General features: G+C 53.1%; 1 protein-coding gene across 2 annotated transcripts; it reads right to left on the reverse strand.

Moving 5' to 3' along the window:
* Nucleotides 1–30,113: 30,113 nt before the first annotated feature.
* Nucleotides 30,114–58,913, reverse strand: IRS2 (insulin receptor substrate 2). 2 transcript variants are annotated; one of them, XR_006384706.1, is made up of 2 exons: nt 52,193–52,563; nt 30,114–32,609 (listed from the first exon to the last, which is right to left on the reverse strand). XR_006384706.1 is itself a non-coding variant. In XM_044250092.1 (2 exons), exons 1-2 carry the CDS (start codon nt 58,404–58,406, stop codon nt 32,605–32,607), a joined length of 3,990 nt encoding a protein of 1,329 aa, XP_044106027.1. In that variant the 5' UTR covers nt 58,407–58,913; the 3' UTR covers nt 30,114–32,604. The 2 variants fall into 2 exon arrangements, 1 of the variants encoding a protein (XP_044106027.1); XM_044250092.1 differs by lacking the exon at nt 52,193–52,563 and adding an exon at nt 54,422–58,913.
* Between the last annotated feature and the right edge of the window lie 12,064 nt (nt 58,914–70,977).

Here is a 70,977-nt window from a genome sequence, read left to right on the forward strand (position 1 = left end):
TTCAGCAAAACCGTAAGTACATTTTGAGGTGACTCTCGTCCGACTTCCAGGTCCTGGCTAAGACCCCTACAAAAACCGTTGCTGAAGGAAAAACAAGCTTCTCTTCCGTTTCAGGAATCTTTTTTTCTTTCCCTTTTGTATGTAGTTACAGAAAGTCGGTTCTGCTCACGATGTGGCCTTGCTAGGACCTACTCTCTTCGCAGCTTTCCGACACGTGGGGCACGAACCCGAGGCCCGGGGCAGGACGACGCACCCCGCGCCCGAGCTGCTGCTCCTCACGGTGCTCCCTGCTCTGGAGACGGCGTCGGCCCTCGCCTTCAGACACCCGCTCCTACGGGGCAGTTTGGGGCAGAAGCCTGCCGCAATGCTTTCTTGGAGCAAAACCACGCAGAAATTTGTCACGGGTTTTGTTTGTTTCTGTTTTCCTTATACACGTCCCAGAGCAAGGGAGCTAAGCAAACTTCTCAACATTTAATTGACGTCTTTGGGTCGGTAACCGTACGGGGCGATCCCAATGGCCTCAGCGATTTCAGAAGTGGCTCAGTTATGGGCACTGGAAATACGTGTTTTGCTAATATTACCTCTTCGTCTGTGATAATGGGGCGCACTGAAAACCCAGGGAGAAGACGGCAAAGTAACCTCCCGGCTCCGCTTTCCCCAGATCGTGTCTTCTGCTGCGGGGAAACGCTCCTATCACTCGGAGCAGCGCAGAGCAGAGGTGCGTTTTGTCTCGTCTTCCTGATTTTCAGCTGGAGGAACCCGTCTTCGCAAGCAACGAAAGGTTCCAAACTATTAGTGCTCTTCGAAGAATGTTAGAATCATTTGAAAATAATCCCGACGAGAAACCGTGTTTATTCTTAAAAGCTTTCATTGGGCAGACGGGGCCGAGCTCCTGCTTTCTGCCCAGGTCGTGATCTCAGGGTTGTGAGATCGAGCCCCGTGTCAGGCTCCACACTGGACATGGAGCCTGCTTAAGGTTCCCTGCCTCCCCCCCAACCCCTTCCCCCAACTAAAAAAATAAGGATTCATTAACCATATAAATACTATAAATCAACTCTGATTTCCCTGAATCTCCATAGCAAAATCTTTGTATGTAAGATCAGTAACTCTTACAAAAAGCAATAAACATTGAACTGAATGAAAAAGTAAGGCAGGGAGATCCGTTTACAAAGGACACAGTTCAGCCTTGAATGGGTGTCCTTGAAAGGTATGTTGCTAACCCGCGATGATCAAGATTTAGGGTATGGAATCTGTAATGTCTGATGTGAACGCCTCACTCTCCTTCTGCCCCCAAGTCAAATTCTAGGCAGGTCTGCCAAAAGAAAAAGATCTTTTTCAGCTGCCTCCACGAGGGCTGAGGGCGGAAGGAGCCCAAACCAGCCCCCCCTCCCCGTGAACCCTCCAGGATCTGCCCAGGGGACAGGAAGGCGGGCCGATTCTGAAGCAACACTGAGTTGAATGTTATAAACAGTGACCTATTCATAAACAGTCTCTACGACCGTGTCCCGGGCTAGCTTTTGTTCAGGACCCAAACCCTCTGTTGCCAGGAATAACAACCACCGTACTCGCCCTTCGGTTCCAAGGTAATGGCTTACTAATGAGATTACCTCCTTCATTCTAACAGATTCTTCTGCTCTGTGGAGCCCGGGAATATGAGAACCCCTACTTAATTTAATGTCCCCTGAACATTAGTGATTTGAAAAAAATCATTGTTGTTTTGACGACACTGTTGACATTTGAGACAGAGGAGCGTTTCACGGTGGGGACATGCAGGGCTCTGACCCAGCAAGCTGGAGAGACTGTGAAGCCAGACAGAGGAGAAGGACCCGCCAGGCTGGTCACGGGCAACGTTCTCGAATGCAAAGTGTGGGCTTGAACTGACCTCCCGCCTACGAGCCTTGTGGTCTTGGGTGAGTTTCCAGAACTCTGCATCTCAGAGTCCCTGGGGTCATGAGATGGCTGGGGGCGCCTCACGAGATGCTGCGCTCGAAGCCTTTTGTCCCACACTTTGCACGTGGGGAAGGTACAGTCTTGAGAGATGCGTGTGTCCCTCCGTGTACATCCCTACGTACATGTAACGTTTTAGGGTTACCGCTGGTTTTACGACATCGCTAGGACTGTCATGTCGAAGTACCACAGACCGCGGCTTACACACCAGCAATATGACCACTCACCCTTCTGGTGCTCAGAGTCCAAAATCCAAGTGCTGGTCGGGTTGTTCATCCTGAGGGCGGAGAGCGAGCGTGCGCTCCCTGCCTGTCCCTCGGCGTGTCGACAGCTGTCTTCTCCTAGCCGCCTCACATCGTGTGCCCTCTGTGCGTGCCTCTGTGTCCAAACGTCCCCTTTTCAAAAGGACACCCGACATATTGGCCCAGAGCCCATTCCGAACCTCGTTTTACCTTCATTTCCTCCGTTCAGACTCTAACTCCAGTTACGGTCACATTCCGAGGTCAGGACTTCAACCTATCAAGTCGGAGAGAACACAGTTCAACCCCAACACTATTGCTGTAGATAGTAATAGTGACTGCTACTGTCACCTTTAATTCCTGCGGTTATTCTTGGAGCAGGGCTGAGTCATTGCAAGGAAGTGCCTGATGGCTTTGGAGGTCGCAGGTGACTTGCAGAGGGGAAGGGGGTATGTGTGTAAGTGACCGAGTGACAGGTGGGCAGGTTAGGAGTGTTGTTAAGGACTCACATCCAGCAGGCCTGGGCCGACAGAGCTCCCGGCCTCTCGGGGGAGAACTCACAGACGTGAACAAGGAAACCTGTCAGGAGCCCCAGGCCATAGGAATGAGAGGACAAAGCTTGGACATCTGTCACAGAGGAATTAAGACCAGAAAGAAAGGTGCAGAGGCTGACTTGGGCTCCCTTCCCCCCTCCCCCACGTGCCAGTTTAACCTCTTGGAAGCTCAAGGTCAGCCAAGGCTGACCTTTCTGGAAGGATTTGGAGGGTAACACACACAAGGCACCGTGGTCAGAGCCTGCACGCCGTATTCACACAGAAACATTAGGGTCCTTTCCTTCCTGCAGTTCTGGACCCTTCGGGATGGCCTCTGACAGCCCTGCCGAGGGACCAGCTCAACGTGAGTTCTGGAGAAAGCACCAGGGCCCTCCTCACTGAGGAGGAGGAAGCCCCGTCTGAGCAGGCAGGACCGAAGCAGACACCCATCACCTCAGAACCTCCTGAGGAAGCTGTCCCCGGAGGGGACCCAGCGGCAACGGTCAGCCTTGCCTTCAGGTTACACCGACACCGTGCAGATAGCGTGGGGGACAGAAGCTCCATGGGGCAGGAGGCGCTCCACGGACATCAGGTTACACTTAGAGACTTGTTTTTGTCCTGTTTGTTTGATTTTAATACAAGAGAAAAGCTGCTTCATTTTCAAGGCCAAACTTCCTTTCCCAGGAAACCTTGCTATTATTTCATATACACCGACCAGCCAACTGTGATTGAACTACAACCCAAAGATGACACATAAGAATGTCCTTTTAGGAAATCAGTGGAACACACACACAAAATCGAATTCAACATAGTTGACTCAATGTGCTGGTTGGAAATGTGATCGTACGTAGCCAATAGCTATTTCCTATAAAATCTGCTTTTTTAAAATTTTTTTGAGGAATACCTGGAAACTCTCGCAGGCCATAGCAGACTCAGGCAAACAGATCACTTATAGGGGGGTCTGCTTGATGTAGGAGGTTCTAGAGCAGAAGAACTTTGGAAAAAGGGGAAGTACAGAAGGCGGGCGGGCGGGGCAGGAAAACTCTGCTCTGGATTTGGCAAAATGGCTTCAGTTGTTCCTGGAACATGATTCACAACTGATGTTATGGGCTGGGCGGAAGGATGAAATATCTTAAAAACGGATGCTTCAAGACCCAGAATGGAATCAAAGACCACTGTGAAACCAAACCCAAATCACACTTCCTCCAAGGATGATTATTTTTCATTCAACAACCTAAATATTTCAAGTGCTCTTTTGGGAGACTAATGTTTTCTAGGGGTGAAAAACCATTTTGCAAAGAAATGAATATATCCAAAAGGACTTATTTAAAGTTCAGGGAAAAAAAAAGTGTGACTGAGGAATCACTGAAGCAGGAATTAGAGGTGTTCACATGTATCCCCCCAAAACCCAGGAGCACACACACCAAAACACAGGGTGGGCCAGGAGGGATTTCGTCACACGGTCCCGCTGCTGGAATGGAAGCAGTGAGTGCTTTCTTCACGCAGTTGGTTACCATATTAGAATGTTCTCGAATGAGAGAAAACATTCGTGGTGACCTCTCACCGATTGCAGAGAAGTTAAGTTTTTTTTTTTTTTTTTTGAGAAGTTAAGTTTTGCTTATGAGTCTCAGACCGTAAGCAACGAGTGATCCAAGTCAAGCTAGCCTCACTCATCCTACAAAACAAGGTAATTAAGCTCTGCCTGTAGGACTGACCTGCTTTCATCTGCTCAGAGACTTTCCAAGTCTTGTCTCTATTTGTGTTTGATTTCAATAGACTGAAATGTATGTGTGTATACACACACACACACGCACTCACATAATAATACTTATACATAACAGTGTAATAAATACCCCCATAATATCATACATGTCTGTATATACTTTGTATCACATATATACACTAAATATATATGACACATACACTAACAAGTATCTATAGCAAATCCATTTCATGATTCTGTGATACCCTCCGCACCTAGCCACCATCCAATAGGGATACATTATCCCGGCGTTCACCACAAGGGCTCTAAGACTATGCTTATATTAACCTTAAAGTCAACCTTTACACTTAGAATCCGAGGCTGGTCTCTCATGCACAAGCAGAATGGAGGATATCACAGTTCTCAACAGAACTTGATAAAAAAGCAGTGGAAGAGGGAGACCACTGATCTTGAACAAGAAGAAAATTAGTACTTTGCATAATAGTTGTAAGAAAGTTGTTGGAATCCATCGCAAGAATTTGCCTTGAGAGAGAACAGGTGAATTGGCAATACCTGTGTTAACAAAGGGTCATTAACTCCTGGCCACACTCTATTTAAGGACGTTTGGTAAGGAACAGCCACAGGATCCGGAAGGGTCCCTCGACCTTATCAGGAAACCCCCAGTTCCCATGTGTCCACCACATTTAACAAATCCTGTTCTGGAGAGCTCAGAACTCGGTAGGATTCAGAAGGGCTCCAACGAGGGTCGGACTCACTGCACAACGCTTCCGGTCCTCAGAGATCAGCCCCGGGGTCCGAAACACACAGGAACTGAGAAGGGGGTTCACATTCTCTGGAAGCTGGCAGCAGGTACGATTCCAACAGCCTTCAGCTGTTCACCTTCGGCCAGTTGGCGAAAGGATCGAGTTTTACTACCTGTGGGAGATAGTCTAGGATCCTGTTCCAAATACCTGAACAGACTTTCCAAGCCCGAGTACCGTCACCTGCACAATGTTGACAACCATCCGCCAGGCATTCACGATCGACTCAGCTCCGCGCTGGGTGCTATGGAGGACAGAGACCGCCATCAAGTTCCCTGCTCCCTCCAGGGCAGATGGTGTGACAGAGACAACACACAAAACAGAACAGAGCTCATCAAAGTTGTTCTGGTTTTCGTTATTTCGTTTTTCAGATATGAAGCCTGGACGGATCCAGCCTTGGACTCTCCAGCTAGCAGCTGAGGAGGAAGAGCCCAACCAAGGGACATAGTGTCACATCTACATCGTGTCTTCATGGGGTTCAGAAATACAGAGAGGAGGGGGAGTCAGAAGGACTGGCATGGCCGGGGGCATGACCCAAAGACGAGGGGTCTCAGCAGGGCTTTGAAGAAGAAGTAAGGTCCATGTGGGCCGGGGAGAAGGGCTGACGTTTGGGGTCCCCCAAACCTACAAATCCACCGTTCCCATTTTCTCATTAGCGTTTGACAGCACCATTGACTCTTAAAATTCTGCACCAATAAAACAAGAAAAGCAGTTCAGTGATGAAAGATGATTATTTCAGTGGAAGAGATTTTTGTTTCCATAATCTCCTCTTTGTGTAGAGCTCGATCTTGGCTATGTCTGCAGCCCAGAGCCTTTGCTCTGTTTACTTTTAAAGAATAAGCCACTGTTCGGTTGGGTTTCTCATCTTCAGCAAACCCTGGTCTCTCGATTCTCGGCTCCAGGAAGGAAAAATGAAAGAACGAGGCTCTGTAAGTATTCGAGCAGTGGCCGCTTCCACACAGACACACGCGGCCTCCACACTCTATAGAGACGTGACTCCCGAGCGTGGGTGAGAATCTCCCAGCCCGCAGCCCCCATCCGGCAGGTGTTTCTCAATCGACCCAATCACTTTTTATTTGGCCATCAATTCGTTTGGTTTTTCTGGCCGCGTTGAGCCGGAGCGTGTTTATTGCAAAAGGTCATTCACCTATTCCACGGTTCAAAGGGACGGTTTTGTTCACTGAAAGCATCACTGTAGCAGGACGTGCAGACGCAGCGAAGGAAGGTGAGTTGGAATCATGGGTGCAACTGGTAGAAAACCTGGGAGAATCCAGCACAAAGCAGGAAAAAAAAAAAAAAAGAAAGAAAATAAAAGCATCATTCAAAGCGTTGACATTTTTAAATTGATTTAATTTTATTCCGTTAAACAAACAAATGGGGAAACCCCCCCCCTCAAAAAAAGATCCCAAAGCAAAAGCAAAAGATCTAGCCCCCGGCAAACAGACACTCTTCCGCGGTAACTAGCACTACGTCACTGCAACTGTGAATATTTCTCTCGTTTACTTCTGTTCCTCATCTTCTGCACTGACAGCATCTTCCGGTTCCTGATTTCACTAATCAGGAGCAAATGAAAAGTCGGGATTTACAGAAATTTCATTTCATACGTGGCTCATAATAAAGTCTCAATTTGCACTCTGGGGTTCACTGGAGTGGATGAACCCGTTTCCCACCAGTCAGCTTCCAGGGAACCAAAACCAGGATGGCCCCAGAGTCCGTGTTCTATCCTGCAAAAGCCATTCTTACAGCCAGGACGAGGAAAAATGTTTCTAAAACGTAGCAGGATTCTTTGATACGATTCCATCTGATGGAAACCCTCCTTGGCCAACAATGTGGCTATCTTCAGTTGCTACATTGAATGTTGCTACTATTCGATTTTACCCTATCAAATATTTGATTCTCAGGAGGTTTTTGTAATTGCACTACTGTGCTTTTTACCGATGTTTAGCCTGCAAAAATGTTGACGTTGACAATGTATATGCCACCTTCCACCTGGGTCCCTGGAGGCCTCAAGACAGAGCAGAGCCCCGCAGAAGCCGGGAAAGCTCTGAATGAACCCCAGCCGGCTTGTCATGTGACTTTCAGATCCCGTTTCCTCAAATGTGGAACTGAGGCGGGCCTCGGATCTACAGCAGGGCGCCCGTGACCGCTGGCTGGAGAGAGGCCCTTGGGCGATGCCGATCAGCCCCTTCCTGGGGAGAATCCACCACCTTGCTTCAAGGGGCACACGCACTGACGAGGTGTGTGTCTAGGCCCTTCTGGGGGCGCCAGGGCAGCAGAAGTCAGGCGTCTCGATCCCCACATTTTTTTCACTCAATGACCCCGTCTCTCATTAGGCTCACCCTGAAGATGGGGACGGAGGGCCCTGCTCTCCTCTGCAGCTCTAGAGGCAGGGTCGGGGGTGTGAACCCCAGAGTGGCAGTGGGCTCCCATCCAGCCTTTCCTGTTGACACACTCGGATAAACGTCGGTTGCGGCCACAAGCACGGCACCAACTGCAGGGCCACGTCCCAAACGGAACCTCAGATACAAACCAGAACAAACTGCCCTGATTTGCTGAACCCCAAACAGAGCCCAATTCAAAGCTTTTATTTTTGAAACTATGAACAGAACCACAGTTTCAGAAACACCAGGAAAATAGTCTCAATGAGACAGGACTGCAGGAAAGAGCTCCGCAGCCTCTTTTCAGGGCGAGAACACGGTGTCTTATTCCTAAAATCGCAGTGTTTATTACTCACACGATAACCTAAATAATGCCACGGGCCCTGCGTAGATCCCTGGCCCGTCTTCCTGAAGATCCCTCCGTCAAACCGGGGTATGATCAGCGTTACCAGTTTGGGTATTTCTATGGCGTCTATTCCGGTGACATATGAAATCTATGTCTCTATGAGAGCAGTGCATTGATTTTCTTACAGCAGGATTTTTTTTTCAGCTCCGTGAACAGCTGACGGCTGCAAAACGAGCAGATGGCCACATGGAAGAATCTGCTTGGTTGATAAGATAGTTTAAAAGAAAAATCACCTTATCGCATCTCCTGAATAACGTGAAACTAGGTCACGCGCAATGTTCGATCAGACCCTCCAAGTTACTTGACGTATCGAGGAGGCCCTCTAAGGGGAGGCTCTGACAGCGCACACACGTTTCCTTCATCCGTTGTTTGTTTGTTTCTGTTGGGGGGTTTGTTGTTGTTTGTTTGTTTGTTTTAGATTTTATTTATTTTGGAGAAAGGAGTGGAGGGAGAGGGTTGAGCAGACTCCCAGCTGAGTGCGGAGCCTGATGCAGGGCTTGATCCCAGGAACCAAAGGAGGTCATGCCCTAAGCCAAAATCAAGAGCCAGAAGCTCGAGCGACTGAGCCCCCCCAGGACCCCCATCCCTTTGTCTAGAAAGCCTGGCCCGTGACCAGGGCAAGCAGCCTGGGCAGCGAGCTGGTGCATCCCGTCCGTTGCCACAGCGACCACACGGTGGTCTTTATGACGATAGCGTGTCCGACCCAACGACAACGGAGTCCACGGTAACCCTCATAAAATGCAGGTGCCCCGGGATATGGTGCGAGCTCTCAGCCAGCCCCTGAGCCCGAACACGCTGAAGTCCTTTTGCAGATCCTCAAAACACGTGACGTCCTGGGTTTATCAGAGGAAAAAGATTCTTCTCAGGAAAGAGATCATTTTCCTGATCTGAGAAAACAGCCTTCCAGACGGACACGTCTCCTCTTCGAGTTGATGGATGGCCTCCACTGTGAACAGCAAACCCGCAGATTAATGACGATAGTAAAACACAGCCCATCCTCCTGCCTCCAGGTGTAATGTTTCATTCATAAAAGAGCTGCGTGAACCTTGATTTATATGGACTTTCATTATTAGGCAAAATTCAGTCACAAGGTTTCCACGCCTCCCTCCAGGCCTCCTTGAGTTCAACTCCCTGTCAACTCCCTGGTGAGGGATAATTCCCAAAAAGAAAACAGCCATAGTGCAAGGCGTGCCCAGTGCCCACCCCCACAGGTGACAGGGGGCCATCATTCTGGCGGGGGAGATGGGCTGCCTCCGTTGGGGGCCGTCAGAGATCCAGAACTTTGCGCTGTATGTCCTCCTACGGCACAAACGTTTTCCACTGAGTCCCCGAAATTCTCAGAGACGTCAGGCTGCCCCGGATGGAAGTTTGGTCCCTCCTGATCGTCCCTTTTATTCTCCGGTGTTTGACTTGGTCAGGGTCACAGCCCTCATTCCTGCCGTCACTTGGTTCAGAGCCATACATGGAGCGAGAACAGAATTTCAGGGAGGGCATAAAGTCACTTAGGGCCCCCCAAAACTGTGATTCTTTGTAACTTTTCTGGAGCAGGATGTGTGTGTCAAGCACACGTCTGTGCGGAGCGATCAGGACAGCAGGGCAGGGTGTCTTGGGATCTAAAGACGGGTATTCAATCTTTAGGCTCTCCCTGAGTTACGTGCTAGCCAACAGCACCGGATAGGAACCCCCTCCAGCCACACCGGGGCACCTCCAGGCCGATCAGAACAGAGGGGGGCTGGGCAGGGACCTGACCAACCCCCCACCCCACTGAGCCGCCCCTCCCAAGAAAAACAGAGGGGTCGGCCATGCCTTATGCAACTTCTGAAATTAATTTGGTGCTTAACATGGGAGGTGGACCGACACAGGGATTACCTGAGGTCGCCTTTGTGCGAACAAAGGCATCTCTTGAGCGTGGTGAATCGGGGCGATGGCCCTGGGCCCAGAGCGGGGATCCGAGAAAATCACCCAGGGCAACAGCTAGGCAGCGAGTCCTCCACGACTGCCAGAAGCTCCGGGAACATTGGAGGGAGAGGGAATTTATACGTCATCCCCTTTAGAGCAACAACATCAACATCAACAACTCCGTGTTCCAAGGGCTGCACAGGAGAAACCCGCCCCAGGTCTGGAACGAGCTGGAACCGGAGGCCAGCACTCATGAACCCCCCCCCGGGGCCCCCAGAACAAGCTCCTTGCTCTCCAGCCGCACCACTGCAGCTAGCCAGGCGGGCCCCAAGGAAGAGGCGGCTTTCTCACCAAGCCTCAGCTTCCTCGTCCAGAACGGAGCATCTACTTCCTAGGCTTTGCACGGATTCAACCCCAGCACGTAGTAGATGCTCAGTAAATAACACTCCCCATTATCCTCCTCCTCCAGCTGCCGTTTCTGCGAGAGGGGAGTCCATAACTGAGAGGCAAAGGGCATGGGAAAGGGGACTAAGCCCTCTGTCCAAACAGGGGGCCCCAGGGACCCGAGCGTAAGCCCCACAGAGGAGCTCTGTGGCTTGGAGCTCCGCGGCCAGGCCCGCCTTACCTCACCCCACAGCGTCCTTGGACACCGAGGAGAGCAGGGGGAAGCTTCAGGGAGGGAGGGATATGTGAGAGGCCCCTAACAATGCACCCTCGCGGCCCCTCCACGCCCCGGCATCTCTGGTGAAAGGGGCGTAGACACCGGACGGGCACTGAAGGGCTGAGAGTTCCCCACGCACCGGCCTCCTTCTCGGTGGAGAAGCTCCGCCTGCATGCAGCCCAGAGAGGGTCTGGTTCCTGCTCGCAGAGCTGGAGAGGGCGAGGAACCCAGCGTGCGGGGTGGAGAGGGGCGGCCACGCTTGGGACGTGGCTGGATCAGCAAATTCCTGGCCACCGCAGACTCACTGAATTAGAAACTCCAGGCAGGACTCAGCCCCGGGTCTTCCCGTGCCCTCCAGGGGAGGCCAGTGCAGGCCCCTTCGGGAAACCCCTGCTCTACATCCGCCCAGGAGCTCTGTTTCCTGAGCCCACAAACTCCTAACTTTTTTTTTTCTTTTTGCTGAGACCTTGATTATAATAAGAAAAACAACACCAAGATAGTTTTGGGTTATTTTCATGATAGAAAAGAAAAAATAAACAGTCTTTTTTTCTTTTTTTTTTTTAAGATTTTATTTATTTAACAGAGATCACAAGTAGGCAGAAAGGCAGAGAGGAGAAAGCAGGTTCCCGGCTGAGCAGAGAGCCCGATGTGGGGCTTGATCCCAGGACCCTGGGATCATAACCTGAGCTGAAGGCAGAGGCTTTAACCCCCTGAGCCCCCCAGGCGCCCCGGAACAGAGTCTTTTTGTAAATTGCACAAGAACAGAAAGATTTTGTAATGATAAGCTTTTCCGCACAAGCGTCCCTTTAAGGTTGTGTCTAGTTTTGTTTTGTTTGCTTGGAGTGGAGGCAGGGCATCGCCTGGACGTTTGCAGGAAAGAGGCCATCTGAGGCCTCACAGATGGGGCCCGTCTCTGCCGGTGGGGGCAGGGCAGGGCTGGGCGCGGGGAGCGTGCGGTACCCGTTCCTGACCCCGCCAACCAGAAAGCAGCCCGCAAAGCGCCCAGGCCGCAGGAAGGTGGGCGGAACCAGACAGTGCAGGTCCGGCCCTGGGATCATTCCATCTTGGAAATGCGGCCATACTCCTGCCAAGAGAAAATTACAGAAACTGAAGTCTTCGCAGAAGGGCTGGAAATGAGGTGCCTCCTCAGATGGCCAAACAGGTTGGGAGTCAGGGGCCCCAAGATCAGCGTGAAGGGGACAGGGGACAGGGGACCTGCTGGCTCACAAGGCGGTCGGCCATCCCAGAGAAGCAGGCTGTGGCCAGTGGCTTCCAACACTGCCCCAGGTCAGAGGCTGTGGCTTACGAGAGTCCTTGGGATCCGTGGATCAATAAGGCTGGTGAGCTTTCCGCAGAGCATGGGGACCACCACCCGGCTGAGCGGAGAGTGAGCACGGAGATGTCGCAAGCAGCCGTCCTGGGGTTGAGGGGGCGAGGGGTATGCTGTGATGTAGAACGTGGATGGTAAGTGTGTCCTGCAGAGCCGGGGCAGGGCTTGTCCCAGGACCCAGGGAGGAGTAAGTACAAAGCCACGATGTGGGGTAACCTCTGAGCCAACACCCTCGGAGAAGTGGGAAGATGATGGGTACAGGGCTGTGAGAGAGTCGGAGACAGAGACAGAGACAGAGGGAAATCGCGTGGCTCGGGGCCGAGGGGAGCCGGAACCCCGGTCCTCTGACTCCCGGGCTCCAACCACGTCCCTCACCACGTCTCTCCAGAGGCGTCCATCTGTGAACACGACACAGCGTGAGGCACCAGGCTTTGTCGCTGTCTCTGCACAGACAGAGGGGCAGCTCCCTGGGGGTGTGGTTGGGGGTGGGGATGGGGCCGGGGCTGTAACTCCCACACCATTAGGTCCACCAGCCCCTCAAGCCGCGCAGATGTCCTCCCTGGGTCGTCACCTCTCTGCAGGTCACGGTTCTCGCGGCAGAAATCGGGGCCGGCACCGCCCTGGGAGCTTCACCCACAAGGACTGATCCCGGGATGGCAGAAGCTCAACGCCAAGTGGAGGAGAGCCTCAGCAGGGACCGCGTGGGCTGTGCTTGGGGAGGTGAACCCAGGGGGCGCCCGGGGGGCAGATACCCGGGATGTATGGAAGGTTCCATCACAGGAACAAGAAGCGTCCCGGAGGGAGCGAGGGTGGTGTGAGCGTGAGGGACACAAGGAGCTGGGCCTTCTGAGGACGGCCGGCAGGTGTTCCAGCAGAAGCCGGAGGACACAGGCTCCGGAGCACCCACAGCACTCGACTTGCCCAGAGCAAGACTCAAAGTCCCCCGGGACACGATGCCAAGCTGGCGTTTGGGCTGCTCTGGCGGCCACAGGGGTGCCCTGGGGAATGGGGAAGCCCAACTCTGCCGGCGTGGGGACAGATGGGAAGCATCCCACGCTGGACGCAGGGGGGGCACAGACAATCCGGGCAGAGCAGGGCTGCATGGAGTTCCAAACAGAGGCAGTGAGGGGGGGTTTCTAGAGGCAACCCTTTCACCGTGCCAGACAGGGTGTGCGAAACCCCCCGAAAATGCTTGTCAACTTTGCACATGTGGGCAAATGTGCTTTTCCTCCTGTGGGAGAAGCGTGTGACCCAAGAACATGTCTCTGTCCAACTTTGGAGACTCTTGGGTGTTTGATGGGTAGGCCCGGGCACCGTATCGGATGATGCTGCAGAGCATCCCTCCACGCTCTGGGCCCCCCATGGGGTGTCTGAGGACCAGAAGCAGACGTTGCTTGATTATCAGAGGCACGGGGAAGCCGGGAGTCCGGACTGCCCCAACCCCCACCACAACTGTCCCAGGTCAGCAGGTCCTTATGCTGCTTATGTTGGTTAATGGTTCGAGCACTGAACGAAGCCATCGGAGTCCGATAGAGGGAAGCCTCCTCGGTCCTGCTCCATCACACGCCTCCCCTTGGGGGACCCTGGCCAGAGGCCGGTCCTGGCACAGGGAGCACGGGATGCAGCCTGCGCAGGTCAGGGTTGGAGACCTCAGCCCGGGAAATGAGCCAGTCCCACCCCAGGCCAGTGCCCCGCGGCCTCCGGAGCCACAGGAGGACTTGGTCCCCGCATTCCAGAGGTGGCCTGCCCTGGAACAAAGGAAGCACCGGAAAGCCAGCCAGGCAGCAAGGCCCCGGTCTATACCGCTTTCAGCTGCTTTCAGCTGGCCCCTAACCGACAGCCACCGGCAGGAGCCCCCGTGCGTTCCCACCGGAGGACGCATTGCAAATTAAAAAAACCGCAGCCTGCCCTTCGGAGGCCCGTGTCTAAGCACCGAAGAGGACGGCCACGGTGGCAGATGAAAGGGCCTGTGAGCACCTTCGGAGCTGCCCCCAGACAAAAGCCCGTCTGTGCCTTTAAACAGGAGCTGCTGTAAGTGTCCCAGCGTTTCCGAACCCAGAGCTGTGCAGTGATGTGGTTGGGAAATTAACCTCCCTTTTCTCCCCACTGCTGTTTTACGTATTAATTAAAGTGTTTTCCTCGGATTCCGGAAGCCTGCAGGCTGGCTGGGTGCTGCAGAGCCTCGGTGTTCCCAGCCCCTCCCTCCCGGGTTGCACCGGGTTCGAGGGTGAGGATGTGCCTGAGCAGGTGGCACCCCCTCCCCCGCCCGATCCTACAGGGCCCAGGTCTCCCTGAGGCCTCTAGAAAGGCATGGCTGCTTCCCCGTGCGACTGTGCCTTGCTGATCAGGGAGGCCCCGGGCTGCTTCCTGCACTGCACTTACCTCCCTCAGAAGCCTGTTTCCTTCTCTCTTTTCAACCCCCACCCTGCACTCCCCGCAGCGCTGGGAAAAGGTGCTAACAACTCACAGGCTGTGAAAGAGTTTGCTGTAATTCATTCAGTTTTGGAGAATCCTGATGGCCTGACGTTGAAGACCAGGAAAGGTCCAGCTGCCGCCTTGTGAAATTCGTCAAGAATTCAGAAGCGCGAGGGCAGCCTGTTCCCCGTCTGACCCTGTGTCCTGATCTGCAACTCTGAGAATCGTTTTTAAACACCAAAGAATGCTAGTGGCACTTAAGATAATAATGCCAACACTAGTTTTCTAGCGAAGTACAAATGGTTATGGTAGCTGAGACCCGAGAAGATAAAATTAAGTTCTAGTTACTTCCGTAGGCTTGGGTGGCTGTAGTTCAATGCTTGCTTTTCAATCTTGAATTATAATTTGGACGGTATCCACGAAGCTCTTGGATTATGCTAAATAAATGTATTTCTTGGGATTTTAGAGAACCTGTTTATTTCCTATAAATTCAAGTGTATGGTGACTTAAACTATAAAATGCAAAATGATGGGACAATTGGCAATCTATAATGAGGGCAATTAAGTTTATATACAAAAGGGCAGTTTATTCCAAAACTTACATAACAGAGTTTTTACATGTGGAAGTACATTCTGGTATAAATAAGTAAATCCAGCTGATCTGTTGAAAATAAGATCAAGCTACTCTATTTCTTGACTTGGCACTTAATTGGAAAATCTAAAAGGGATCCGTGAAGGTCAGGATTCATTTTAAGGAAGGTTTCATGTGCCAGGGAAGGTGGCCCCTGCACCACTGGTCATCTGAATCACCAGAAATGCCATCCTTGTCATCTTGCTCCTTGGAAATATGTCTGCGGCACACCTGTCCTGAGCGTCGTGTGTGTGCAGCTAGGATGGCTGGAATCCTGGATTGAACTCGTTGGGTGAGAGAATGGGGTGTCCCCTGTGACCATGAGCCCCAGGGCAGAGCCTGCTTCAGGACTGGAGGGGTCAGGGCCCACCGATGTTTCTGCGCTGAGAAGGAAATGGGACCCATCCTCACCGGGCCTCTTCCAGTCAAGATTCCAGAACGTCAGTGCTGTTTCTAACAGAGCACTGTCCCAGATGGTCAGGACAAAGGATTCACAGAGGGTGTGCTGAATGCCCGCTGTCCACACCAGGCACTCTTCGAGGGTCTGGATGCCCAGGAATGGCCAATCACGTACTTTCTGGGAGTAAAGACGGACAACACACAAGATGAACACGGGAAACCCGCTGGGCTCTAATGAGAGGCGCGTGTGGAAAGGAAACAAAATAGGAAAGGCATCTAGGAACTATTGAGGCCATGGCTGGAGTTTTTAGGTGGACAAGGAGCCAGGACAGGAGCCTGCATCTTACCACGTCCGGCACAGTTCCTGCAACAAGGACTTGGGCTCACCTGGGGGATTTGGGGAGGCAGCTTGAAGCCCAAGGGGCGAGCCCAGCGGGGAGGGGCGGGGAAGGGCCCTGGGGGGCGGGGAAGGGCCCCTGGTGGCTGAGCCAATGGAGCACCTGGGGAGGGTCAGCTGCCAGCTGGGGCTCCCCAGGACCGTGCATGGGGAGCCGCCCTTGGGGATTGGGGGAGCTTTTCAGGACACAGTTAGAACACATCTGACCTCTTTGCTTCTGAATAGAGAATGAAGGTTAAGACAAAGGGCAGGACCCCTGTGAGGAAGGACAACAAAATCCAGGGAGGGAAGTGAGCCGGGGCCCCACGGGGTACCACACCCCGGTGCAGAGCCTGGCTGCCAGGTCAGGCAGGAGGACCAGCACCTCTGCTGAACCCCAACACCTAGGAAGTCGGAAATGCCGTGCAGGGGCCGGGGCAGCAGCGGCCCTGTCTGGTGGGGGGGAGGCGCTCAGCCTGGAACACAGTAAGCTTCCGGGGCTTGCCAGTTGTCCAGTGCACATGCCGGGAGGCGGCGCGTCATCGTGTTCGCAGGTCTGGACAGGCGGCAAGGGTAGCTGCGGTCCCGGGCTGCGGAGGGAGGCTCTGAGGTGTTGCCGGTGAAGGGGCAAGCCCAGCAGGCTAAGGACGGTGGCAGAGATGAGACAGAGATGCTAACGAGCGCCTTCTGGAAATCAAGTGCAGACTTGTGTAAGGAGGAAAGGTCGGTGGTGTCAGGAGCGGCCACCGGGTCAAAGCTCCCTGACTAAGATGCTGAACGGAGGCAGACACCTGGGAGGGAGATGAGATGGAGGGAGACGGAGAGAGATGGAGAGATATGGGGAGAGATGGAGAGACGAAGAGATATGGGGAGAGATGGAGAGATATGGGGAGAGATGGAGAGACGGAGAGAGATGGGGAGAGATGGAGAGACAAAGAGATATGGGGAGAGATGGAGAGACGGAGAGAGATGGGAAGGGTTGGAGAGAGATGGAGAAAGACAAAGAGAAATGAAGAAGGAGAGAGATGGAGGGAAGGGGGACAGATGAGGAAAGATGGGGAGGGATCGGAGAAGGGAGGGGAGAGGGAAGAGGAGGAAAGGAAGTACTAGCACCCCCCCTTCTGCCCGCTCTGGCTTTCTTTTGTGACACCAAGTGGAACCTCACGTATGGGCTGGGAATGTGAGGTGGCGAAAGCCTTCTTGGAACAAGGCTATCTGCACCTGCTGCTGATGGTAGAGGCAGTGTGGCTTTGGGGCTGATTTTCCTTCCCCGGAAGATACCTTGGCCTTGGGGAGGGAAGGCTGGACCTAGTCCCACACGTTAAACGGTCATTTTATTTCTTGTAAAGTCTCCGCATGTTCAGAATAATGCACGCGTGTGGCATGGAGTTTCACAGACGTATCGGTGAATGAGGGAATGCGGGTAGAGGGCTTCTCAAAGCGCCATGCGTCCGTTGGTGAGGTCTTCTGAAGGCACATCTGGGCTTCCCTGATGAATAGGTTTGTTAAACCCAAGAGGCCAGAAAAATGTGACCCACGCTTTTGACATATTTGCCGGTGTTACCCGTAATCACATTTCGGAAGAACAGAACCACCGAAACACACAGCACAGAGCATAGCTAGGTTCCCCCAAACTGGCCCCAAAACTCATTTATCAAATCCCAATTTCATTCCCTACAGTGCAGCCTTTTCATACCAACCCACAATTGCACAAACAAATGACTTCGAAGACCCAAACACTCACATTCTTGGAGAGATCCTGCAGTGTTGGTACAAACAGCAACAACCCGCCGCCCCAGCAGCTTCCAGCCCCCCTAAAGCCGCGGGCTCCTTAGCAACCACATGGCGGACCTCTCCAGGCTAGTCTCTTGGAGTGTTTGCGCATTGCTGCAAGGATTATCCCTGAGTTCTAAAACCGGAGCTGCCACTGTGCTCATAATCGTAACTTATTATTTCAAGGCCATGTTCTAAATAATTACAATCCGTGAGAGTCGAGGTTCCTGGCAGATGCGATGGTCCCTCTTTCCTGCTCTCTGAGTAGAAGGATAAAAGAGGTGCCCCGATTCAGAGGCAAACGTGGGCCAAAGGAGTGTCAAGGGTCAGTAGTGGGTTCGAGGGCATCAGGGAAGTCTTCCTGGAGGAGGTGACAGTGGAGAAGGGCCTGGGAGGAGGGGCCAGCCAGCTTTTACCAGGCAGAGCAGGGGGAGCCTGCAGACATGGGGTTGTATCTGTGGCCGGTGGCTGTGGCTCAGGGACAATGTGGAACGGCTGTCGCTCATCGGGCTGCCGCCGATTCTCAGGGCTGGGACACCAGAAAGCGGATTTGGGACTCTGCTCTGGCAGCAGCGGATCCACAGAAGAGGGTCAGCGGCGGAGACTGGCCACAGGACGGCCCGCGCAATAAGTGACGTGTTATCAGGAACGGCAGGGAAGGGGGGTCCCCTGCCATCTCCAAGACCCAACTCCACGGGCCGTGGGGCGGCCCCAGGCCTGCAGGAGCAGCCGCGCCCTCTATGTTCTCGCCTCTCGGACTTGGAGAAGATGGTTGGGAGGTGGAAGTGGTGTCCAGGGAGGACGGCAACCCATCCCCGGACCAGAGGAAGCCCGGACGCCCTCGGGAGCACCAGATTCCTGCCTGTGGCACACACCTGCCAGGGCAGGGGCAAGGCTTCCAGGAAGAAGAAGGAGCTCACGGACCCCGGGCGACAAGGGGTGAAGAATGAGGGTAGCTCAGCCAAGGGGGCAGGGCTCCGTGTGGACAGGGCTTGAGGACACAGACTGCGCTGCAAGCCTGGCCCCTGCCCTGCCCGGCCGCAGCACCCCTTCCTCTGCCCCCCCCACGCACCCCTGCCCCGGCTCCACCACCCTGGCCCCCCACACCCCTGCCCCTGCACCACCCCCACACACCCCTGTACCCGCTTCACCCCGGGGGGCCCCCTTCTCCCTGGTCCCTGCCACCTTCGCACTCCCACGACCCTGTCCCTGCCCCCACCAGGGCTGGCCCCACCCCAACGTACCGCTGCCCCACCATGCCATGCCCTACCCTGCACCCCTGCCCCTGCTCCACCATGGCGCCCCCCCATCTCTGCTCCTCCCCTGCACCCCTGCACCTTTGCCCCTGCTCCACCCCCTTGACCTCCTCACCCTGCCCCTGCCCTGCCACACCCCTTCGCCCTGGGGCCCAGAAGCCTCCCTCTGACTTTCCCTCCCAAATTAGCTGGGAGCTGTCTCCAGGGAGACATGGGATGCCGGGTGTCCCGTGTGAGGCCACCGAGCTGGACTGTCCCTTCCTTGGGGAAGGAGCTGCTCGGGGTTGTGAGCTACTGTCTGGGGGCCTCAGAGGCTGTCCCCCCACAGCCGTGTCAGGGCCAAAGCCAGATGCAGAGGTGGAGAGAGTGTGGGAGAGGCCACAGACAGACGGGCAGGGGCTGCCCTCCTCCACCTGGAAACCGCCCTCCGCCCTGGCCAAGGGGCACCGGCCGCCGGCACTCGCCTCCCCCGCCTCCCCGGACTCCTCACAGGGAATCAGCTGCTCCAGCCTCTGGTGTCTCCAGGGCCTTTGTTCTTTATGTGAGGTCCCGGGGACACAATCCGGTCATTGATTTGCTCCCGCCCGCTCCCGTGTCCCCCTCCCTGCCAGGATGAGGCTGAGGGCCACGGGGGCAGGAAAATGCCCTCGACAGGTGCGGAGGGGCAGTGCTCTGGCTGCGGAGGGGGCGGGGGAGGGGTGGGGCCAGGAAGAGGAGAGGAGAGAGAGCCCAGCACGGAGGTGGGGGCCCCTGCAGAGAGCTGGGGTTCCGGTGAGGACCCCCTGAGGCAAAGTGAACGACAAGGGGGTTGCGGAGGGGAGGGGTTGGGGCGGGTGAAAACACCAGGATTTGCCGAAGGATGTAATGTGGGGTGTGGACAGAGGTGGCCCCCAGCTTCCTGGCCTGTGTGTTTGGTGGGTGGGTGTGCCCCGTGGTGCGGGGAGCTGATGGATTAGCCGTGCACTGTGGGTGCGCAAGGGCGTCCGGGGAAGGGCGTCGAGTTATCAAGCAGTGGGACAGAGAGCATCGCATATTTCTAGGATGGGGAGAGGAAAGGAGCTGTGTCACACAGACTCTAACCCCGAGGGAGGCTTTCCTCACCCCTCCTACCTCTACCCCCAGGTTAGTGTCCCTGTCCTCTCTCGCCAAACACGGGGTTCTGGGCCCGAAGCAACAAGAAACTAAGCAGAGCGGGTTTGATTTCGTGATCGCTGCTAAGGACCGTGGGGAGAATTCGCAGGAAGGTAGGACGAAAGCTGAGCCGGGTCGTGATCCAGTCGGAACCCAGGGGCCCCAGGGAGGACAGCGGCTCTTCCCGCCACGGTGCCTGACGCCACATGGCTTCTCATCGAAACTGCAGAAGCCGATGTTTGCATAGACCTCTGTGACAACTGGGTGGCAGACGAGAGATTCCATGCCCTGGGTCGGGGTTTGACAGAGAACATTCCCACGGCAGGGTGGCTTTGGTGGGACGGTCCTGTGAGTCACACGGGAAGATCCAGGCCACCCTGCCTTGGAGGCTGCCCAGGGGTACCATGGCGCTCGGCACCTCCGTGTGTGGATAACCAGGTACAGTTCCCGCATTGCCATGTCACAAGTTGACCTTGTCATTCCGCTCGGGTTCACTAGCCCTATTCCTAGGCAAGGAGGGTTTGCAGAAGAACAGAGAAGGTAGGAGACGCTGCCGCGGAGAGCGAGCTCCTCGTCCTACCAGCGATGCTTTGCATCCTCGGCCCTTTGCTGCCCCAAGGATGGTACCTACAGCATCAGCTGAAAAACATTATCACACGCTATTAAATGACATCCACTTGGGTTTTGCCAAAGAAGAGCTTTCGAAGGAGCTAACCAGACTCCTCAACTTTCAGTGAAAGGCTCCCCCACATAGTCCCCGCGTGCACTGCACCCCGATGGGACCCGTGTGGACAATCCCTGTAGTGCCTGATGCGCTTGCCTCACCCTTCAAAGAGCACCTGTGGGCCCCTTCGCTGTGCTGTGGGTGCCGCAGAGGCCCCCAGAGCTCTTCCCCTCCTCCTACTGCTCAGGAAGGGGGTCGCACCCCTCAAAGCCAGCCGGCCACCCACCGCCATGTGCAGATTAATCTGGGGGCACACACAAGTCCGGGCTATAACAACAAATAAAGATCAGAAGTTATTTGATAGGAGACAACACAGAAACTATTGCAATAGATATTTTAAATTTATCTGCATGGGCACTTTGGTGCCCATCAATGGTTACAAGGTCACATCTTGCTGCCTGATCTTGAATGCAAAGGAAACATAGTGAAAAGTTTGCTTTTCTTCCTTGAGAGCGTGGATGAGAGAGCGTGAGGCGGAGCGCGGACCTGCGGGCAGGGACGGGCGTGAGAGCCCCTTTCCGAGGAACTGCTCTTAAGCGTCCAACGAAAGTGCGCCCTGTAGTCTGTCTGGCCTTGCTGTCCTGCCCGAGTCACCAAGGGAACAGCCGTGGGTCCATGTAAGCACCCACGCCGCAGGCAGCCTTCCTGGCATGGCTGTGCGCGCCCCTCAATGTAGACATTGACTTGGGGGGCTGAGTGTAGTTTCAGGCACACCTGAATGCCTGCAGGTAATCAGGAGAAAACTCTCGGTGGAAGGAAACAACATACCTCTGCATAATTGGAATGTGGGTGCAGAGGGAGGTAATTACCCTCTTTGGAATGGAGCAGCTTTGCTTCCTGTTGGAAAGGAGGCAGACACAGTCGAAGGCTCTCCTTAGGGCTTCCTGCTGTATTCAATTAGCTTTCGAGAGGATGCTGGAAAGGTTACTAGAGCTAAGATTTAGGAGATCCCGGAGAAACCTGTGCCCCCTGCCCCGGGGGAGTGCCACCTTGTGATGGGGTGGAACCCGAGGTGGGGAATAACGTGATCAGTTGAACTGGATTCGGCGAGTCACCAGGGCCTGGGTCAGACACGCTGCCTTCCCGTGCAGTGTTCAGAAGGGCACTGACACCGAGTAACTCCGAGGGATTGTGGTGAGAAGAGGGAGCACACAGCTCTCGGAAGGCTGAGTCCCCCAGCCTCTGTGCACTCGGCGGGGACAACGGCGCTGCCCACACGGGACCGGCTCGGGCAGCCAGCTGGGCCTCGTTGGTTCAGGCCCGAGCGCATGAAAGCAGGAAGCAGTTAACTCCAAGCCAAGAGCTTCATGTTTTCAGAAAATGGACCAGACGGCAGGAAGGAGTGCGGGTTTGCTTTGAGAGCAGTAAACAAAGTCTGGGCCAGCTGCCAGGGAGGAGCGCGGACATCTCCAGCAGGTCCTAGAAAGCTCAGGCGGCTGGGGGTAGTGGCCAGTGCATATGCCTTCCCTTCCCGTGCCCCCTGGGGAGGAAGCCCCCAGCGTGGACCCCGCCCTGGAGTAAACCTGACCTGGGGCCACAAGATGGAGGAGCAGAGCCCGGCGGCCACCGGCCCAGGCTCACGCCGCGGGATGCTCCGGCTGGCCAGTAGCTCCTTGTCTGGGTTCCCTTACTCCTCATGCTCATTAGGGAGGGCCCGGCTCACTCTCAGCCTGAGGCTTCCCTCCTCCTCTGCAAGGACTCCGACAGGTGCCTGAGAGAGCTCCGCAGAGACGGACGCCCGTGTGTGTCATCTCACGCCATTGCAGGTTAACCCACCTCTGTTTCTTTTTAGGGGAAACCTGTCCCCCGCGGACGCAGCTCGACCAGTTAAAAACCAAGCCCCTAATCTTACAAAGTTGCTGTGGGAGTGATTGTTTCTGGACATCCTCCGGCATCGCTGGACGGTGGAGCGAGATGCCCGGTAAAACGACAGAACCACATGGCCTGAGAGAGGGCACGTTCGTAAAACCTGGTCTTTGCTTCTTTTGGCAGGACACACCCATCTCCGCCCCTCAGCAAGGCAGCGAGTGTCCGGGTGAGAAAACGGGAGAGATCGCCGTGGTGTGTTGTGCTTGCTTTGGACAGCACGGACATTTTTAACAGAGCTCACGGATGGTGATAACACACAAGATCCCAATAGTGTGAGAGCAGTAATCGCATCCGTGGGTAAAGAAACTGCACAGCCTGGTAAGCTTGGATAGTGCTGACTCGTGAAATTAACTCTGAAATGTGGGGCGATGGACCCCCCATCAGCACCCCGCTGGCAGGGGGCCCGCCTCGTTTCCACTCTGGACCTCAGGAAGCCCCCCGGGTGACCGGCCAGCGATGACCCGGTGCAGGTGCTGTCCGGCAGCAGAGACCAGCCCAGCCGCGCAGGCTGCAGACAGCTGCTCATCGGCACGGGTCCAGGTGACGGAGCGCACTCGCCAGCCCGGACAGCCTCGGCTCCCACGCACTGCCCTCGACCATGTGGGCGAGGGGGTCCCTCGTTCCCAGCCCTTCTGGTGCTTCTGTAGGCGTAGCCTCCGCTAGGAGACATACTGTTTCTGCTAATGTCCAGCCTGCCTCTGTCCTTCCCTTTCTCCTGGAATATATACTCACTGCGGATGAACAGCCCTTCAAAGCCAAGACGAGTTTCTGTTTTTGCTTAATGCTCTTCGGTCTCCTATTCTGCCCATTCTCTGTATTAGGCAGTAAATCAAAGCTCTTAACAACCATAATACACTTTGATAGATTATTTGCATAACTGGTTGTCATTTAAACAAGAGACTAGTTCACTGAAAACCTGAAATGTTGGGGCGGGGACTGAGACTTTGGCCTCCTTGTTTCTCCAGTATGGCAAATCGGTTTCAGTCCCAGGGCCTTTGCACATGCTGGTCCCTTGGACTTCGATGCTCTTCCTCTGAATCTCCACCCAGAGCGCCCCCTCAGGGCTCTGTTCAAGAGTCACCTTCTAAGAGAGGCTTTTCTGGTCACCAAAGAAGGTAATGCTCCTGCCATTTCCCTCAAGCTGGCCTCTCTATACTGTACCCTGTCCCGTTCGTCTTCAACTCTTGTTTAGTGACTTGCTTGTCACTGGAAGTTCTGTGAGTGCTAGGATGCAGGTTTCCTTCCCACACTGCATCCAGTGCCTAGAAGAGTGCCCGGCACAGAAGAAGACACACAATAAACATTGCTGAAGACACAAATGGTGGAGAAAAGAAAGGTTCTCAGTGACATGTTTCAAATACACAGGCACATATAGTGACATGGCTTCTCAATTATTTGAAGGCAAACACCTTCACAGTCAGACAGGGACAGTCATGCTTCTCTCTGTCTTCTGAGCGGGAAAAACTGAGTGAATTTCCTGGTCTAGTGATTCTTGTCATGAATTAGTGTCGAATGAATTTCCCCATTGCCTCCGGGTAGCTGAGTGAGGGAGGGAGCAGAGCTAAGGGTCTCCCACCAGAATTGAGGTTCACATGTCATCTTAGTCATTTTAAATGCGTGCGTTTCCCCTGAGAAAGCAGAGGTGTTCCCACAACATAGGATCATGCGTTGTTAATAGACCTGTCCCATGTGTATTTCCTTTCCAGCACTGCACAGGTCACAGGAAACACGTGTGAGTTAAACCATCACTCTGCTATGGGTGATGTTTTCGATGCTTGTCCACGAGCACCATGCCCTTGGGACTAAGTCCTTCATTCAGCTAGGAGTCATGCCACGTTTAAAAAACCTTGAGAGAAAAGGAAACCTAATAAAAGGTATATATTTTAAAAGTCAAACCCCATGATCCTGTGATACAAAGGAAGCGGATGTTTTTGAAGTCAGAGCTACATACACAATGTGTCTCTCCTTCTTCCTTAGACTGAGAACCCTCTCACATTTGGGGGTGTGATGCTCCCAGTTCCAAGTCTGTCCCACAGCTTCTCCGGCAGCTTCTACATGTGTCTAAAGTCTAGCCTGTGAGGCTCAACCAGAAGGTTCACTTATAAACCAGCTGACTTCATGACCCCTTCATCATTTTTGTTGGAAAAGCACGTGTGATGGCTGGAGCTGCAGAAGCCACATTGGGCCATGAGGAAAACCTGAAGACAGAAGATGTGCACTGGGGATGGCAAAACTTAATGATAGAAGGAGCTGTGATCCTGGGAAACTTCATGAAATGTCCACATCGGGTCTCATTTTACCTGAGAGAATAAACCCTTTGTTTGAATGATTGTTGTTTTGGTTTTTCTAGTCTAGGGAGCTACGTGTAATTCCTGCACACTTTAGGTATTGAGGGAACACTAGGATTAAATATCGGTCACTCATTATAATTCAGATGTATTTTAATTCCCTGAGTAAAATTATGCATTCATAAAGCTAATAAACAAGGTAAATTTTGAGAAATAATGCACACATACAGTATAAGCATTCAAAACTGATGAGGTCACTTGGACTGGTACCATTGGAAGTGTACGAGACAAAGGCAGTCATTTAGAACCTTCAGCAAACACTTGGTCAGCCTACTCCCTATCAGATGTTGCGTTAGCTCTACTGAAGCACGGCGGCAAAGACCTGGCACCCGGAGCGAGAGCTCTGAGTGCCGACCTCGCTGTTTATGAACTATGTGACCCTGAGCGAGCTGCACCATCTCTCTGAGCTCCAGTGCTCTGGATCACACTTAGCCCTTGAGGGTCTGTGAACCCAGAGAGGTGAGTAACCAGCTCTGCTTAGGTGAGTTGAAAATAGGTTGGGTTGTCATTAAGCCTGCTCACCCGATGCTTCTGGATCTCCTCCTTCTGGTCCATGGCACTTCCCAACCCCTTTGAAGGTGTAGACATAACATGAGCTTGGGTCCATGACAAATGGGCGGACGTGATGACATGCCTCACTTCAGACTGTACATTTTAAGAAACGGTGGACAATTTGCATTGTTTCCTACCGCACCATGGTCCTGGGAGCAAATCTGTGTGCCTCCATCCACCCTGGTCTCTGGGGACTACCGTAAGCTAGACCTTGCTCCTCCTCCGCCCGCTCACACTGGAGAGGTCATTATGAGACATGCATTCGGAGCACAAGGAGCAGGTAGACACGGTTGGAGGGAATTACTGAGGCGGAGGAAGCCCTAGCCATAGTGAATACGGACGTGAAGCGGTGAACGGCATCAAGACGTTCACAGAGAAGGTAATGACCGGATATGAAGAAGCATCAGAGATAAAACCCATCCAAAAATCATTGCCCCTGAAGTACAAAACTCAATAAATTTCAAAATAAGAGGTTTCCGAAGGTATAATACAAGAACGTTTTCAACATGATTTCAAGTCCACATGTTCTCTCCGGGGTCTCTGGGTCTCCACGCGGTGAGCTGGGGGCGGCTCCTGGACGTCGGCACGACCCGCCTGCGGACGTGCGGAAGGGGTGGCAGCGGGGGGAGCGGCGATGGGCCCGTCGATGGGCCCGTCGAAGGCCATGGGCTGTGTCAACCAGGCTCTAGAAGGTCGACTCCTGTAAGAAAATGGGCTGGGGGAGGGGCAGAGCATCTTGAACCAAGAGGGAAGGGCGGTCACGCGTGGATTGTGTGAGCGCCCTTGTGTCACTTCGGTTGTGCCCGGTTTTGTCGTGTCTCGACGTCGCATTACTGGTCGTCTAGCAGCAGGACTTGAGAGCGTCAAGGATGGTCAGGACTGATCTAAGACCCTGAACCCAACCCGTCCTCAGGTTTTCAGACCTTTACTAACGATTCTTTTTTTTTTTTTTTTTTTTTAGCTTTTATTTATTTGAGAGGCAGGGCGGAAGAAACAGCACAAGCGGGGTGAGGAGCAGGGAGAGAAGCAGACTGTCCGCTGAGCAGGGACCCGGACGCAGGACTCGACCCCAGGACCCTGGGACACGACCCGAGCCAAAAGCCGACACCTAACTGACCGGGCCACCCAGGCGCCCTTCCCTGCAGATTCTGAAGCTTCGTACTCTTGCGACAAAGTCAACTGCGCATAATCATTCCCCTGTTCCCGCGCACACCCGGGGCCGAGTAGAGTCCCCGTCTTCGGCAATGCCAGGACCAGAAACAGCAGCGGCTCTGTGGGCTTCCGGCCGCGCTGCTCCAGGGGCGTCTGGGACCGCCGCCTCTGGCTCCCGGAGCTGAGCAAGGCCGGAGCTCACGTGGCTGCCCTGCCACTCTCCGTTCCCTTCAGAAACGTCCTGCTTCCTCAGGCTTCCGAGACGTAAACGACAGTCCTTTCAGGTCGGTGTCGGCACTCAACAGTCCTCGTCATTATCGAGTTATTCTTTGTGGGCAATGAACGTGTTTCTCCCACGGCCTTCCGTCCCTTTCTCTGGTGCTATCTTCTTCCCAACAAGGTCAGTGACAAATCTCCTATCACAGCCTCTAACGGCACTGATGGGGATAAATCACGGCAGCGCTCTCTCTTCCAACCCAAACAGTCCTTGCTTTTAGAGTGGCTGCAAAGGTCCAACTTTCTGTCTTTGTATCCTGAGCGTTCACAGCATCGCGTCCAGCGGGGGACGGAGCAACAGAGAAGCCCGCCCAGGACCGGTGGAGTGAGTCCAGGGTCTGGAACACGACAAGTCTGCAAACTCAGGCTGGCATCACTACCATGACTTTGATCAAGCTAAACTTACCACTTTATTCCACGGGGACGTTGCTAGGAGCCCCCTTTCTGAAGCCACCTGGAGACTGGGGGTGCGTGCACCTTGAACGTACAGGGCCTGTTTGAGGTCTACTTGCATTGGAAAGGGTTCTGATCACGGGTCCACTTTCTGCTGCCCGTGTAGCCGCGGCAGCCCCGTCCTGCAAGACCCCACACCCTCTCCAAGCTTGTCACCAGCAGCCAACACCACCTGGTGCCTGGCCTGTCCCCGGATGCCGAAGGCTCCTAGGCTCAGGGGGTGAGCTACGTTCAGTGCAAACCAGCTGTGGGGATCTCCCTCCCCAGGGAACAGCATCACAATGGTCAGGGACCTGGTTCTGGTCCGTGGGAGTGAGGTCTGGCTGCTCTGGGACCATTTGCGTCCCTTCCAAAAGTACCCAAGGACAAGCAACTGTCTTTATTGGACATTTTGACGGGAGGATACGCCCTATGGGGCCACTACGCCCATCTTATAAGCACGATAGGACAGGTCTGAGAAAGAAAAACCAAGATGCTGAGAATGGCCGAGTAGAAGGTGAGAAGGTCCTGGGCCCCTGACGAGGCCAGGTAGCTGCCTGAATAATCCAGCCTTGGACCCTTGTGACCGGAGATAACAAATTCCTGTACTGTTCAGTGGTTCTCAAAGTGCGGTCCCAGACCAGCAGCCCCAGCAGCCCCTGGGACGGTTGCTGGAAAGGCAAATCCTTGAGCCCCAGCCCCCAGATGACTGAAAAGAAAGTCTGGGGACCCACCATCCAGAGATCGGGTCTAACAAGCACTCGGGGTGATTCTGATCCGCCCGCATGCTGGAGAGCAGACGTCAGCCACTGCCCTGAGTTTTTTGTCATCTGCAGTGAACTCTGCCTCGTGAATACCTGCACGGTACTTCACACCCCCTTTCCTGGGAAATGCAATCAATTTAACGTTTTTGTTCTACGTGGGGGCCCCCCGGGAATCTGTGACGTCTGAGATGGGCAGGCTGGAGAAAGGGGGTGGGGCCGCTCCAGCAGCGTTCTTGAGGTGGAAAGAATTTTGTGAAAATTTAGAGCTTTTAGAGTTCCCGCCCTCGGTGAAAGGGGTGCACTCGGAAAAAGACGGGAAACCAACCAACCAACCAACCCAGGAGGCACAGCTCAGGTCAGAGGAGCCCAGAACTCTCTACACGTCAGGGGAAAGGCCATGAGTCACTCGAGGGCTGGGCGGATGCTGGCACGGCATTCTAGCAGGAAGTCAAGGAGGCAGTAAGGACAGGCAGGCGGGAATCTGCCCGGCAGCTCAACGGCGTCCTTTGGAGAGGCGGGAACGCGCTGTGGAGCAGGACAGAGCCAGGCTGCAGGACAGAAACCCCAGCCAGATCCTGGAGGGACGGTCACGTTGCCCAGCTGTTGAGGGCACGAGGCCACACGGCCCTGTCTCCCGGATCACTGCCAAAGCAAGAATCGGAGACTTCACATCCCGCCGAGTTGTATCCATCGAAGAAGCGCGGCTGGGCCGTGCAGCGCAGCAGTGATGGAGAAGACACGGGGCACATTTCAAGGCACCAATTAGCGTCCTTTGTCCTTCAAGCAGGGCATCAAAGCGCCGCTACGGTAAGTCTGTCGTGCTGGCTCGCACACTTGTCGCCTCAGACCTCCCTGCGCCCGCGGACGGACAGCCTGCTCCGTACTGTCTGCCCGGGGGCCCCAGGTCCCACAGGGCAGCCCAGATACCGGACCTCCGCGGAGGACGCCAGGCCAGGAGACCAGGGGCGAGACGCGTCTCCCAAGGTCACTACGGAGACCCTCCACGGGTCAGAGCCACGCTCTTCCCAAAATCCAAAGAGGGGGATGGATCTCCACGCTTCCTGGCGTTCGTCCCACGACGCTTCGCCTTCTCCTCCGAGTTTCTACATCACTTTCAAGCGAACCCTCCTGGCATTGGCAGATTTTGGCCGTGACTCCCCACTTCATTTGTGATGAGATCTTTCGAGTAAATCCATTTGCCGATTCCTACTTCATAGGACTCTCCCAGAATGGCGACCATGACCTGCTCTTTTCATTAACGTAGATGTCGGAGGCATCAGACCTGGCAGGCCATCCTCCCCCTGTGGCTAACGGGAGCCTCCCCCCACCCCCGGCCCCTTCACGGCGTCCTCTGTCCCACCTCCAAGTCCCCAGACACCCCTATAGGGAGGACGTCAGTCTCAGGACTTAAAAACCAACTTTTAAAATCGTCTTCCCAACTGCTCTTGTTCTACGTGCTCAAAAGAGGGGACACCCACGTGTGGCATTCCTGTGACCTGAGGGTAACGTGGAGGGGCAGAAAAATTATTTCCAACAAGGAGGTCACGTTGTTCTCCATAAAAATCAAGAGTCATCATTTTTATATTTTCTGCCTCCTAAATTGTACGTGCCGGCCACCGAGGTGACCCTGCCTGGCGGCTTCGGTTCACCCTCTCACGCGGGCATGCCCAGGAAGCGGCAGGGCCAGGAGCATGAGCTTCCCCATCGGCCCAGACCCCGGCTCCTGGGCTCAGGGCTCCGTGTCCCCGCCCTCCCGCTGCGGCATCTGTAAAATGGGTCTGGGGCTCCGACCGCCGCGGTGGTGAGGGACTACAAAGGACCTGGCGTGGGGACCAACTCCGAACAGCGGGCAGCCGGCAGGCCGGGAGCAGTCTGTGTGTTTTGCAAAGTAAGTAACATCTTTGTTTTCCTAATACACTTCCTTTTCATAAGTTCTATCATTTGGGGACCATTATCAGGCTCCCGGGATGAAAACATTTAAATTACGAGGCATCAAAGTATTTGAAGAGCTTCGTGTTGACTTTTTCACTCTCCCACAGCAGGAGTGGCTTTACGCGAAACTCAACATCCACGCGGAAGAAGACGTCCTCCAGGCGCTCATCTCATAAATAATGTATTTTATTTTATTGCATACGGCTGTTAAGGAGAGCATCCATGATCGATACAGACTAAGTACAATGCACTACTCTAGGCCCGTTCTCGCCGTCTCCAGCAGGGTCTCACCGACGCTTTATGTACAGCGTGGACAGCGGAAGACAGAGCAAGTAAGTCTTTCGTCATATCACAATAGCAAGAAATATATTTAACATCTTGATATCCAGAAACAATACGTAGCCAAAAAGAAAACACTGTTTAATAACTGTTAAAGTTTATATAGCAAAAAATATTTTAAATTTAAGGTAAGTCAGGCAAAATGTACAAAGACCCAATATACATTGTGAAGTTTTAGCAAACATAACATTTATACATTTTGGTTCCATTCTGTAAACTAAATTAAAAATGTAAATATTGCATATGCCTTTTTTTTCTTTTTTTGAAATGTACAGGATAGAGGAAAATTTAGTATATTATCAACTTTTTATTCTGCTTGTTGTAAGCTGCGGTATGAACGGGAGCCACGGGGCAGGTGCCGAGACCTACTGTAAATGTAGAGCCTGCGCCCACGCCAGACGTGCGCACGCTGTATCCGACAGGGTCCGCACTCAGTCCTACTGGACCGGGGGGGACTACACAGCAAATACCACCCACCGATCCCGAGTCCCCAAAACTGAATACAAATTTCAGGATGTTTTATCCATTTTCATGAAGTATATGTATCATACACTGAAACTGACCTTCGAGCTAACATCGTACGGTCCATATGCTGTTGCGATGTGTAATTTTAGAAAAGTACAACTTTAAAAATGTTCTGGGGGATCACTTTACATTCAACTTTGTCTTGCAATACAATCCTCTGTTCTAGAAGTCAGCATGGAAGCAGGAAGACGTTTGCATTGCCATTAAATATTTTTTTAAGACATTGAATTTTTTTGGTCTTCCTCTTAAAAAGCCTCATTTTATTAATGCATTATTCTATAGTGATATATATCTATATATTTATATATATTTTTTCTCCCAAAAAAAAAAAAAAAGCTCCCATCTCCAATGAATTAGTGTAACCTCTACAGGAGTATCCCCAGCACACAGGCACTGCGGACGTGCCCGTGGGAGGGGGCTCTGCAGCCCTCTGCCACGCATCAAGGGGGCAGCGAGGTGACAGGACATTCTGCTGGTCAAGGTCAGCAGTTGTGGGCGACATCTGCGGAAATCGAACACTGGAAACATATAATGAGGGTAGTCTTGTCGGGAACTTTTCGACAAGTCAGATGTACCGTGAGGTTTTTCTTTGTCTCCCCCTTTTTCTTCTTCCCTTAACAACACAGGGGCCAGAACAGCTCTGCTCCCAAGTTCTTTGCTTCCCTTGTCTTTTTTTGAGTTTTTGAGTGTGTTTTTTTTTTTTTTTTTTTTTTTAAACTGTTGCTCAGGACAGCCTCATTGGCTGGCACAACAGCATCGAGTAAAGATAACACACTTTTTTTTTTCTTTTAAATCTGCCAAAGCCGTGACCACCCTGGGATCGCTAGCCTGCCTGCGTGAATTTTTGGTTAAAGAAATGCAAGCTCAAGGTTAAGGATAGCAGAGGCATCTGAGCTTGTGAACAGGACCAAAGGCTTTTGCAGTCTGAAGTACCTACAGAAACATCTACAGAGAGAAGATTCAACAAGTCTGTTAAAGGTAAAAACAGATATTTACCCCCTGCCCCAACCCCCCCCAACTCCCTAATATAGTTGATGATTTTTTCAAAAGTAGGTTGCTTCAGTTACACATCATTATCGTTATTTATCAATTCATCTTCGAAGTCCCATCCCAAACTGCCTTTCCGTCCAGAAACACCAGCCCCACACTGGGCTCTGTCTGAGTAAACACGCAGGGACCTGGACTGGAGCCCACGGAGCAGATGTGTCCTGGGACCCGTTAATAAGGCTGAAGGGCCGTCCTCAAGTCGCGCTCAGCAGCGACGTGCAGAGGTCCCGCCAGCCCCCCCGCCGCACAAATCCGGCTAAACCTGGAACTGAGGTAGGACTGTGGTAGGTCTGAGTGCGTGCCAGCAAGTGCCAGAGCTCACCACCTCCGTGGGCATCGGTAGAACCTCCCAGCATGCCGAGGGAGCAATTTGCTTTGCCAAAATGAAAGTAAGAAGAAATTAAGACAGTGGCCGTGATTTAGAAGGCCAATGGGAACATCCAATTTTCTTGAGAGTAACTTCTTCGGTGAATTTTGTCAACAAACAAACAAAACACAGCACGAACAGCAGAGTGATGGGTGCCCCCCTCCCCCACCGCGGGAGCCAGGAGAGGGGCAGACGTCCTCATCTTGTTGGTTCAGAGTCTAATACAGTCGCAGATGTTCCCAAACCTAGTCATTGCTCAGATCCAAAAGAAAATTGTAAGCAGCTTCAGATTTAAAAACAACAAAAAACCCCACGCTGAGCATCCTCCTTTGATGTCATTCTTGGATGTGTGACGTCATAGTGATCAAGCCAGACAGGTCCTCACTCTGGAAGAGAAAGGAAAGAAGTCAGTGGTGACTGTCACAGGAACAGAGCCATCCTGAGTGAGAAAAAGTCCCCTCCCAACCCATGTCACTTGCAAGCATGATGCACTCTGGGAAGAACCATCTCCGCACTCTGTTTTCTAGGGTGGGTGACCCCCCGCCCCCCAAACACACTCCACACCCCTGGAAGCACAGCCCAGGGCTAGTGACTTGTGAGGGTCATGCATGCTCTCTGGGAGGCCAGGCTTGGACTGGACACAGAGACAGCACGCTGCCCTTGCCCTCAGGGACAGAAGCCATGGAGCCAGTGGCCAGCCTGCCGGCCCGGCTCTCAGCAGGGGCTGCGGGGGAAAGCTCACGAGGGGACGGACACCAGGGCCCAGGAGCACGTCCTGGAAATCATGCCAGCGGGGATTGGTGGACACATGGGACAGGCAGCGATTCTGCACCTGCCTCGGAAAACCATCCGCCTGGGTCATGTATCCCATTCCGAAAACGGCCAGGACCACACACGTTACTGCAGGGACACGCTTGTCGTCCCAAACCCTCCCCATGGGCCTCGCCGCCCCGGGCCAGGTTAGGTCACTAACCCCCAGGAGCCCACTGATGACGCAGCCTTCGGACCCCAACCCGCCCTAACAGCTTCCTGCCTTCAGGCCCAAGGATCAAACTTCTTCAACCTGTTCCTAATTTCCATCATTTTCGGCATGTTTTTAACTTCCTGTGCTCTTTAACGGACAGACCGAGTTGGAGACTTCACCATTTCATAGCAAACTGCCTTTCTTTTTAAACTTCTTGGCTTTTTTTTTTTTTAGATTTTATTCATTTTTGGGGAGAGAGAAGGCACAAGAACAAGAACGAGCAGGGGTTGGCGGGGCAGAGGGGGAAGCAGGCTTCCGGCTGAGCAAGGAGCCCGAAGCGGGACTCGATCCCAGGACCCTGAGATCATGCCCTGAGCCGAAGGCAGACGCTTCACCCACTGAGCCCCCCAGGTGCCCAAAGCTTCCTGGCTTTTTTTTTTTTTTTTTTAAAGATTTTATTTATTTATTTGACAGACAGAGATCACAAGTAGGCAGAGAGGCAGGTAGCGAGAGAAGGAGGAGGAAGCAGGCTTCCTGCAGAGCAGAGAGCCCGATGCGGGACTCGATCCCAGGACCCCGAGATCATGACCTGAGCCGAAGGCAGCGGCTTAACCCACTGAGCCCCCCAGGCGCCCGCTTCCTGGCTTTTTAATCAAATTGCCGAGTGGTCTGTTGGCGTCGCCCCTCGCTACTTCGTCTTCCCTGCGAGTGCCCATGTGACGGCCCGACCTGAACGCTGGGACCCCTCCAACCGCGGGCGCTGCCGAACTCCACCTCGGACTCCCAACTCTCCCCAGACACCACTCGCGTTTTGTCCTGAGGCTCTGAGTGGGAGGCGAGTCCCCGGCGGGCCCAAGCAGGTGTTCGGGGCACTGGATCCGCCAACACGAAGGTCTGGGGTCGCAGCTGACTTCAAGGATCAGCCAAGCGTGGCGGACTTGTCTCCTGCGAACCCCACACCCACCGCCTCGAGAACCGCTAAGCAAGTGCATCCCTCCATCTCCCAAGTGGAAGGACAGTCCCAGAAACCCGCATCAGCCGCCCCGGAGGATGTGCCCTGCCCGCACAGCTGACTCTCGGGGGCCTGGTGGCCGTACACACCACAGGCGGAGGGGACGCTCCATTCTGAGACCCAGCGGAAGCGGGGGGGCTTTCATTCCTGCATTTGTGCATGTGGTGACTCTGCAGGACCAGGGCCTCCCTGAGGCTGCGGGTGCTGCTGGGGGAGGGGGAGCCCCCGGGGCAGGGAGTGGAAGCAGCCAGAGCTCAGGGCTCCCACACAAGCTCGCCGGGGGCCAACGGAAAGGAGCCAGGGCTCCGAGGGTCGAGAGGCAGCAGCCTCGGAGACATGGAGCTGCAGATCGGCAGGCTGCCCCCCTCACCCTCCTCGCTGCACCCTGCTCTGCTCCACTCCCCCCTCCCTGAAGCCTGGGAACTGAGTACATTTGCCTCTTCCTTTGTTTACTAACTTTTAGAGGAAGTTAAATGATCTCTCCTCCTGAAAATTAATCTGCTTCATCCAGACTAGGAAATAAGTCTTCTAACATGACCAACCTGACATCCTTGCTTTTAAGTATGTATGCTTTCTAAGGGTGATACCAGCAAACTTTCATGGGCTTTATTACGTTAATTCTAGTAGGAGCAAAGTACAAATCATGAATTTTATGGTCACTCCACAGAATATTCACCAGGACAGAAGACACCCCTTGAGCCCATTAGGTGTAGCGGCAAAACAAGAAAGAAACATTGAGACCCACACGTTGCCCGTGAATGTGATCACCAGGGTATCCGGTGAGGTCCTTGGGGTAGGCGTCTCCAAGGAATTTAGACTTACTGGCAATCGTTGAATTTGTCAAATCATCACACACAGTGCTGGTCTGCAGGTTAGACACTGCTTTGGAAAGAAACCCATTCACAGAAGCACGGCCCTAAAATTAGTTGATTCAAAAAAAAAAAACAAAACCCTTGCATTAACAAGATCTAAGTTGTTCCAGTGGACATGGCACCTGGCCCGCTACTCCCTGTCTTGTGACAAACGATGGCCGCAGGAAGGACAAGCTTCCACGTGCCTGGCACCCCCATTCCTGGGAGGAGGGTTAGTCCAGGGACTTTTCCATTTAAAAGAGCAATCAGAAGGCAAATGAGCAAGGGCAGGTCATTAAAGACTCCGCCTTCAGTCTGCTCTGCTCTACAAAAAGAAGTGGCAGAAACAGAAAACAAGTCACTGAAGACCTTGTCATAAAAACAAATGGGAAGGGTCTTTGCCACGTGTGTCGTCCGTGGTGCGCGGGGCTCCAGGATTCCCACTATGGTGCGCTTCGGGTCTAGAATGTTCTAGAGATAAATCGGGGAAATCTGCACTGGCAAATTAATTCAAGCAGCATTTTCGATACACATTCCGGCTCAAGACGTTTTCGTTTTGATTTCTCAGGAGTCTGTGGGTTTCGGGTGGCTTCGTGGTCCATGGTGCAGGGCCAGAATTCAGCGCCCAGCCCTGAGTGGTGGCGAGCCAGCCCAGGGAGGCCCTGGTTCCCTCTGCAGAGAGCCTCGTTCCCACCCGCGTTCCACGTGGAGCCCCGGGGCAGGCTGGGTGGGGATGTGCGTGGGGCCCCATGCTGCCCCCCCCGTGGGGCCCCACGCAGACAGAGCCCCACACCTGACTCCATGGTGCAGGGAGCTCCCAGCGCAGCGGCAGGGACCCGACCTGGACCCAACCCGACCGGACTTAACCCTAGCAGGCACTTAGGAGAGCCACGGAGGACGAGTTACGTGACAAAGAACAACATATTCTCAAAATGAAAACCTCTATTTCCAGCGGCAACTATGATTAGGAGGACAGAAACCTGCCATGAGCCCAGACATGCCCTTTGGCCCATTTAAACCTTTGATGTTAAACACAGACTTACAGGAGGACGTAAACTTTTCAGTTACATGAGAAATTCCTAGAAAAATAACCCTGATAATACAGTATCTCCGCACTTGACTAAAGGCAAAGCTCTCTTGACTACACCAGCAGGGAAAAAAAAAAGTACGGTGAAATGTGATAACAAACAAGCCAGAGATTCTAAGAAAAACGGTTACTTGAACTTTTCATTTAAATAGGAGAAAAAAAAGACAAACACACAACTTAAAAGGAAACTAGGGAAGACGTTCCCCCAGGACAAACGGGGGCAGTAAATTACTTCACCAACCCTACTCGTGAGAGACTTCAAACTGTCTGTCCTATGAGATCACCGTTTCCGCTGACAAGTAAGATCATTGCATCCTGACGGCTTGCTGCTGAAGAAATGTCCCAGCCCCAAGTTGAAACTCGATGGAAATGACACAGCACAGACGGGACGAGACAGTCTAGCCCTGGAAGGTCAGAAAAGGGGGCTTCTCCTCCTTTCGCTCCCGTTTAAACCTTCAGGTGAGACCTTGTGTTAATCACCGCACACTAGAGCCCGCAGGGGTCCCGGGCTGGGGGTCCTAGCAGACTCCCACCGCACGTGTGTTTCTTTCCCGTGCTGGTCAGTAAGAAGTCCGACGCGCACTTCCTCCAAGCTGTGCCACCGCGCGAGCACCCTCTGCACGCGAGGCAGTGGCGTCCAACAGTGCAGGAGAAACAGGACGCTTGCCTGGGGGGCAGGTCCCCCTGAAGTCCTGGGGGATCCTGCTCTTCAACCATGAAATGTCAGACCTTCCTAGGTACCAACCAGATGGCGGAGCGTCAGAGACTGGTCAGCAGTGAAGGATGGACTGTAGCTGTCCCCCGGGGCCCCTCCCTGCTCCGCTGGGGCCGTCACTGTCCATTGTTACAAATAAGGAGAGAGGAGGGGGGCTGGGGAGGGGGAGGGTCTGGAACCATGACGGGGTCCCTGGGGAGGGGGAGGGTCTGGAACCGTGACGGGGTCCCTGGGGAGGGGAAGGGGGTCTGGAACCGTGATGGGGTCCCTGGGGAGGGGGAGGGTCTGCAATCATGACGGGGTCCCTGGGGAGGGGGAGAGGGTCTGGAACCATGACGAGGTCCCTGGAGTTTACACTCTTTACACAGCCCCACGGGCTCGTACCAGAACTCTCCCCAGTGACACGAAACACTGCCCTGGCCATGGGCTGCGGCCACACACACCTGTCTCCCCTGTGAGTGGAGCCCTCAAACCCCACCTGTCCCCAGCATCCCGTATAATGCTTGGTGGCCCTTCCTAAAGCTTCAATGAATTACCTTGAAATAAAGACCCATGTGGTTTACGCCATCTCTCACAGGCAGAAAAGCTAAAAAAAAGGGGAAAAAAAAATTCTTCTAAAGGAGAACGAATATTTAGGACTGTCTGAGGCCCAACAGAAAAGAAAAACCTCTTCAGTTCCCAAGACTGAGAGAGCGAGAGAGCAAGAGAGACACAGGCATTCCAAGGCAGAGGTCCACAAAGAATGCCCAATCTGACCTGTTGCCTGTTTCTGTAAATAAAGTTTTATTGGAACCGAGCAAAGGCTCATTCATTAGCAGAGGGCTGCTTCTGCACTCAGCAGCAGACGGGAGTGGTCCTAGAGCACTGCTTGCCCCTGGACAGGAGGAAAACTTTGAGGACAAAGGAGGCTGAAGCAGTCAAAATAACACCATGTATTTCCATCTGTGCGTTACACCTGGAGACTAACTGATTCTCCCTCTGGAGATTCTCTGCAAGCTTCCGTCCTTCAGAAACGCAACACCATGGACAGAAAACCACACTATCTTGTTACAGGCCCTGCTGAAAAGGACGAAGCAAGTCACACACTCATTTATGAAGCCCGCACGCTTTGGGGATTAACTTCCCTTACCCGCGGTTCCTCTTGCTCGGTTCTCCACACACAACACGTCAGCCCTGAGTGCGTATGATTATCACGAAACACAACCCACCTTCAACAGAGCTGAGCTCACAATATGTTCGTGCAGGTCTCTTCTCTTTCTGGGGCCATCTAAGAACAGGAACAGAAGCGTGACGCTTCTACCCTATGAAACAGCAAGAACGTTTGGGCCAGTGACACCACGTGCATTAAAGGTGCACGTGTCCAATGAAAGGTGTCATCCTTTCCTTGGATTTAACACGTTATTATGGTTACGCATTGACACTGATATAAAGAATGTGTATTTTACATAGACTACAAAAGTGTTGGTTACATTGTTGTTACCTGAACTTCTCAAACCTAAATATTGTGTTTAGTTCAAAATTAAGGCATTTATTTATAATGCCTTAACAATTTATTCAAAATATATTCACTCCAAATATCCTGTTTTCATATCTCACTTCTAATGCATGTCTCTCTCCTTCAAATACTTAAATACTTAAGAACTGCTATGGGGGTTATTTTAGCTTTATGATTTCACCCCGTTTTTGTTTTTATTACGGAAATCGAAATAAGTCTGCAAGTCTGAAATTATGCCAAATACAACTCAGATCCCCTTTATAATATCACTGAATAGGAAACAGACTTAGGAGAGTAGTTAAAAAGGGATGGCCTCAGGATTCTAAAATATACTTCAGTTTTCACATTTAACAATAATACTGTAACTTGGAAATGTATTAAAAATAGAGAATAAGCAGTAAAACACTTGCCTTTCATTACAGAAAAAAAGAAAGACACGTTTAATGGCAACAGAAGATTCTGGAATCCACTGCCCCCCACCCCCGGCCCGCCTCACCCATGCCCAGCCATCTCCCTTCTAGCCAGGAGCTTCCGTGGGGCACCAACGTGCATAAACGTGCCTGACAACCTGAGCGTCCCCGGCTTCCCCGCCGACTCCCTCCCTGTCCCTAACATGCTCATAACACCGGGTGTCCTTGCTGTCTCCCGGGGGCTCAGAACTGAGCTCATTTAAAGGCTCTGGTGGGAATGGGCAGCCGGCCCTCAGGGGCAGGACCCGCCCCGCTGCGCCCAGGCCCCTCCCACCACGGCTCATCTCCAGAGCATCCTGGAAGCTTAGGAGTGACTCAGGTCAAGCCATCCCCAGCCCTTAGAAGCGAATGCCATTCCAATGGCTCCGTATGCCCTGGGGGTGGATGGCCACGGGCTCCCACCGGAGTCATGGTCCTGGAGCCCAGGATCTGGCACTGATCCGTTCCTTCTTCTAAAAATGGGGACCTTATGGTCCTGCGCGGAGTTCCTCCCTGGGCCACGGAGAAGCTACCAAACGAGACTTTACATGGGCCGGTTACACAGAAAGCAGTCAGCACAGTCCACGATACACCTGAGTTTCTGCAACAGAGGACCCCATGCCACTGGCCTGACTTGTGCCCTGCGGCTGGGTCCCTTAGCTTTCTTCCAAGCTCCTGGAAACAACACCTGCTTGTCACCACCTGTCCCTGCGAACTACAAAGACTTCTTAGCAAGACCCGCAGCCCGGGGCCAGCAGCCCGAGTCCCCCCACGGCGCTCCCGGGGCTCGGCGCCCCACCGCGACCTCTTGGCCGTCCGGGCACTTCTCCGCATTCAAAGCCCCGCCCACGGACGACAGCACAGACTGGACGCAAAGGCAGCAAACAAACCTATGAGTGCGGAGAAACAAGGGCAAGCGGCTCCCGGAGCCACGTGAGTAAGCTTCGGGGTAGCTGCACAGAAGCGGACAGAAGCCGAACTGCTTCTTGGGGTGGCTCCGGGTTGGGCTCGCTGCGGGACCGAACGCACGGATGGGGCCGGGGTCACGGGCGTCCCCCGGCGGGCAGGTCCCCTGCGGGTGCGTGAGGCAGGGCAGGCACCCACACCTCTCCGGGTACACAGCGAACCCCGAAGCACACAGCTAGCTGGGCTCCGGCCAGCGGGGCCACCCGCATGGGCCTCTGTGTCTCCGGTTTACCCACAAAAGCGCAGCGAACCACAGATGAGCACTGAGGCTCCACGGCAGGCGAGAGAGACCCACACCCAGAGGAAGCACCATTTATTCAAGCTCCAGGAATGACAAATGCCAAGGCCAAGCTGCAAACCATCTTTGTCAAGTTCATTTACTGAAAAGTAACATCACGTGAGACAACAGCTGCCCACAGCCAGGCCCTCCCGGGCAAAGGGGACAGGACAATGGTGGCTCCTGCCCCCTCCAGCTCCCCCCCAGCCCATGGGGGGGTCTACCTCCACAACCCCCCCTCCCAGCCATACAGCACCTAGGGCAGGGTGGGGTGCCGCGTGTGCTCTCCACCGGAGTGCCAGAGGGCCAGAGCTGGACCCGCTCACGGCAGGTGTCTGCACAGAGGAAGGGCTCTCCGCCGGCGCAGAACTCAGTGGCCCGACCCGGTGGGCATCTTCCATGCTGGCTTGCTGGGAGGGACTTCCCACAGGACGGGCTCTGGTCAGGGGCCCAGCCTGGGATTTCTCACGGCCTCTTGGGAGAGTCAAGAGAGCAGGCAAGTTGAACACCTTGGCCCCGGGCGCCTGCTGGAGGCCAGGGCTACAGCTGACATGCCCAGAGCCAGGAGAGCACAGGCTGCCCCTGCCGTGCTCTGGCAAGGGAGAGATTCCCGCGGGGATGGAGGGCCCCGGCTCCGCCCACACGCGGCACACTGGGGCCAGTAGCCCACAGTCTCTCACCCTCCCCTCTCCTCTGGCAAGAAGAAAGCCCAGTGAAGAAGCAAAACGGCCGACCAGAGAAAGACACAGCTTCCCCAACGGTTCAAAGCTTGGGGAGGGGGACACAGGACACTGGGTATGAAGACATCTCTCCTTCCACTGCAAGAAGGCTGGATGGCTCGCGGACCGGCCTGGTCACATCCCCAGTCCCTCCAAGCGGGACAGAATTCTCTAGGACTTTTAGAATGGATTTAAAAGACACACACCTTCCTAGCCACCTGTTTAGGGACCAAAACGACAAAACTGTGACAGAGCGGACAGAGCCTCCCCCCGCGGTTCCATCACACGTCGGAACCGGCCCGCCCGCCGCAACGGGCCACCCATGGAAATCATTTCCTCCAACTCACAGGTACCAGCGCAAGGATTCAATGACACACAGTCCACAGGAATTAAGAGAAAAACAATGGTTATTTTCACGATTTTCCTTAGAGAGCAACAAGCCATTCTGCAATTTCTACCTGTTGCACTGAACTGAGCACGATCAGGCTTCGAAGTGGCCTAGCCCAAGAGGAATGGGAAGAAAACGGCCTCACTCTGGACACTGCCCGCGACAGCGAGACCCCCAGGGGCTGGGGTGTGAGTCTCTGCCGGCCATCTGCTGTGGAGTCCACGGCGCCTCAGCCACGCATCTCTGCGAAGGCCCTGGACACGGCCCGGACGGCCACTCAGGGACACGCTGCCTCCCCTCCCGCGACTCACCACCATGGGGCCTTCCGCAGCAAGTTCTCTAGAGTTTAGGCCCCAGAGAAATCAAGGAGACCCACAAGCACAGACGTACTTTCTAGCACACGCACTTGAGCACGAAAACTGAAATTTCCCATTTCTGGCCCGGACGAGGCAAGAGCATCCCCAAGCGGAGGAGGACCTGCTCCCAGGGACGCAAGCCATCGGGAGAAGGCCGTCGGTCCCACTGAGACAGAGGAGCCGAACACGGTCTATGTCTGCTACCGTACTCTGTACACAGTTCACCGAAATTAAGTGAAACAAATCTAAATCCTGAAGACGGACCTCCATGCTACGTCAAGTCTGAGAACCACAGAAGCTACAAGTACCTGCACACAAATCCATGTGCAAAATGTGCATTTGCCTCCCACACAGGCTGGGGCGGGCGGGTCCTCCCCCTGGCCGCGGGCTCCCCCCCACCCCCCGCCCCGTGGCCGCAGCTCCCGGCTCACTCAGCACCAGCACTGTCCTGTCGGGGTTCTCGCCAAGGAATACAGGGAAGACTCGGTTCTCCATCGGCTGGAGGACGGAGCCAGTCCGCTGCACAGCCGGAGCCGGGCACTCTGGGACAAGCAGAGCCTGCTGGGCCCCCAGCTCGGGGGGCTGTCATAAGTGGCCCCACAAGGCCCTGACCCAGCTCCCGACTCAGCCACGGTCTGTCTTGTCGGGGTGACGACCTCTCCCCCCACCCCAGAGAAGCCACTGCGTCGGCTGGAAGACCCAGCACGAGGCAGCAGCAAACCAACCAGGGCCACGCCACCTTCCAGGCCCAGGGGGTCTCTCCAGCCTCAGGTTTTTCCTCTAAAACGAAGAACAACAAGAACCTCCCTCCAAGGAGGTCCCGAGCACTCGACCTCGTTCAGAAACGTTTTATAAGTTCGAAGGTGCTTTGCAGACGCGTGTGTAACCAAGGACGTGACTCCACGCGTGTGTGTAACCAAGGACGTGACGCCTCGCGGAGGGCTCGGCTGCTTATCTCGATAACCCGCACCCCGTGGCATCGCAGGGCCTCAGCCCACTTTAAGGGCTTCTGCCATCTTCTCTGCTAGTTCGGAGAAGTTTGGAGAAGCAAAGCCATCTCCCTCACCAGGCAAAAACCACAAGATGGACGGATCAGAGGACTCCGGTAGGAAGGTTTTTAAATGCTGTGTTATTCCGAAGATTCTACTCTGCTTTTATACTGTTAAATATGAGCTGACAGCTTTACAACGGCTGACCGGGCCCTACAGGTCACTGTCACTTGTCACCTCTTTCATCGGCTAATAAGCTCTGCCTTTCTTTCTCCCTCATCAGTCACACAGATCCACTTCTGTTTCTCACTAGGGAATATGGCAGCAATCTTCTGCCCCAGGGCCTTTGCATGGCTATTTGTTCCCTCTGCATATGTGGATTCTTCCCCCAAACCGCTACAAGACCTGCTTCCTCATCACCTTCAAGTTGTCCCCTGTCCCCTCTCCCCTCCCCACTTTATTTTCTGGAGCATCTATTACTACCTGCAATGCTTCACCGTCTGAGCCCATTTCAAAATTAAATTTACTTCCTAGTTCTCAAATATAGACCTGAAGACTGAATACCTTTCAGTTTTCTTTTTAGCATGGAAACCAAACCAGTTTCTTTTTAACCCACACTTTAATATTTTTCGAGCACCTGAAACATTTAAGTGTTTAACAAGTAACAACTGGCATCTTTGTAATGAAAAAGTATTCAACAATTGGATTGAATCTGCAAGTTGAAGGCAGATCTGACCTGACCTTTCTGCCCCTGTCCCTCCACCCACTGCCCTTCCTTCTCTCAAGCAGCCCCTAGGTGAAGTCCCCAACCCCCCAATTAGCAACTAAAAGGTAAAAGCACAGGAAAGTTGCCTGGAACCACCTCCCACATCAGCCTGATGGGCTGGTAACACAGAGCCGCCAAGCCGATGGACTGCCTGCCTCCAGCCAGAGTGGCCACCGTGGCAGAGGATGGGGCTCCAGCAGCGGCAGGTCCCGGAGGCTCCGCGAGCAGAGCAGAGCGGGATGCTGGTGGCCATCGGGACCCTCCTCTGCACAGGAGAGGGAGGGGCCTTCCCGGCTAGGTCACGAGGTCTATAAAAGGACAGGATCTAGGCATTCATAAAGGGCTTCAGATCCACCTGCATACCATCAAAGGTGTGTGATAGCTGGGTCTTAAGCAAACACAGTCCTATTTGTAAATTATTAGGACAGTGGCTAAAAATCTCCAGGTTCCCTTTTCACAGAAGGGCACCCCGGCGCGCAAGCAGCCTCCGCAAACATTTCAAACGTGGGCTTTCCCCATGGGGGTTGCAGAGTAAAGGATGAGCTCACAGAAAGAACTCCCACCAGCCCAACTGAAGAGAGTGCGTACTCTGCGAAACAGGACCGGGTGGTGGGCCAAGCAGAACCAGAAGATGCAGGAAAGGGAAGCCATTAACCTAGTGCGGGAAGTTTCTGGAAAACTCCCATTGACAACGAAGACTGGGCACAAAGATCCCGGGACAGTTCCAGGGCATGGGCTGGAGTGAGCTACACCCAGCAGCTCAGACCCCAGCCGAAAACCGATCCAGAATCCTGAGAGGTCACCCCAGGGTGTGGGGGGACGGGCCCCGCGCTGGAGATGCTCCCCCATCAGAACCTTCGGCGAGGCCAGCCCCTGCGAAGGGTGGACACCCACCTCTCGGAGCGCTGTGGGCAGTGCCCCCGGAACAGTGGGCGTGGGGAGCTCCGAGAACAGAGGCTGAAGTCACATCGCCCCTGCGAGGACTTGGACATTGGGATGCACTGAACCTCAACTGAGTGACGGCTGAACCGTCTTTGACTCTAGGAAATGGCTTAAGATCCGAAGAATTCTGAACATTCCAGCGGAACAGGACAGACTCCAGAGTGTGGCGATGAATGCTTATCACCCAGAGTTATTCTAGGAACTTAATTAAATGCTCCATGCCAGAGAAACTTGGGGTATTTTACTGCTGGGGTTATTTCATTTGGAACGGAGACTACTAATAAACCAGCCCTACTGATAAGCTAAACTGCAAATAATGATAAGAAGTAGAATGGAATTAAGGTGAGTCAGTTCTTCTGCCTCTTTAAAATTCTGATATGACCCCAAATACCAAAATGGCATTATATTTGGAAGCCACATAAACTTCAAACTTGAAAAGAAAGCGCTCATTTGAAAAACTGTCAAAGTAAGGAAAAGCGAAAGAATGTTTTTAAATTCATTAATGTTTAGAAGTTTGTCAGGCTTTCATCTCTACTATTTCCACACCATGCATTATTGAAGTTTTCTTTTTTTTTTTTTTTAACTGAACCAGCTGTAGTTAGTTTTCTGATGCCAACTATAATGCAACCGTACCCTCCAGGTTTACAATATCCTAAAAAAGGAAGAAATGCAGCAGTGTTGCAACTCATAGATTTTGCTAAGTCCCACCTCAACGTTTTCAGCTGCCTGCGCATTGAGAAGTCGACTCCACAAACAAATGAAACTCTGAAGAATGTCTTCGAACTTACCCGATATATACAACCGGAAGAGGGGTAGGAGTAGCTAATGGTTTTGTTTTCCATTTCATCTGTGTACACAAAGCGCTATTTTGGTCACATTTATGCCAGAAAACAACTTCTGAAAACGCTACTCTCGTGTAAGAATAAAACAGAAGCACCCACTGCCGGTCACCTGAGTGATTTATCTTCTGAAACACGCATCCAGGCTGCCGCGTAAGACTGACCGCTTTCCAGCAACCTCGCCCGCCCGAGGAGTCCAGGAGCTCCACAGTGTCCCGACGTCCTCGTGCCTCTGCTTCTCACCTTCCAACCAAATCAAGCTGCGCCCCCCACACTAATCCCTGCCTTGTTTAACCCTGCTTGTTGCTCAGAGTTTCTAAAGCATGATTTGCTTAGTTTTCGAACTTAGTAAGAACATCCTGGCCTATTTCCAAAACTACTTCCCCACCTCACAATTCCCCCAACTTATCCACCCACCAGGTGCCCGACACCCAGCTTGGGGACAGGAAAGGAGGTGCTGGTCAGACCCCTCAGTGGAGACAACTGCCCCCCCCCAGCCCCAGGGGGTGTGGGCATGGCTTCTCCAACAGGCCTGGGAATCCCGGGGCTTCATGGGGTGGGGGGAGACACTGCGGTCCCTACTTTGGCTGGCATCCCCCGTACCCCCACCCCGCACACTTGGCAGGGCAGCCGTGCCCGTTCTAGGGGTGCTCTATGGAAGGGATCCAAACCTCACCCAGGGAAAGACTGCTGGGCTTATCTCCGAAGACTCCCTACAGAGGGGCACACCACGATCTTTATGGGTCAGCTTTTCTATTTATCCTGATAAGTACCCCCAGACCCAGAAGCAAAGAGACAGGGCGCTCTGAACTCTGCTCTCCCTGCTCCCCAAAAAGCTTCACTGATGGGGAGGGCAGGGCAGGGTCCCCTGTTTTGCTGAGCGCCCCCCCGCGGCAGGCGGCCCAGGGTCCCGCGCAGCTGGGTAGATTACCGGGTCTCCCTGTCTACCAGGCAGGCGCGTGGGCCCAAAGCTGCCATCTGCTCGATGGAAGTCGTCTCTCTGAGGATGCGAGGGACCAGCAGCTCATGCAAACAAAACCGAGTCACCCACAGCAGCACAAGCCCGCGGATCCCCACTACGGTTCTTAAAACTACGGACAGCTTCTGAACTCAGGTTGGCGGACGTCTTCCCTTATGCCTCAGAAAGTGGGGTTGCAGTTACATCCTTAGGAAGGTAGAAAAACCACTTTTCTTGGTGTAAAACTTCAGTTACATGATTAAAAAAAAAAAAAAAGTCTTGAAAACAAGACAGGCACTCGTGAAAGAACCCAGTGTCCAGAAGATCACCACCTAGCAAAAACTGATGAGTTAACTTATCGGTCCTTAGGCAAATTCTAAATTGGTTAGTTTTCAAATACACTCATCATTAAACAGGTTAATGACTCATTTCTTAGGAAACCGTTAATGGACTTATGCATAATGAGGAGATTATGCTATTTCACTTATAGAAGGAATACATCATAAAGACACCTCAAGCCATGGCCAGGGCAACTGTGCAGGTTGGACCCATCACAGAGATCAAGGACGTCTGTCTCCCCAGAGGAAAGAGGATTTTCCATTTGAATTATGCCAGGAATTCTCTTCTTTCTTTCTTTCTTTCTTTCTTTTTTTTAACAAGTAAGTACATGATCTTGAATATGGGCCAAACCTTCGCTCTTCTGCCTCACAGTAAACCCTGCCCACATGGCCGTGAGCGGGCTCGTTCCGGGACTGACAGCTCACAGCCTCGCTTCGGTGTGTCCCCTACTTCTGGTGACCAGACCTTTTAGTGCATGCGTGGAACACAGCGTCCCCAGGTAAGACAGCAGACAGCGCTTCTGCAAGCACTGAGCTGTTCTGCAGCGAACTCAGCCCGGAACAAAGTTACTCATCGGTACACGAAGGACCCACAGAGACTGTGCACACTCGGTTCTTTCTTGATACTATTTACAAACATTTCTACCAACTAATTAAATGGTGACCTTGGAGAAGACGTCTGACCTCCCTCCTCCTCCCTGTTCACAACCTTCAATGAGTTACACTATTGCAACACTTCCCAGCCCTTCGCCCTTCAGACGCACTGAACTCCATTCCCTTTGGGTTCTCCCCCTGCTTCGCGGAAGGAGTGTGAGCGCGTGTGGCTGGGAGGGCAGGGAGTGTCTTCTCGAGTGGAAGGCACAGCCAGCTCTGCTGAAGTACAAGCAGCTGCGCGAACAGCAGCTTTCCTCGCCGCAGACCCCCAGAACGCCGGGAAGCCAGCCTGGAAACCCCCAGAACCGTCACCAAGCAAGACAATGACGCCAGTGACACCACAACAGCCATCAAAGACCCATCGGATTCCAGGGTCTTCACGGTGCCGGGCGTATCACTGGTTTAAAAGAGTTGGGGAGCCGTCCTCCTGTGTGCTACCTCCTGCTCACCTGCCCACGTTTCCTCGGGAATGAATAAATACCCGGAAGAAAAAAAAAAAAGAAAATGAAGTAACCATCCCCAAGTGAGACAAAACACAGTCCCCGGGCGAGTTGCCGGGGGCAGGTCCACGGCCAGGTCCGCACGTAACTACTGGCTGGGAGCTTCGGAAGCAGAGACCGGGGGACGACGGGACAGAAGGGAAAGCGCACGAGGACACGAGGACGCAGAGCCCCAGGACGCCGCCCGACAGTCCTCCTCTCCGCTCGGGGAACCTGGCAAGTCCCGGGGCCTCCCTCAGCAGCAGATCCCCGCGGCACTGGGTTTTGGGGCATTACGTGATACTACAGGTAGGAAAATGTCTCTCCACCATGAAGTGGGAAAACACTTTCTGGATTTTAAACAATTCCTCTGACCTAAAGGGGATAGGGACGCACAATAATCCTTCAATACTGATCAGGATAATGGTTACGATGTCACCATCTCCAGCTGCAGCTGCCCATCAAGCTCTGGGACTGTCAGTTACCCACCACTGGAGGCAAAAGATGGACTGAAAATACCTACTGATAAATTTGCGGGGAGAGAGCACTATCTCACACTCATAAACACGACAGGCTACGCATTAGGATTACGGAAAAGCATAAATCCTTCAGAGAAACATATGGATTTTAAGGTAATTATGAAAATCACATAATATAATGAAATCTTTCACAATCCCCCTTCTTACACATTAAAAAACTGAAATTTAATACTAGACCATAATAATTCACACAATGATTTATACCAATACCAATAGTGGGGCTAGAGTAAAGCACCAGTAAGACTTCAATTGTACTTGCGGTTTTAAAGTTTTAACATGATTACAGAATATGTCATTATTCAATATTCGAGTTTCAATTTAAAAAGAAATTCACATCAAGCCTCTTGGCGCATGACCAGAGGAGGCATGGCGACCCTTACCCCATTACACACACGCACACAAAATATTTCTTTCTGGAAAATTTGATACTCAAAAATCAATACTAAAGGGGACCCTGGGTTCAGTCATTTGAGCATCAGACTCTCGATTTGGACTCGGTCCCCATCTTGGGGTCATGCGATCGGGCCCCAAGTGGGGCTCTGTGCTCAGGACAGAGTCAGCTTGTCCCTCTGCCTCTGCTCCTCCCCCCATCTCTAAAGTAAGTAAGTAAAACCTTAAAAAGAAATAAATAAATAAAATCAACACTAAAATAAAACCCAGTATTTACAAGGTGCTTTGAACCTTTAAAGTTGATCTACCACAAAGTTTGACCAAATATTCCAAATTTCAGTAAAAGCACAGCAGGCAAAGACTATTTTGTAAGTCTCTTCTGTGGGCATCTACATCATGTGTGACGTAAGCGAAGAGGGCAAACTGGAAGACGCATTCACCTGAAGAGTTTTACCACATCTCTGGACATGTAAAAGCAACTTTATGCAAACTTAGTATTATTCCAGTCCAATCGCCAAGAAATCAGAACCACTAACTTGCCGATTTTATCACTTGTAAACACGCAGCCTTTACACGGTGACCCAGTTCTATCTCAGTGTTCCCGTGCAAGGAATTCAACGAAGCAGCAAGAACACCACGCCCGGAAGGACCCCGTATCGTTTGCTTCCACCGAGCAAGACAGTAGCGTACAAAGTGTGTTCCAGCTCCCATTCCTCAGACCTTCTGTGCCTTTCATGTTTGCGCCCAGTTCAAGCAAGTCTCTGCGGCTATCGAGAAACAATCTGATGATCACCGGCAATGTCCAGCCTCGGCATTTCCCCTGTCCTGATGAGGACTCCCCCAGCTCCCCACTGAATTGTCTGCAGGTAAAACTAACACAGAGCTTCCCCCACTGAAATTCAGAGAGTATGTTTTCAGAAAACCCACGGCCTGATCAATAACATGCTTATAAGGGATCATACGGGAAGATCAGAACATTCTGTTTTTATTTGTTTACTAAAAAGCCAACATTAAGATGCGGTCCCTGTCTTGTATAGAAATACACATCCTCCCCCGTCTGTACTAGACAAAATCGGCAGTGAATTCCCCTATTATCAGAGGACTCCTGTGAAGCATGGGCTTCGGGCGGGGCTCTATTGCCCTCGGAGTTTTTCCCACTCCACTTGGCAACGCAGATAAGAGTAAAGTTACATTTTCCCTTAAGTTTCTAAGGTGAAATGGGAACACTTGATTCTGCGCTACCCAAAAAAAACAAAACAAAAAGAACCCTCTCCACGTGCCAAATCTGATACCAAAAGTTAACCAGCTCCTGGAACTATGCTTCTACAGAAAATGCCTTAGTGGGAATTTTAACAGAAAACCCATTATACTCATGCTGTTCGTTAAACTGCTGAAAGTTCTCCTCTCCAGAAAAAAGAGAGATTCATTTCATCCACAGAGCTCCAGAGAAAATAAAATATTAATTATCTATGAGAATTCCTTTTGTGGGGGAAGGGGCCTGCGGAAGAGCAAATGACTTCAGCAAACTTCGGAGGTTCCCCTATGGTGTCTGACAACTACACAACCCCAAACTGCAGGAGGGGCGACCCTAACTGAACCAACCCAGGCCCAACACTGGATTCAGCCGCTCAAAGTTGAAGGGTTCTGGTTTCCTTTCAATATACCCCACGCTGAGAGCCAACACTACCCGTTAACAACAACAACAAAAAAAGATGCATATTCTATTTCAAATTTTCATCTTGACAGTATCTTTTACATATAAACAAATCATAAAAGGTAATCAAAAGGGCAGTCTTAATGCAATTTCAGCATTAGGATGCTGTTTTCCTCAACTGGTATTTTCCTGTGTAATTTAACCACTGCTTCTCTGCAATGGATAATTATCTATGAACAACATCTCAAGTTAAGTAAAGGGGGGGAAACACGGTTCTTCTCGACTGGAGTGGAACTAGCAAGGAAGCAAAAAAGACCCATGTTTCTTAAAAGGGTATTAGCTCCATTTTCAGATTGAGGTTTTTGGCCTTTTTTTTTAAGAACACTCATGGGCAAAAGTGACTTTCCTGTAAATACCCATGGTTTCAAGGCAGTAAGTATCAAGGGCATCAGTGGGTTTATGAGCAGGGCCCTTTAGAAGGGCACTTTAACTGTTCTTGATTTTTATGATCTGCTGGACCGCCCAGCAGACACGGAAGGGAGAGAGTTATAATTACCCCATTTTACAGACAGAGAAAGTGAGAAAGTGGGGCTAAATGGTTTTCCTCTGTCCCACAATGACTCATTAAGATCAGCAACCAGAAACCTGGTTTCCTGATTCCTGGTTTAATGTTCCACAATACTATGCTTCCTTCTACGAAGTACTATTTTTATAAAGGTTTCTCTTCCAATAAAGGAAGTAGACCAAGTCACGTGACTTTCATTCACGAAAGCCTGTGTGTTTTCATTAGCACCTGAGTCCTCTGTTCCTGGGAACCGGGCAGGACGCCGTCCATTATTTTCTTATTACCACAGGAGCTGGCCAACCAAAGCAGGAGACCACACACAACAGAAAAACAAAGGGCATGTGGTTTGTCAAGGGATCTCATAGGAGTTCTAAAAATATTCACGGTCTTAGCTTTCAGATTTCCAATAGGCAATCCTTTCAAACGTAAATCGTGATTATATTGTTCCTTTGGAGACATTCCTGTTATCCCCAGACTCTCTGGCCACAGGACATGGATGAATAGTCCTTTTAGCAAACAGAATTTAAATACAGACGCTTTCAATGGTAACTCTTATCTAACCTGCCTTACACATACACGAAAACCAATTTTAGAATAAAATCCCACGACAGAGGAACAGAACACTGAGGTAGCACTTTCTACAACATACAGCAACCTCCAATCATAGGACAAATGTACACAGTTAGTTTTCAAATGTTGCTTTAAAACAGAATAGATCCATACTCTAGTTCCACTTCTGAAACAACAATGCTCGGACAAATGGGTTGGATTTTTCTAAACACACACACACACACACACACACACACGCAGAACACGCAGTAAGACCCTTCCCTTGCTCCCAAGTAAGATGCGTAACTGAGAGTTCAATTATTATTTGCTCTAGGTTAATATATGTAACTACTGTATCACATATATTATTATATATTAACCCAGAGCGCGCGCCCGCACAGCCCCCCCGCAAGGTGTACTAACTTGTTTCCTTCGCTAAGGCACAGAAATCCCACCATCCCCAATTCTATTGTAAACAACCATCTAGCCTTGCAGGAAACCAGTATCTTTGTTACCACTTATGCAAATGCCAAACCCTACCCAAACAACCCCAAATTATTCAGCTTCAGCATAATTAATGACGTCTCCTCATGGGCGCCCGAGGAGCTCAGTGTGCACACAGAAGCCTCCTCTGAGCACCAGGCCAGCGCACGCGATGACCCAGGAAGTTCTTCTCCTATTTCATCTTCAAAGAAACGCTTTCCGAGTCTTCCTCGCTATAAATCATTCTCTCTAAGGACGCTTATCTCCTGTGAACTTTTTATTTACGAGCACCACAAACCAATTTCTACAGGCGCACGTGAGTTACATAAAAGTGGACGTTCCCTCGGAGTCCCTTTCTCCGCAGACCACAACTCAGGTTCACGTCCATAAAGACGACATCCCTGTCCTTCCTGTTCTCCGGTCCGGTCCGTGTCGCATCCGTTTACTAGATCTATCGAGCATGCAGGCCTTTTAAAAAACTGGTTTGGGCACCACAGCGGATCACAGCTCTCTATTTGCTCAAAAAGAGTCGCTCTCCTTCTTACCAGGGGGCTTCCATAATGCCCACAGAGACCGGAAAAACAGCAAGCAAATCCGGCCTCATCCCTGTTCAGCCAGCATGCAGCGTGTGAACGGCTGTTTCGGTTTCAGAGTCCTGAATCCTATAGGTTGAAAGGAATTTTATACTGGTGGGAAAACCCACAGAACAAAGCGAAATCAGGTCTCCAACTAAACTCCTCCCTTGAGGTTTAAAATTTTCTCTAGTCTGCAAAGGTCATTCTATCATACATGAATCACGCTCCCAAATGTGTCTCCTTTATCAGAAAAGCCTGGAACCCTTGCAGGCTTGGCCACGTAAACCCCAGCTCACTCCTCCTGCGGCTGCCAGAACCCGCTCCCGCGGCGTTGCGAGGTCCAGTCCAGGTTTTTGCTGCCTCCTTCCCCAAAAGGCCTAAAAGGTGTTATGTTCTCAGGCTGCTTTTCTGATTAGAATCAGATTTCAGCAAAATGTACTTTCACGTTCACTAGGGCATATACCCTATACACCCATCTGGGCGGACGAAAAGAACTTTTTGTGAGGATGCATCTCTCCCCAGACCCCGTTCCAGTGCGGCAGGGGCCGTTTCTCCGGTCTGTGTCCTGGCAGCGGCTCTTCCTTCCACCCCGGGACTCACACAAGCCATTTTTCAGAAGCACCTGCAAGGGCTTCACTTAACTCCAAGTGCAGTGACCTTCAGTGGAGAGTCGCCGGTTATGGGATACATCCCGACCAGTTCCACGGGATCTAATCAGATGCATGCCACTGCTCTATGCTCCTGGTAACTCCCTAGGACTCTCTCCTCTTTCACTCTATGGTTTAAACGAAGCCAAACAGCTCTTCCCCTGTCCTAACAGGACAACTGCCTGTTTACCCTGTCGCTGTACTTCCGAACGCCAGGGACCGACCGTCCCAGCAAACTCTAACCCCCATGCTGGACTCAGGGGGCGTTCTGCTACTCTGTTTGTTTTAAAGACAAAAGGCACACACGGATCCCCAAGCCCCTGAGATCATCCCCTCGGACCCTCGGCAGCCTGCTGACCTCGGGCCAGCACAGAACTCAGGCTACGGAACCCTTTTCGCTACTTTGCGTTTTGGGATTTGTCTTATGGTTTCCCCAGAGCCTCTCCGTGCCTAGCAGCCCAACCACCACCACCAAAGAAAATGAGGAAATGAACACTCGCTGCCCCCTGTTCTCCACCCCCCCACCCCCAGCCATTTGAAGTTTGAGATCCTCAGAACACACCACCAGCAGAGCAAGCACAGCCCTCCCTCCTCGTGGGTATCTGATGAGTCTGTGAAGGATACAGGGCACCCTCCCGCCCAGGTGTTCCGGAAAAGGCCCACGAGGTCGTCTTCCACTTGTTCTCCCTAAAGCACTGATACTAGACCCCGCTGCACGTTCCCATCACCTGGGCAAATTCTGAACTGCGCCGGGGCCTGCGGTCTGCCCGCTGGAGGCTTCACCGGCTTGCGTCTGGGCCAGGCCCCAGAGAGTAACTTCCTCAGGTGAGCCTCACGGGGGACAGAGCACTCAGAGGACGCCCCCCAACCAGCAGCATCAACGCAGCCTTCTTAGGAAGGCGCACTCTGGGCCACACCCTAGACCTCGGCCATCCGAACCTCTGCAACCCCCCCACCCGGGCTTAGCTCGGACCAGGTGACGACGACGGCCAGGTAGACCTCAACTCCGCTGCTTTCCTGCTGTGTGCAGGCACCCTCCCCGTTTCAGACCCTCAGGAGAGAAAATGGTTCACTGTTCCCGCAACTACCACCAAAATGGACACTCATTTCCCGAATGCCTTGCAGGCCTGTTGTGATAACCTCTGAGCCGCCACAAAGATCAGCTGGGACGGGGCTCCAGGAAAACAAAGCAAAAGGTGAGGCAGCTGTCAAACTTAAGGTCAAGAACCCGCAGCTGGCACTGTGGGGCAGCTGACCTGGGAAGACACCGTCCTGGGAAACGATGGGAAGAGGGGTCTGGACCCGAAAAACAAACCCGCGTCTCCTGAGTGGGAAACGTCACCTTCGACTCAAAGACCACCGGACGGCTATTGGTGTCTGGAGAAGAAGGAAGGCAGGGGAGGAGCCCCAAGGAAAACAAAACAAGAAGGCTGGTCCGGTATTTGGGCGCTCAGGTCAAGGTACCAGAGAAGAGAATGGCAGTGAACCCAGAGCCCGCCCACGGGCTTCCCCCACCCTTCCACCCGCCAGCCACAAGATCCAAGGGCCTCACCTTTCACAACGGTGGCCTCCTTCAGGTGATGGGACAAGAAGTCAATGCTGGCATAGGTGTTGGCGGAGGGGAGGGCGCCAGGGCCCGGCCCCCCGCAAACCCCACTGCTGCCGCTGCCCCCCACAGTGCTGATGAGACCCCCGAGGCTGCGGGTCCGGCCCCAGGCACTCTTGTCTCCGGGCTGCGGATGCGGGTGCTGCTGTGGGGTCGGTGACAGCCCAGGCTCGTCCCTCACGTCAATGGCGATGTAGTTGAGGCCATTCTGGAAGCCGGCAGAGGTCTCCCTGCACATGGGAGAGCTGCTGCCCCCGGGGCCGCCCACCAAGCCACCCGGCTGACCCGGGACCCATGGGCGTGCCTGCTGGGGGGGCGGCGGCTGCAGCTGGCGAGGGGACATGGTGTGCTCGTCCCCCCCACCCAGGACGCCACTGCCGCCCCCTTCACTGCTTTTCCTGAGAGAGACATTTTCCACGGAGGCCGAGTTGTGGCGCTTAGGGTTATGGGCGAAGGACGGGGACACGGGGGTCACAGTGGTGGTCGAGGAGAAGGTCTCGGAACTGTGGCGCCGGCGGCCCCCCTGTGGGTCTGCGCGGATGACCTTGGCTCCCCGGTGAGGGTCTGGGGGCTGGCTAGCCTGCAGGAAGGCCTCGACACCCGACACCTGATCCATGAGACTCAGCCTCTTTAAGCCGGACGTTGGGCTGGTAACACGGGCACCTTCCGGCTTCGGGGGGGCCGCGATGGGTTGTGGCGGGGTGGCAGCCACGCCAAAGGCCATCTCGGTGTAGTCACCGTTGTCCCCGGTCTCCGAGGACGAGGAGGAGGCAGCGCTGGGGCCCTGGCAAGCGGACGCCTGTGGCAGGCGGTACAGCTCCCCTGGGGGGGGCGGTGGGGGATGCTGCGGCTGCAGCGAGGAGGCGGGGGCAGCGGGGCGCGGGGGCAGCGGCGGGTAGGGGGACGAGGCCTCGGGGGACAGCAGGGCATCCAGGGAGCCCACGGGGTCCCCGCTCTGGGTGCCCGGCTTGGGCGACTTGGGCGAGCTGAAGTCGAGGTTCATGTAGTCGGAGAGCGGGGAGCGCTGCCTGCTGTCGCTGCTCGTGCCTGGGGTGCCGGAGCCCAGGGAGGAGGCCGGGCTGCTGGCGGACAGCAGTGAGGACGAGGAGGCCGCGGAAGCCAGCAGCGGGGGCGCAGGCGGAGACAGGCGAGCTCCGGCGTCGCCAAAGTCAATGTTGATGTACTCGCCGGGGCTCTTGGGCTCCGGCGGCAGAGGGTACTCGTGCATGCTGGGCAGGGTCTGCAGCCCCTCCAGGGACAGGCGTGTGGGCCGCACTAACCGGGCGCGCTGGTTCAGGAAGCCCTCTGGGCGACCCCCGCTGCTGCCACTCGGCCTGCTGGGCGAAGGCACTACTGGGTGAGGAGGCTGGCTGTGGCCACCTCCTGCCTCGAAGGCGCTGCTGGCTGGCGCAGCCCCCGGGCTGGATGGGGGTTCGAGCCTCTCCTCTTCCAGGATGCGCCCCACGGGGGAGCTCATGAGCACGTACTGGTCGTTGTCCGCATTGCACGTGTAAGGAGCCTTGTAGGAGCGGGGCAGGGAGCTATAGCAGTAGCCAGGGACTCCCCTGAGCATCTCCCCACTGCCATGCAAGGCGGCTGAGAAGAAGTCGGGAGGGGTTCCCGAGGTACCCGCGTCGCTGGGGGACATATTGAGGTAGTCCCCGTTGGGGAGCAGCTTGGTGTCGGTGTTCTCCATGGACAGCTTGGAGCCACACCACATACGCATGTACCCACTGTCCTCGGGGGAGCTCTCGGCTGGAGAGCTCGTCTTGTAGCTGCCCCCGCTTGCCGGAAAAGCCCTGCTGACCGTAGGGGTGGGCGCCGGCACCGTGGTTCCCGTGGCAGGCAGGGCTGCGGCGACAGCGGCCCGAGGCTGCAGGATCTGCTTCGGGGCGGACACGCTAGTGGGGCTCATGGGCATGTAGTCATCACTCTTACAGCTGCCACTACCCCCACCCAGGAGGGCCACGCCAGGGGTCATGGGCATGTAGCCATCGTCGGCACCCAGGTTACTGCTGGAGCTCCTGTGGGACCCGATCTCGATGTCGCCGTAGTCCTCGGGATAGGGGTGGTAGGCCACTTTGGGAGACGACGCGGGGCAGGTCGGGCAGAGGCGGCCGGAGCTGCCAGAGAAGGTGGCCCGCATCAGGGTGTACTCATCCAGGGACGCGGAGGAGGGCTGCGGCACCGGCCGCTGCCGGGCAGGCGTGGTTAGGGAGTAAGTCCTCTTCCTCAGCCCTCGGTCCAGGTCCTGGGCCCCGTCCCCCGACACTCTGCGGTAGGGGCGGCCGCAGTGGCTCAGGGGCCGGTCCATAGTCATGTACCCGTACAGCTCGCCCCCGCCGCCGTCCCGGGCCGGGGGAGTCTCGGCGATGGACTCGGGCGTGTTGCTCCTGTGGCCGCCGAAGGCTCTCAGGTCGCCGGGGCTGGAGCCGTACTCATCCAGGGACATGAAGCCGGGGTCGCTGGGGGAGCCCGAGGCCGAGGCGCTGCCGCTGGAGGGCCGCTGGCCGGCGGGCTGGTGCAGGGGGTGCGGCAGGTGCGGGTGCGCGCCGGGGGGCGGCGGGTAGGAGCCGGAGCCGTGCCCGCTGCTGGACGACAGGCTGCCGGGGCTGGTGGCGGCCGGGGGCGAGCGCGCCACGGGCATGGACATGGACCGGCTGTGCTGCAGGGCGCCCCCTGCCGGCGCCGGCGCCGCCTTGCTCGCGCGGGCCCCGCAGCCGCCGCTCAGGGTGTGCGAGCGGTTCAGGGGCGCGCGCACCGGCCCGGGGCTCAGGGGACTCCCGGCCACCGACACGGGCCTGGCGCCCGCCGCCCCCGCGCCCGCCGCCGCGCCGCCGTCGCCCTCGCTGGCCGTGCGCACCCGGCACGAACTGCACTTGGCGGCCGGCGGGGTGGCGGCCAGGCTGTCCGTGCGCGAGCGGCGCACCAGGCCCGTCTGGCTCGGGGGCAGGTTGACCAGGTGGTGGTGGCGGCGCGCGCCGGGGACGCTGATGGGGTGCGTGGAGGACGAGCCCGACGACTGGCTCTTACTGCGCGGCCGGAACTCGAAGAGCTCCTTGAGGGCCTTCATGGCCTCCAGGATGGTCTCGTGGATGTTCTGCGCCACCACCGAGTCGTCCGCCTGCATCCACAGCTCGCCCGGGCCCGTGACGGCCGAGCGGCCCACCTCGATGAAGAAGAAGCTGTCCGAGTGGCCGCAGCGCCGGATGTTCATGAGCTGCAGCGTCACCGACGGCTGCTCGCAGTTGAGCTTCACGAAGCCGATGGTGCGCGCCGACAGGCACAGGCGGTACACGCCCGTCAGGTTCTTGCTCTGGCCCAGGCCCTTGGGCTTCAGGTTCACCTGCCACACCTCGCGGTAGGCGGCCGTGGCGGGCGCCACCAGCCCGTAGCTGTCATCGGCCGCGGCGGCGCCGGCCGAGCCGCCCAGGGCGCCGGGCAGGGAGGCGCTGCAGGACGCGGCGGTGGCGGCGGCCGGGGGCGCGTCGCCGGCGCGGCCCTCGCTGACCAGGTCGGTGAGCGCGCGGTACCAGCCCTCCTGCTCCTGCTCGTTCTCGGCCGCCACCGCGAAGTACTCGTCCTTGGTGTAGAGCGCGATCAGGTACTTGTGCTTGGCGTCGGCGCGCTTGTTGATGTTCAGGCAGCAGTCGAGCGCGATGACCCGCTTCGGGGCGCCCGCCTTGCTCCGCCACTTCTTCTCGCTCTCGTAGTACTCGAGCCGCGGCGGCTGCGGCGCCGGCCCCCCGCCCGCCGCCGCCGCCGCCTCGTCGCCGGGCCCGCGCAGCACGAAGAAGCGCTTGTGGCCGTGCTTCTGCTTGCGCAGGTAGCCGCACTTGCGCACGCTGTGGTTGTTGTTGTTGTTGTTGTTGAGGTTGGGGCCGTCGCCGCCCGCCGGCCCGGGGGCCCCGTGCAGCGGCGGGCTCGCCATCGCCGGCGTTTCAGGCCGCGCCGCCCAGCCGGGCGCGGAGGAGCTGGGGGCGCGCGTGGGGGGGCGGGGGCGCGGGCGGGGGCGGCTCCCTGCCCCCCGCGTTCGTCCGCCGGAGCCCGCGTCCCTCGGGCCCAGAGGTGGGGAAGGCTGGGGGAGGCCCGCGGGGGCCGGCCCCGAGCGGTGGCGCAGCGCCCTCCGCGCTCCCGGGCCCCGGAGGATGCCCGGCGCGGGCGGTGGCCGTCCCTCGGCCCGGCTGCCCGCGGCCGCTGCCTCCCGGGCGAGATCTCTCGGGCGGCGCCTGGGGACTCGCTGGCTGGGCCGAGAGTCGGGGTCCCCGCGCCGAGCCGCGGGGCCGAGCCTAAGGCGCGCGCAGCCGCACGGGTCCCGCCGCTGCGCCGCGCTCCGGGGTGCCGGGGTGCGCCCAGGCACTCGGGGTCCGCGCCGCCACCGGGGCTGCTGCTGCTGCCGCTGCCGCTGCCGCTGCTGCCAACGGCGACCCGGGCTCGTCGCGGTCCCCGCCGCACAGTGAGTAACACATCGCGCACCGAGTGACTGAACTAAGAAGAGCAAAACAACATGTGACTCGGCGTTACGCAGGCACACACGGCGCGGCCGCCCCGCCCCGCCGCCCGCATTGGCGCCGCGCCCCCCGACGGACGGCCGGCGCAGCCAATGGGCGCGGGCCGCAGAGGGGGCGGGCCGCGCGCCCCCGCCCCGCCCCCCTTTCTCCCGGGGCTGCGTTTCCCGCCGTCCCCTCCCCCTCCCGCGGAGGCCGGGGCCCGGGCGGGGTGGGGGCCGGCCCGAGCCTCATTAATCAGAGGCTCGTTGTGGATGCCGGCGGAGGAGATGCCACCCAGGGCGGGAAAAGGGGCGCGCGGGAGGGGCGGGGGCCGGCCTCCGCGCGGAGGGCCCTTCCCTCCCGCCTCGGACTCAATTAATTGGGCTCGCAGCTTCCGCCGGGGAGGAGGCCGGGGGAGGGGACGCCGCGCGGGGCGGGGGCCGGCGGAGATCAAGGGCCGGGACCGCCGGCCGGGGCTGGGCGCCGGGGACGGGGGTGGCGGTGGTGGCAGCAGCGCCCTTCCTCGGGCCCCGCATCGCTGCCGCCGCCCTCGCGGGGATCGGGGGGGGCCCGTGAACTCGGCTGCCCTCGCCTCCCCCCCTCCTTCCATCACGCACTTGGGCGCGCGGATCTGGCGCCCAAACTCGGGGTGGGCGCGCGCCCGGCCGCCGCGGCGGGTGTGCGCCTGGGTGGTTCCCGGGAGCCCGGCCCGCGCCTTGTTTACGAGCATCCCATTAGTCACCGGAGCGCGCCGGGTCGGGGGCCGCGCGGGGCCCTTTCCCAGCAGGAGGGGAGGGGCGCGGGCGGCGCCCCCGACCCCGGACCGGGTTCCCCTCGGGCGGCTCCCGGGGTTCCCCCCCCCCCCGCCCGGGGACGCCCTTCCCCCGCACCCAGGTCGCGGGCTCTTCCGGGGCGTCATCGGCGCCATTCACTTGTCGGGCGCCCGGGAAGTTGCCGTCCCCGGCCCGGGATGTGGTCGGAGGAGCTGCAGGACGAGCAGGCGCGCAAGAATGCGGTTTCCATAGCGCCGGGGAGAGGGCGGGCGCCGGCAGGGGCGCAGCCCGGGCCCGGGTCCCCGCGCCGGGGGCCCTCTCCGCGCGTCCCGGCGCGGGGCGGGCGGCTCCAGACCTGCGCGCCCTTCGCGGGCGGCGACGGCCTCCTCGAAAATGCCCTTGAAGAAGCGCTTCTAGTGTTTTCCAGCTCCAGGGCTTTTGTGGTGGCTTTTGTGACTTTCGAAGTCGATCACAAATAAGCGGCCCTGCAGCCGCGTCTCCTAAATGTCACGGTGGGAGCAGCGGGAGTGGGGGGGTCGGGGGGATGGCGTCCCCGAGCGGAGAGCGGCGCGGGCTCCGGGCCCCTGCGGAACCCGAGAAGGCTAACAAAACCAGCCCTTGTCTATTCTGTTCCTCTAATTTGTGTGTCTTCGTGAAATAATTGGAAACAATAATGTTGGCTATTTTCTATTAAGTCCTGGAAGTTTGCCTTTGAATGTCCTCTATAGTTTACAAAGGTCTTTATTTTAAACATAATGAAATCTTAAGTCTAAGGATAATAACTTAAGATTGTGATTTTTGAAAGGGTAATAAATATTTTCACATATTTGTCCGCATGTGACTTAAGGATTCTGCCAGTTGATCTTCTGTGCCAAAAGAGCCCTGTTTACACAAAGATAACAAGGGTTTTAGCCCCAATACAGTTAGTTTCTTGTGGAGTACCATGAATTTGGAAGGACAGAGGTTGCCTCAAAGACGTGAATTGAAAGTCGATCTTCCATTTTAAGTCATGCTTAAAAAAATAATACCTTTTGGAAGGTCGTGTGAAGTGTGTGTGCCTGTATGTGCGCGCACGCGTGTGCCTGTGTGTGTGTGTAAGATTGTGTGTCTGGTGCACCTTTGTAGATTTGGTGGATTTCTATTCTTTTTAGATCTTGTTGTCCTTTCTGTGTTAACAAATGTTGCCTAGCAATATGTCTACTCAGAAAAGAGAGATGACGGGATTCTTGGAATTTGAAAGAAATGTGGCCCGGTTTTGTCTGCTTTGTGATGATTTCCATCTCGCTTTGTGAGGGATCCAAATGGGCCTGCCTATATGTTCGGCAACCCTGACTAGCCAAGAGTGAGCCTGGGATAACCTCGTCTCAGCCTCGTGGGCTAATGATCTCCTCCAAGAAAGTATCTCTTGCAATTGTTTCATTCTTCTCCTTTTGTCTGGGCCTTTCCTACAAAATTAGATTTTCACATATTCTCTGAATCCTTGTTTGCTGTGCCCCTCAGACGTTAACAAGTGTCATCTGTGGAGTGTTTGTTTTTTTCCTTAGGGCTATTCTAGTGTTAAATGCCATATTCAAGTCAAGGTGTTAGAAGCCCTAAGTCGACACTTGGCACTTTCCCCACGTGCTGCCTCCGTCACCAAGGGAGGAGGGTGACGAGCTCTCACCTACATCAGTGGCATTCTCATACCAGGAAGATCACAAATCTGGAGCAAAACTGCAAACTAATTGTCATTCTCAAGTCCTAGAACCTCTAAATACAAGTGTGGGAGGCACAATTTCCATTCTCATTAAGAAGTCAGCCCATGAAACCAACAGTAAGGAACTCTGTAATTAGAAGTACCCCTGTCTTCTTCCTCAACGAAGGAGCTCATTGTCTTTCTCCCTTTCTACTGCCAAATAAGCTATTTATTTATTTAAAGCTTGTCCGACACCTTGTGATTTTCCAACTGTTCTCCCGTACTTTTTCAGCAAAAGTCAGCTAATAACATCTGTCAACCAGCTCTCCGTGCAGGGCTGGGTGCTGTTTCGCATGGCCTCTTGCCAGCCAGCAGCCTGGATGAAATTTTTTCTCGTGGTCCGAGATCCTTCGTTGGAAGTTCTCCTTGGTTTTACGATAACTAAATGGCCATATCTTTTAGCCAGGAGTGTTTTTTGTTTGTCCTTTCTTTTTTGTTTACATAGAATCCTACACAATGATTCTTTGATTAAAACAAATGTCCTTCCTGGGATCCTTTAATGACCTTTCACAAAGCAGTCAATTTCATAAAAAGGTAGACATTAAAAATGCATCACATCCATAATACAAATAATAATGCAAATAAGAGTAAGCATCCTTCTCTTCACTGGTTCATGGAAGGCAGACACACCTAGGAGGACAAAAGTAGATAGCATTTTAGTGCTTGGGAGGTTTTTGGCTTTTTTTTTTTTTTTCCCCCTTTGTAATTCTTAACCCAGTAGTTTTGACAGTTTTTCCTATCTGGATGAGCTGTATCTAAAAACGGTCTGAGCAGATAGTTAAGTGGAACACTATGCAACCAGTTACAATAGCTTCGATTTAAAATGTGCTTTGGGGGAAAAAAACCAAATAACGTAACATAAAATATGCTTTAGGAAGAGGTATAGATTGGAACCTCAGAGCCTTATGTCAGAGGACCTAATTAGTTTTTTTTTTTTTTTTTAAGATTTTTATTTATTTACTTGACAGACAGAGATCACAAGTAGGCAGAGAGGCAGGCAGAGAGAGAGAGAAGGAAGCAGGCTCCCTGCGGAGCAGAGTCCGATATGGGGCTGGATCCCAGGACCCTGGGATCATGACCTGAGCAGAAAGCAGAGGCTTGAACCCACTGGAGCCACCCAGGCGCCCCCCTAGTTAGTCTTTTTAAAAAGGGACAGCATTTTATCACAGTTTGCTTTGTTAAATAATGTATTTCAGTAGCTCATTTAATACAGTTCTCTTTCTCTGATGAATGAGCCATGCAAAGACAGCCTTTTCCTCATCTAGAATTCATAAGAGGACTTCCTGGACTTTCATAGCTGTTGGTTTTTTGTTTTTTGTTTTTTTCCCCACCAATATATTTGCTAATATGTTTCAACTGAAATTTCACAAGAATTTTGTAACATGCTAATTGAGTGCAACAGAATGGTTGACATGAGAGAATGTAAGTACTGTTTGGATAGCTTACTATCTATGCACGGCATTCCAAATGTCTGAGGAATCAGGGTTTGTTAATAGATCAGATTGGTTCCTTGGAAATTATAAAGGCTTCCCTCTTAGGTGTTTACGTTGCTCATTCATTAAGAATACATACGTCTTTCTTAAATATTCATTAGGTAGGAGGGTTTTCTGAAAGAGGGATTTTCTAAAATAAATGACTTTCATGGGCTTATTTGGTGGAGCAGACTACTGTAACTTTTAATATGACTTAAAAATAAGAGTGCTTCTGAAAAATGTATGCACTGAATTACTGCTCTTTAGGAAAACAGTTAAGTTGTAGGAACAAGCACAGCTCACCCAATACCGAAAACATTTTCATTTTAAATATAATTATGTTGAAGAAATTTAAATATATAAACCATGAATTACAAAGTGACTATAGTTAGTGACTTAACATTTTTATCAGTTCACCTCTGGATTTTGTTGTGTTAGAATTTTGAGAATATATTTCTAAATTGAAAAAAAACCACCATTTTTTCCCTATGGACTTTCCATGATCAAAATAAAAATTTTACATTAATGACTGTATAACATTACTGTACCATGAAAAAAAGGGGGGGAGTTTCCTTCTTAGAATATCCCTCTTGGAATACGTGCCCTGTATCCTAATACACTCACATTTTGCACAACCAGATTGGTGCCCTGGGTAGCGCTGTCCGTGTCCTCGCTGCTGGGTTAAAATGTTGTTTGTTTGTTGTTATTGTGGCTTTCTGTCAGAGCAGAACAGAATTGTCTGTTTCTCAATCTGAGATCATGAGCAGATGACATAAAAGAAAAAAAAAGTCTCTAAAATGACACAGCTCTATTTTCTAGGAGGGAGGGGGAAGGAGCAGTGAGGAGCGCTGTGTGTCCTTGAACAGAGCAAATGTTAGGAAGCAGAGATCAGCCTGCGTTCAATTGATCCCACTGTTTGCTCTTGAGCGAGCTTTCACCCTGTTTGTAAACCGCTCCGGAGGTAAGTAGGACACGAGCCACCCTGCTTTTTGCCAGATGCTCCGGGGTTTTGTGGAACTGGATTGTAGTCAGAAACCTTCTACTTTTCTGCAGTTCACGTGCTGTTTCTAGGCTCGCCTTTGAGTCTGTTTTCTAGAGTTGTTTTGAAATCCAACCTAAAGATCACAGCGAAATGGGACCCGGTCTTGTGCATGGTGCCACCAACTGGCAACGCTGTTTCCTAAGGCAGAGCAGGCTTTTTTGCAAGACGTTGCAGTCAGAGTAGGGGCAGAAAGTTGGTTACAACCCATTTGCTTTGCACTAATCTTTAAATACGCTGCTAGAAACAATGAGAGAAAAAACAAAGAAATATGGGCAGTGAGCAAACCAGGGCATTATCAAGGGACAAAGAATGGCTCCATTCAGTTGAAAAACTTATTTTTTTATGCCTGGGGAAGTATCAAGCTCATACATTCAAATTTAAAATCCATTTCATATCTCAATTTGCATATGTTTTTACAAGAACAGTCAGTGGATAAAAAATGAACATCAGTGTTCGCTTAAGAGCTTAGAAAGCCACCTAGCCAACAAAGTTAAAAAAAAACAAGGTTCTAAACTCAGGACTATTTTGGAGTAAACGTGAGTTTACAATCAAGATTTGCTTGTCTTGCAAGCAAACTTTTTTTTTTTTTAATCATATTTCTTCACTACATTGACCTACCAGTCTCAAATTTTTTGAGAATAAATGCTGGTCATCTTCAAGGATCTTGAAAAGCAAAATTTGAAAAAGAATGGGTGGGAAAGAAAATATATCTTAAAAGCTAAGAATAGCAAAAACACTTAAACTATAAACAATAAATGGCAATTAATAAATGTCCAATGTGGCTATTTTTTAATGAAATAATTTGAACTTATACACTTGACTTATTTATCAACTCTAAATGTATAAATTACATCTTCTTTTTAATTGTTCTAATTCGTCCTCAGGCAGCACAAATAATAGAGATGCTCAAGTGAGTAATGCCACTTAGAGGTAAGTTCTCTGCCTAAATAGACTGAGGAGATCAGAAGACTCCATTTCTTTGCCACCAAGCGTGTCCTCCAGGTACATTACCTGTGGATGAAAAAAAAAAAAAAATACTGATATGGAAAAAGCAATGTTGTAACTGGTAAGGGCAGTTTATCAGTATACGCATGGATGTTACTATATTTGATTGTTACTGGCTTATGGGACAAGTGAAATCTAGGTGATTATCCCATGATGCTGACACCATGTAAAGACACGATTCCCGCGCACGTGGGAATGGAACCTCAGTCTTTCAACCCCACTCACGTGTGCTGTGTGCCCACGTACGATTGTAAGAACAATTAACTGCTCACGTAGTTACTATACTTTTTCCTTGTCTAGAACACTTAACAGCAAATAATATCGACTGAACCGGCCTGAGGAAATACGAGTTAGCGAGGTTCGCAGGAAAATAACAAGGATGCTGTCAGGACCGTTTCCTGCTGGCTGTTCAGTGTTGGGTGGAGAGGTCAGTTCGGATAAGCTCGTTCCAAGAGTGACCACTTTGAGTGTAAATTCCGGCCAGAATTTCACCTTTGCTGCTTCTTTATTAAGATTTCAGTCTCTCGTCTTGCTAAAACATGAAAAAATGAGAATTCTATATAAAAGTTCTCTTAAAATTACATTTTATACTGCGAGAATGCCTTTTTACGTGGTAAATAGAAAAACTAAAAAGCTGTATTTATTACTGCTACTGAAAAGCAAACAGAAAATGAAGTATATTGCTATTTTGAGAGCTGATGTTTTTCTGTTTTTATTTTGGTAAACTTGTACCTGATTTTAACATTTCTACACACCGAGAGTGTATTACAATTTCAACATGGCATCCATACCCCCTCTAGTATGAATTAAAAAGGAAATCAATATGCTTGTAGCCATTTGGCCCCATTGATTAAAACCACACTGTTTTTTAATTATAGAATAATAGGAAAGGAGGAATATACTACTCAGATGAATTTGTATCTTCCTCAATCCAAAATATAAAAATGACTAAACATATGTTCAGTATTTGTTAAGCTTCAAATGTATTTTAGAAATTATCTAGAATGTAAGTCTTTACCCTTTTAGTTTTCTATCTAAATAATAAGGCACTATTTCCTTAAATGATCAATGTTCAAGGAGTTTCTTTTTTTCCCTCTACCTTTTATTTGATATTGTCTCATAATTTGGAAACAAAAATTATTATATGTTATTATGACCATCATCTGGCATGTTCTTAATTTTCTTTCTTTTTTTTTTTTTTAAAGATTTTATTTATTTATTTGAGAGAGAGAGACAGCGAGAGAGAGCATGAGCGAGGAGAAGGTCACAGAGCGAAGCAGACTCCCCATGGAGCTGGGAGCCTGATGTGGGACTCGATCCCGGGACTCCAGGATCACGCCCTGAGCCGAAGGCAGTCGTCCAACCAACTGAGCCACCCAGGCGTCCCTGTTCTTAATTTTCTTAACAGTTGATACTCATTCCTAATATTGCTATTTTAGCCTTTTCTTGCCAATGCTATATGGCAGAGAAAGTGATTTTCATCTCTGAGCACAAAGGTTTGACAAACCATCTCCCACCACATCACATTACATGTTCAGAAAAATTGTAGGACAAGGCAGGATGGAAAAAAAAAAAGAAGAAGAAGGAGAAGAACTGAATTCCACCTTGCTAAGTAGCAGCGTTGTCCGATTGGAATTTTGTTTGCAGCACAAGAAAGCCAGGAGATACAGGAGAATGAGTGCAAGGTGACTTCAAAATGAGTCTCTTTGATGGTGTCTTGATTTGTCGTGCTTGAGTAGTTAACACGGAAATTAACCACGTGCTGTTGAATCTCGCTGCTGTTCCCATTGGTTCTTCTCTTCCTTTTACATTCTTTTTAAAATTATTGTTATTATTATTATTATTATTATTATTTTTAGTAAACACTCTTGGGCGAACTTGTCCCATTTTTTTTTAAACACTTTATTTATTAGAGACCACAAGCAAGCAGAAGAGCAGGCAGAGACAGAGAGAGAAGCAGGCTCCCCGCTGAGCAGAGAATCCCATGTGGGGCTCGATCCCACGACCCTGGGATCATGACCTGAGCCGAAGGCAGAGGCTTTAACCCACTGAGCCACCCAGGCGCCCCTTCCCTTTACATTCTTAATGCAGTTCCCTTTTCTGCCTCCTGAATGGTGTTTGCAATCTGCAGCTAATTCCATCGGGGGACAAGCCCTTTTTGTGTCTCCAGCTTTCTTTCCTGGATGGTGTTCCTAGTCATGACTAGCTTACAGTTGCAAACATGACAGTGCACCATCAAAACATCTTAATGGTAATGACCAAGTGCCCATTTTATAACTAAGGCACATTCATTTAAAATAGATTAAGGGCACTTACACCCAGAGCCCGCCTTCCAAGTAACCGGCTGGTTGAACCCTTCCCAGGGAATGAAACTAGTAAATACAGTCTCCAAATTTTGTTTCATGGAGATCAGTTTTAATTAGACAAACATGACTAATTCTATTTAGTCCAGTGTTACGTTAATTTTTAAAAACCCGGTGTGCTGAGCCCGCCTCAGGCTCCAGGCTGAGGAACTATTTGCATAGTGTGGAATGACACGGGATACCTTGTTATCTGGTGATAAATCCCTAATAACCAATGAAATATTCTGGAAAATTTATCAATATATTTCAAGCATTCAGTTTGTGCTAGACACTGTGTGGGGTCCTCTGGGGACAAAAATGCAAACCCCCAACAACGCAAACCTGCAGCCACGCCCCAGTGGGCCCTGCTGGGAGGGACGGTCTTCCCAGGCTCACTCTTCCTCAGACGCCTCGGGCTGGGTTCGTGAACGAGGGGTAAACGGTGGCCACCCTTCACTTAAGCCTCTCTAGGGACGGGTTTGCAGACAACCACCCGAACAGAGAAAGCGGCGGCTCCTTCCCAGACAAACGGCAAACTTGCTTATTTCAGGCTACAAAGGCGGTGAGGAGGTGGGCTCTCCAAGCCCCCGAGAGTCAGCGGGGACAACCTCACGCAGAAGCAGGTGCACTGGGGCTCTCCAGGGCACCCCCCCCCCGGGGCTTGGGTGGAGCAGAAGAAAGGCGACCCCGAGTCTCTGAGCCAAGAAGTTCAGTCCTGGCCTGGTGCATGTGTCACCGGGCAGGCGAACCAATGAGCCGGTAAGGAGATGGAACGAAATGTCCAGCCCTGGCAGTGCCCTCAGGAAGCTCACCGTCCGCGGGGAAGAAGGGGACGTGTAGCAAATAGCCGAATCGGAGGCCCGTCGTGCTGCGTCCACAGCCAGAGCGACCGCCCCGGGGGGACCTGGTGCCTTTCCCGAGTGGGCACTACTCTTCACCAGGGTAGAAGACAGGTTGTCCCTAAACGGGGCTGGCATACCGGGACGCACATCTGAAGACTCGTGAAGCTTGCATGGCCGTCTGCTTTCCCCGAAATGTCAGTTGAACCAAAGCTTTCAATATTAAAACACGAAACCATAGAGTTTAAGAGAAAATGAAAGAAATTTGGATGAATTTGACTTCCTAAACCAGAATTCTGTGAGGGGAGATAATCACAGTATCACAGGTGATGCTTTAATTCTGTCCTTAGTCAGTACCCGAGAGGTCCCGTAAGACCGTAATCAAGAATCCAAAAATGGGCAACGGGTCTGAACACAAACGTTACGATAAACTAAATAAGCACCAGAAAGTCTGGAAAATACCGAAGTCGGCTTAACCTTTCCCATAATAAGATAAATGCAAATTAAACCCACAAAGTGGTACAATCACTCACCTATCAGATTGGCTCAGACTAAGAAGTTTGATAGCACAGTGTGTTTGCCAGTGTCGGGAGGGGTTCCCACAGCGGGCTGCAGGGGCACCGACAGAAGCGCGTGCGCCCAGCCCTTTCGCCGAGTCTACCCCAATGGCAAATGCCCACGGTCCTTGACCCACGGTTTAGCTTCTAGGAATTACTCATGCATACACGAGGCGATTTCTTTACAAGGGTGTTTATCGCATTAATGACCGGACTAGAAAGAAATACGCCTGGGTGAAATCACATGTACGCATGCAAGTGTGTTTGTTGCAGGCTTGCCTGGGATAGCAAAAACTTGGAAGCAAGTTGAATCCCAACAATTTGGGACTGATCAAATGTTGCCTGTTCCTCTATGTATCTAGCCATCGATATTAGCTCGTAAGGAAATAGACAGATGATGTCCCTAATCAAGACTGGATTATAATTTTAAATATAATCATAATGCAAACGTTTTAATGATGAGAACCAAGTGCCCATTTCATAAACAGGGCACATCTGCGTAAAACCTAGCAGGTGTAAGGGTAGTCTTAATGCATACCAGAATGTTCTGCGACGGGAACGGGACAGCTCTATCTACACTGACCACAATCCTATTGGAGAATACACTGCAAGGTGAGGTAGACGTCGCAGAACAGTGTGCTTAATGGAATGCTGCTCTTTTTATAAAAAGGAAATGTGTGCGCACACACTCCGAGATGCTCTGGAAACCTGCTCTCAAGCAGGCCTGGGCTGGGAGGGTGGGAAGTAGGGTGAGGACCCCCATTGTACCAAATGACTTTGGGGGTTTTTCTGGATTTTGTAACACAAGAACCTATTAAATAGTCAAAGATGTGAAAATAATTTTAGCTCTAACGAATGGCTCAGTTGCCCTTGGGATGGTTCAGGTGTGCGGAAAGTGGGGGAGTCAGAAATGGCTTCTGGAAAGTCTTGCATGGTGACTGGGACCCGCAGTGCCCTCTCCTGAGAGAAGGTCGGGGAGAGAGCATGGAGTGAATGATTCTAGACATGAGGGGTGGGACAGAGCTGTAGCCGCCCCAGGGAAGAGGTCAGCAGACCTTCGGATAGACAAGTTTGGACAGGGGATCAGTTTGGGGGGCCAGGGCCCAGAGCTGCAGTTAACTGGGTGCCGGGCTGGGAGGGTGAGCGAGAGGCGGTCTCAGCTGCCCAGACCACACCAGCACTGACAGGCGATGGGAGAAGAACCCACAGAGGGTCCTGGGCAGGAGCAGCCTTTGAAGTGGGGGGAAACCACCGGGGGAAGAGTCCCAGCAGTGAGCAGAGGGGAGTGTGGCGGCAGCCACGGTGATGAAGCACGGACAGGGACAATTGTGGGGAATCATCCCATGAACTGGGGCTTGACCTCCACGGCAAGAGCACTTCCCCTGTGGGCATCGGCGGGGATGAGGAGGTTGGAACACAGCCCAGAGGCACATGGAAGACTGGCCAGGGTCCCTGCGGAGGAAATGCCATGGGTACGGCACTTCCCTTCCCTGTGCTGGCAAAGCCCTGGGGATCACCAGGGACACCAAGAGCCAGAGAGCTGAGCTGGAGAACACGCCGGTCCTGGGGGCAAAGGGCAGCGGCGTCCTCAGGACAGAACTGGGGTCCCCACAGGACACAGACTCAGGTGTACAGTGGGATGACACGTAGAAGAATGTACTAGAAGTGTTCGGGAAACAAAGAAGGAAAACGGGGCTGGTTGAAAGGCACAGACCGCTTAGCACAAGCATGTGGAAGCAGGTGTCTGGCAGGAGGGCTTTTGCTGTGGGCGGGAGCCTGATGTCCACAGCAGGTTGGGTTTAACAGCATCCGTGAAGGTGGCCACTGAGCTGGGGCCAGCCCTCATGAAGGCCAGGGCGCTCCAGACCCCTTCCCTCAGTGTTGCTTGTGTGGGCATCCACAGTTGGTGACCAGAGAGGCTCCAGCCAGGGCGTCCCTTGTGTGGGACAGGGACAGGGACAAGGAGAGATCTACATGTGCCCCTGATCGCTCTGGGGGAGTCCCTGGCACGGAGCTTCCCGGGCCCTCGGACATGTCCGGACATGGGGTCCCCATCGTTCCTTTCCATCTCACGGTTCTGCTTTGTTGTAAATCGTAGACCCCCCATTCCCAACTTTCCCCCAAAGTGTCGTCTTGCTATCTCTCTTCTGCTTTTGCATTTTTGGAACACGGGTCAGAATGCCTTTCCTTGACTCTCAAGCGGACAGCTTGTTAGAACTTGCTCACATAGTACCTGGGGTAGAGGTG

This window comes from Neovison vison, chromosome 5 (assembly GCF_020171115.1).
Source record: "Neovison vison isolate M4711 chromosome 5, ASM_NN_V1, whole genome shotgun sequence".
NCBI classification, from domain to species: domain Eukaryota; kingdom Metazoa; phylum Chordata; class Mammalia; order Carnivora; family Mustelidae; genus Neogale; species Neogale vison.

Bases quoted from the DNA above. Each gene is read 5' to 3' on its own strand.
- IRS2 (XM_044250092.1), bottom strand. From the start codon at position 58,406: ATGGCGAGCCCGCCGCTGCACGGGGCCCCCGGGCCGGCGGGCGGCGAC.